Raw genomic sequence first — 70,537 nt, 5'->3', positions numbered from 1 at the left:
ACCACCGCCTGGCAGCTTTAGGTTTTAAGAAGAGAATCCTTTGCTTATTTCTTTGAGCAGCATTTAGATATGGTGCAGTTGTGTGCTCCTGTTGGTGTGCTTTCGGCGTGGATGAAGCTACCTTCTTAGGGCCGCAACTTTCACCCCTCCCAGCGATCCTAACTGTATAGTCCTGATGTATGGGATCTACTCATTGTGTCCAGGGCCACCAAAAAGCAGGACCAACGACATCTTCTTCCCCCATGACCTCACTGGAATCTCGAAAAAGTCACTCTGTGGGCAATGAATAACCGGGCCAAGGTGAGGCCCTCCACTCTTTCATCTGTGTTGCCAGCCTAGAAAGTACCTACAGGGAAGTGGCGCACTGCGGGGTGCTTCCTCCTGAGAGGAAGCAGGGGTGGTGTATGGGAGGCAGGTGTCAGGATGTTAGACAAGGCCAATGAGAGCTTGGTTCCCGCTTCCTCAACTTTTCCTTGTAGGCACCCTCTTTGCAGTCGAGGCTGCAAACATTAAAGTGGAATCTGGAATCTGGAAGGTAGTGGTGGATGCTCCAATCCAAACTGCGAACGGAGAACCCAAGGGAGCCGTACCAGCCCCTGCCGCCAGGGGGCGTCCACACAAACTGGGGCCAGGCTTCCCTGCTGAGCACGACGGGCTGAGGGGAGGCGGGGCGGGAGCCTGGGCTACGATCCGGCCGCTGCTTGAGGAATGCGGCCTTTGGCTCGTCCCAGCATTCCGGCTGGCGCAGGAATGTGAACAGGGTGTTCACTGAGCGCCCTGGATGCACAAGCGGGTCCTCCTCCCTCGGCTGAACACCAAGCAGGACCTGGTCAGCCACCCCACTGAGCCGGCAGAATGCAGCGGTCCTGTCCATCCAGGTGGAGGAGGAGGACCTGGGGGTGTCAGGGCAGGGGGACCTGGCCCTAGGGCCCTGCAAGGAAATATTGAGGGCAGTTATGGCTTAGGGAAAACCCAAAACAATGTATTTGGACATTTAGGGAAATGGCCATTCCGTGGAAGGAGGTATAGGATTTGCCTTTCTAGGCCACCAACCTCAAGGGACAGAGACTCAGATACCCACACTTGCTTACTTTGGGAGACCTGCTGTGTAAGGCACAACCTGGGACAGGAAGAGGGAAGGCAGGTGACCCAGTGTGGGATTAGATGTTCCCAGACCAACCAAAGTGACTGAATAGCCAAGAGTCCGACTCTAATTCGGTCCACAAATATTTACTGAGCTTCTGCTCTGGCCCAGATCCTGAGCTCAATTCTGGGGACACGGAGGTAGAAGCATCTGCTATCCCCAGAAACTGTGACGTTCTTTTTTTTTTTTTTTTTTTTGAAACTGTGACATTCTTATTCTAAAATCTGTCTTTTTTACCCACTGTGTGCCAGCGTGTGTGTGCTCGTACGTGCGTGCATGTGTGTGCACATGCATGTGTGTGTGCCTGTGTGCGTGTTCAGAAACACGGGCATAGCCAAGATTTGGAGCCAAGATCCAGGCAGGGTTTCCTAGGAGACACTGGACAGCCACCTGAAAGACCAGTGCGTTTGTGTTTTAGACCAAGGGACTCTTGCTTGTGGAGGCGGGGAAGCATGCAGACTGAGTGGTCACCCAATGCCCAGCTGAATTACGGTGAAGATGGAGTGTTCTCTCTGCCAGGCCCATGGTGTTGCTTGGTTTATGGAGCCCTCACTCTGCATGAGGACTGGGGCTCAGTACTCTATTTGGGGGGTGTTGATACCCTCTGAGCATGGCACCAGCACTTGTAGGTGCTCAGCAAACACCAGCCAGGGTTTCAAGACCTTGCCTGATTAAGCAGTTCAGTTGGGTCCCCTTCAAGGTAGCAGTTACTGCCTCAGAAAAGCCAGGCTGGGGTGGGTCTGATCTCTCGGGTGGTGGGGGGTGTTTTGTTTGGACCTTCCTGGCTTGGGAAGGGATGTGCAGGAGAGGAGACTGGTGTGGCCCCGTTACCACAAAGGTCCTGGAAGGCACGAAGGGCACCTGGTGTGACTGATGGGAAGTTCTAGAAAGGAAAAGGGCCTGGCTTGGAGGTAGTGTGGAGGGTGGTTCATGGGCTGGGGACAGGATGCATGAGGCAATGTGCACTGGGGCCAGGAAGGCTGGCTGCGGGCAGTCGTCCAGGAAAGGAGTGGGCAGGAGACACGGGCAAGAGGCAGTGCTGGGAGAACAGAGGAGAGACAGAGGAAGCCAGTGAGATCAGTGATCTCAGGGACCTGGCTGCAAGGTGGGGTCAGGCCTCCAAAGGCGTTCCTCCATCTCCACCTGGTGGAGTGGGCCTGAGCTACAGCGTCCCCAGAGGATTGTGGCTTTTGCGAGTCGCAGCTGTAACGGAGTGACCGAAAGGCAATGTTTACATCCGACATTCCTTGTAGGACCTCTTCCCAGGAATGCATGGAGACCTAAAACCCTGCGTTCAGAGGAAAAGTCGAAGGCCTTGGAAAGGCGCCTCCAGCATTGTTCCTCCGCAAACACAGGAAGATGGGTTTCCTTTAGCTCTGCAATGCTCAGTCTGACCCCTCCCCCAGCCTGGGAGGGGGGGCACAGAGGAGTAGGTGGTCATGGAAAATAAACTCCCACCTCTGCCCTGCTGACTTATTTCATGTTCTTAGAATTTCCTCTCTTGGAGTCTGGCTTTGTTATTTTAAAATTCCACGTGTCAGTGGGTTGCAGATGGGAAAATCCCTTACTGTTCTGGCCGTGAGGAGGTGGGTCCTCCACACTGGGAGCTCAGGATTGACGCCCAGGAAGAGAAGTAGCCTGGCTAACAGACCCCCATCGCCAAGGGAGCTCCTGAGTCATGCTCTTGGGGAGGACCTCAAGCTGGGTGTGTGTGCCTCTGCATGAGTGTGTGCCAGTCCCATCGCGGGGACGTGGCAGGGTTTTGGAGCCAACTGTCTGGGCCTTGTTCAAACCAGAGCAGTTGTGATGACTCCATTTGGGGGAATGGTGGAGACACACAAAAGGGTTTCTAGGTATGCCTAGGGGATGCTTAAGTTGAACAGACGTCCCTGTCTGTCCGTGTTCACAAACACATTTGCTAATAGTAAACAAAATATCAAAATTTTAGCTGGTAGAGGGTACATACCTTTAATCCCAGCACTCAGGAGGCAGAGGCAGGTGGATCTCTGAGTTCAAGGCCAGCCTGGTCTACATAATGAATTCCAGGACAGCCAGGGCTACACAGAGAAACCCTGTCTCAAAACATCAAGAGAGAGGCCAAGCAGTGGTGGCACACACCTTTAATCCCGGCACTTGAGAGGCAGAGGAAGGCGGATCTCTGTGAGTTCGAGGCCAGCGTGGTCTACAGAGCTAGTTCCAGGACGGTTAGGACTGTTACACAGAGAAACCCTGTCTTGAAAAACTAAAGTATTATTATTATTATTATTAATAATAATAGCGCGAGAGAACTGTAGCTCAGCATGTCACTCTTCAGAGCAGAAATACTTTAGGCTTGTTCAGACCTGAGACTAAAGTCTGAGACCTCATCAGACACCTCAAGTCCCACACTGGGGACAGGACCACACACCACCGCTACTTTGTTACCTGCAGAGCAGACACTCAATGCGGCTGGGGGACTCAAGAAGAGCTGGGCCCGGAATGCAGGCCTGCCCCGAGGTTCTGAATGCTGCACAAACAGGCCCAGAGTGTGCCTTATAGCTGGTGGCAGCCCTGCCTTCTTAATTTCTTTTCTTCATGGCCCCTGCCCTCCAGTGATGCCTTCCCCAGATGGCTTTTACAGAGCAGGCCTCAGGTAGATGTGTGGCTAAGGAGGAAGGTAGTCCAGTTAGAAAGTATTTCCAAGGGGCTGGAGAGATGGCTCAGTGGTTAAGAGAACTGCCTGCTCTTCCAGAGGTCCTGAGTTCCCAGCAACCACATGGTGGCTCACAACCATCTGTAATGAGGTCTGGCACCCTCTTCTGGCGTGCGGACATACATGGAGGCAGAATGTTCTATACATAATAAATAAATAAATAAATAAATAAATAAATAAATAATCTTTTAAAAAAAAAAAAGAAAGAAAGTATTTCCAATGTTGTTTTGTTTTTCTTCTGGCATTGACACGCCCACTAGATTGGCATGAATCACTGTAATTCCCTAAAGCGCCCATCTGCCTGGAAATGCCTAGTGGTATTTCCCACAGTCCAGAGTCACCAACTCTGCAAGGCAGTAGTTGACTTAGCTATGCTCAGCCCAGCCACAAACCTCTCAATCTAGGAAGGTCACAGAGAGAGCAGCTGGAGGCAGAGGCATCCCTTTGGAAACTACAAACATTTAGAGATTTTGACCACCTGATCTGTGAGCTGAAATCCTTCCCCACTGGGTGCTCTGTGTGTGCAGCAGAGAGGTTCTATCCTGAGAGGGGGGCTGCGAGGCTCAGCTCCCCCCAATAGGAGTGAGCTCTCTCCTGTCTCTGGAGAGAAAGGGGTGTCCTTGGCTCTGGTTGCGAGTGCAGAAGATAACACACCAAGGCAGCCTTGCAGCTAACTGCAGCTCTGCAGGAACTGCTGTGTAGAAGGTTCTAGAGAGATGCCTTTAAAGGAAGGTGCAATCCTCTTCTCGACCCTTTCTCTCTCTCGCTGCCTTTGATGCAGTTGCTGTAATAACTAGAGTTCTAGGAACCTTCTTGGACCACAAAGACAGGGTAGGGAGAAGCCTTGGCAAACACTGGCACTTTGAAAGAAAAGAGAAATACATTTAACTGCATGAAAATTTGAACTGTTCATGGGAAAAGATAGCACAAAGACAAGGAACGGATTTATAAAGTATTTGCAGATCAGAGAAAAGGTTCCCCAAAACATCTAAAATTGATGAATATGTAAGCGTGAGTCTCTGAAAACTGGGAGAAACAAATGACTCAGTAGAAATACTGGCAACTGGTACAGGAGCCGTTCAGAGAGCCAAAAATGAGAAACTAGTGGTACTAACATGATTAAATCAACACGGAAAAAAAATGCTGGGCACAGAGTCTCCCACCTGCCTCCTATAAGAGTGTGCCTGGCTAGTGGTAAGCTAAGCCAGGAGAATCAGGTTCACTCTCAGCTATGGAGCAAGTCCAGGAGAACGGTGTCTACATGGTATAACTAACTAAATAGAATGGAAACAATAACAATTAGGGCCCGCAGGATGGCTCAGCAGGCAAAAGCGCTTGCTGCTGAGCCTGGAGATCTGAGTTCAATCCCAGAGACCCACACAATGGAAGGAGAGAATTGACTCAGAGTCCTCCACAGGCATGCCACACGAGCGCATACCACACACATTCCACGTATGCACCGAAAATAAATAAAATGTAATAATTTTTCAAAGAAAAAGAAATGCAATAGTTATTGCATTAGTACTAATGCACCTACAGATGAAAGAGTGCTCAGGTACAATGCTCATGGAAATGGACAGCTTTAGACCATTCAAAAACCATTCAGGGGCTGGAGAGATGGCTCAGTGGGTAAGAACACTGGCTGCTCTTCCAGAGGACCCCGATTCGATTCCCAGCATCCACACGGCAGCTCACAACTGTCTATAACTCCAGTTCCAGAGGACCCAACGCCCTCACACAGACATAAATGCAAGCAAAACACCAGTGCATATGGATTTTTTTTTTTTTTTTTTCGAGACAGGGTTTCTCTGTGACTTTTGGAGCCTGTCCTGGAACTAGCTCTTATAGACCAGGCTGGTTTCGAACTCACAGAGATCCGCCTGCCTCTGCCTCCCGAGTGCTGGGATTAAAGGCGTGCACCACCATCGCCCGGCTGCATATGGATTTAAACGAAGTTTTTTTTAAAGCCACTCAGTTAAAATTATTATGTAAAATGAATGGCTTACAGAGCTGGAGAGATGGCACAGTGATTAAGGGCACATACTTCTCCTGTACCTGAGTTCAACTCCTAACAGAATTCACAGCTGCCTGGGGATCCAGCTCCAGGGGATCCAGTGCCATCTTCTAGCCTCCCAAGGATTACACTCGAGTGCACATACCCCTACACACACACTCATACACACACACACACACACACACACTTAAGATAAATCTTTAAAACCAATGGTTTACTTAAATACTATGCAATACTCTTTGGAAAAAAAAAAAGAACAAATCCATCACTAGCTTAATTCTTTCATTAGACTTTAAATTGTTTATATGTGTGTGTGGATTTTTTTGCTGGCATATGTATCTGTGTGCCACATGTGTGTCTGGCATCCATGAAGGCCAGGAAGGGCATCAGATCCACTGGAACTGGGGTTGCAGATGGTTGTGAACTGGTCAGTAGGTTCTGGGACTCAAACCCAGGTCCTCCGGAAAAGCAGCCAGAGCTCTTAACCACTGAACCATCTCTGCAGCCCTCTTCTATTCTTTATAATGATGCTGGCAGTTTCTTCTTCTAAAAATACTTGTTTGCTGTGTGTGCATTTGTACAGGAGCCCATGAAGGTTAGAAGGGGTGTCAGAACCCCTGAAACTTGAGTTACAGATGTTTGTGAGTCACGGTGTGGGTGCAGGGAGCTGAACCTTGTCCTCCAAAACCAGGAAATAAGTACCTTAACCTCTTCCTCTTCTTCTTCCTCTTCTTCCTCTTCTTCTTCCTCTTCCTCTTCCTCTTCCTCTTCCTCTTCCTCTTCCTCTTCCTCTTCCTCTTCCTCTTCTTCTTCTTCTTCTTCTTCTTCTTCTTCTTCTTCTTCTTCTTCCTTTTCCTCTTCCTCTTCCTCTTCTCTTCCTTCTTCTTCTTGAAACAGGCTTCACTGTATAACTCTTGGCTGTCCTGGACCTCCCTCAGTTGGCCACAATGGCCTTGAACTCAGACATTCACGTGTGTTGCCTTCTGAGCATTGGGATTAAAGGTGTGAGCACCACGCTGGGCCTGCACATCATTCTTGTTTTGTTTGTTTTGTTTTTCAAGACAGGGCTTCCCTGTATAGCCCTGGCTATACTAGAATTTGCTTTGTAGACCAGGCTGGCCTCAAACTCAGAGCTCTGCCTGCCTCTGCCTCCAAATGCTAGAACAAAAGGCATGCTCTACTATGCCCAACTGCATATCATTCTTAAACATGGATGCATGGTAATTTATTTGACCATAGCTTATGAATGGATGTCACTTTGTTTCCAGTTTTTGGACACTGTGAATAATACAGCAACAATATTCCATTCCCCATCAATCTTGGCACAACATTATTGTTACAGTTATTGTAGTATTGTCAAACATTGATTTAAAACCATGTGTGAGCCAGGCGGTGGTACACACCTTTAATCCCAGCACTTGGAAGGAGAGGCAGGCGGATCTCTGTGAGTTCGAGGCCAGCCTGGTCTACACAGTGAGTTACAGAACAGTCAGGACTGTTGCACAGAGAAACACTGCCTAGAAAAAAAAAGTGTGTGTACTTTCTAACTATATATGTGTATGTGTGTTTTATTGGTTTGGGTTTTCCAAAGATCAGTCTCTAAGCTGGTATTTCAATTTGCAAGGGATTTATTGATGAAAATTTCTGTGGATGAATAATGGGCAGGTTCATTCTTGAGTTTGTGATATATTTAGACATATAACCATGTATGTGTACTTGCATATAAATGTATGTATGTGCATATATACATGTGAGTATGTAGTCTTGTGGCAACATGGAATATGCATATGTGTGTATCAGTACGTGCACAGATAGATTTGCATAAGTATATACATTCATATATATTTGCAAGCAGAGATGTAGAGACAAATATGGAAGGATACACATGTGCTCTACAAGGACCCCTACAGAAGAAGAATACACTGTACAGAATGCTATACATCCCAGGCCGTTACATCCAACTCCTACAGAAGAAGAATATACTGTACAGAATGCTATACATCTCAGGCCGTCACATCCAACTCCTACAGAAGAAGAAGAATATACTGTACAGAATGCTATACATCCCAGGCCATTACATCCAACTCCTACAGAAGAAGAATATACTGTACAGAATACTATACATCCCAGGCCGTCACATTCAACGCCTATCTGGATCATCTCAGTTTCAATATAATGAATTCCTTCCATTATTTGGTGTGACCATGCCTGTAATCTCAGCTACCCAGAAGGCTGAGGCAGGAGAATGGCTTGAACTCAGGAATTTAGGATCAACCTGGTCAAATTAGCAAGACCATCTCTTCGAAAATAAAATTAAGGAGCTGGAGAGATGGCTTAGCAGTTAAAAGCACTTGCTGCTCTTGCAGAGGACACAGGTTCGGCTCCCAGGACCCATATGGAGTCTCACATCTGTAACTTCAGTTCCAGGGGATCCTCTTCTGGTCTCCAGGGCACTAGGTACCCACATGATAAATATACACACATGTAGGCAAACACTCATACACATGAAATAAAAATAATAAATCTTTAAAAAATACAAATAAAAAATATTTTTAAAAAATCAGTCTGAGTCAGGCAGTGGTGGCACACACCTTTAATCCCAGCACTTGGGAGGCAGAGGCAGAGGGATCTCTGTGAGTTCGAGGCCAGCCTGGTCTACACAGTGAATAACAGGACAGGCTCCAAAGAGAAACCCTGTCTTGAAAAACAAAAACAAAAAGTCAGTCTGGGGCTTACCCCAGCCTTTCCTCATCTGCTTGCTTTTGTGACATCTTTCATACTTTTTGGCCTTGAGATGGCCGCTTCCAGGACAGAATGTTGCCTCTCCCCCTCTCGCTAGGAGCTTGCCCCACGTTGCTGGATACTTTAAACACTTTCCGCATGTCCTTTGGTTTTGGGACCTAGTGCCTTTACCTTGGGTCTCTGCTGGGAAATACGATGAGAAGCTGTCACGTGGGGTGATTTTCGACCCTCGGTGGGAAAAAGTGTAGAGGAGGAAGCTTATGGGGGGGCCTGAGTCACCCTCATTATCTGCACTTTTCTAGGGAGGCGACCACATTGCGGTGCCCAGGACAGCACTGTGACTCAGAGGTGAGGCTCGCGTCCCACCTGGCCTCACCCTTGAGTCCTACTTCTCAAGTCCAAGTTCCCAGGCAGCCGACCCCGCCCAGCACGGGCAGAGGGCGGGACCTTAGTCACTTGCACAGAGGGCTTAAATCTGATTTCTTTCTTTTTGAAAGTATTCATATGCTCTTTAAAACAGTAGACTGCACTACTTGAAAATTTCCCCTCCTAATCCACAGCCACTGAGCTCCTTCACAGAGGTAGCCTGGGCTAGTCTGTCCAGTGTACTTGCAGGGATATTTTAATACCAAGAAGAAAAAAAAAGATAAATCAGGTTATAGGTCCATAATCCTTTATCTGAAAACCGCAGGAGCAGTGTAGTTTGGAATTTGGAATTAAGAAATGAAGGGAGGCCGGGCGGTGGTGGCGCAGGCCTTTAATCCCAGCACTCGGGAGGCAGAGACAGGCGGATCTTTGTGAGTTCGAGGCCAGCCTGGTCTACAAGAGCTAGTTCCAGGACGGGAACCAAAAGCTACGGAGAAACCCTGTCTCGAAAAAAAAAAAAAGAAATGAAGGGAGGCGGCATTCGGTGGATTGTGATTAAACACTAATATTTCTGTAGCCAAAATATAAATCGATAATCAGCCTTCTGTCACTTAAATTTAGGTTTTGCTACAAAACATGCTGTGCCTTTTTTTTTTTTTTTTTTTTTTTTTTTTTTGGTTTTTCGAGACAGGGTTTCTCTGTGGCTTTGGAGCCTGTCCTGGAACTAGCTCTTGTAGACCAGGCTGGTCTCGAACTCACAGAGATCCGCCTACCTCTGCCTCCCAAGTGCTGGGATTAAAGGCGTGCGCCACCACCGCCCGGCAGTGCCATTTTTTTTTAATTAGAGGTTTTTGAATTTTGTAATTATAGAGAAGAGAATGTTGTGTACTTGGGTCTGTATTACCCTGCTTTTTATTTATTATTGTGATGTCTGTTACCTTTGTAGTACTGGGGATTAAACCCAGGCCTTGCACATGCTAAGCAAAAGCCCTGCCCCGTGCTGCATTTGCAGCTCTTACTTTTTGAGCTGGGGTCTCCTGTAGCCCCGGTTGGGCCTTGAACTCCTGCTTCTAAATGTCGAGATTACAGGCATGTGCCACTATTCCCTAGTCTCCTTCCTACTTACAGACATCTAAAGTCGTGAGTGTGCTGTGCTTGCTGAGTAGAAATAAAAACTCCATTCATCATCTTATTATCTATAGAGTTTGTTGTTTTTCACCCACAAGAATTAATTTAGCTGTTTGTGGTCATTTGGATTGGTTCCAGTTTTCTGCCCAGTTGCCTCAGCACTTCAGCGAACGACACTGGACGCTGCTCAGCCCATGTGCAAGGGTGTCTGTAGGGTAGATTTCTAGCAGGAAAATTGCTGGAGCAATTAATAGTAAGGATCATTAACATTTGCATAGTATTTTCTGAGAGCCGGGACTTGCAGTAAGTACTTTACAGCGATTAACGCATCATAATGCTTGAAAACAGCTTGAAGGCCAGGTATGTGAACTCACGCTATTTTACAGATGAGAAGAATCCAGGCACAGGGAAGTGAAATGACCAAGGTGCCTGACTCCAGCTCGCCTTCTTAATGATCACATTCCTCTGCCTTTTGAAGACCGTGGGAATTTGAAACCTAGGGAGAGGTTGCCAAATCCTCTTCCACATAGTTCTGTCAAGTCACACCCCCCCCCCCCAGCCTCTGTGCCCCTGTTTCCCTGGCGATGTCGAGCCAAATCAAACCTTTTGATCCCTGCCAATCTGATAGGTGATGACCGAATCTTGCCAAAGCTTTAACTTGGATTTCTTTCGCTGTGAGTCAGACTGAGCATCTTGTCATCTGAGAGTCAGAGCTGCCTTTCTTCTAAGCTATATTTGTTCATTTGCATTAGACTTTTTTTCAACTCTCCCATCAAGATTGCTTGAAATGTCGAAATGCCCTAATGTGTAAATCAGTCAGGAAATCCAATGTGGGAGGTAGCCCAGCGGGTGACAAGAGTGTTAAGAGGCCACACCACAGTACCTACCCCAAAGAGAACAGATAGCTTCACTGGACAGGCAAATGCCTGTCTACTGGTGGCTATGGAAGGCCGTAGGCCTGGGTCCTAAGTGACAGTAGACCTCAGAGGGCGGCCCTCACTGCCCGTCTCCTGGTGGCAGGCCTGCAATGGGTTTAAGGGACGGTAGGCGGAGAGAAGGGAGCAGCCACTCCACTGGAGAGAAGGTGACTGATGAATCATTCAGAAGAAGTTCTACTTATTTTGTGTGACAAACCCAGACTATGTCTGATATGTTCAGAGCCACTGTTTCTCCGGCCTAGCTGAATATTGTAATTGCCAGGATGTTAAAAAAAAAAAATTCCTGCTCCCACCCAAGAGGAGTTGGGCTAAATTGGTTGTGGTGCGGTATGGATACCGCCATCTTTAAAAGCTTCCCAGATGGTGGGGCTGAGGACCTCTGCTCGACGGGAAGTTCATACTCTAGGGAGGCCCTGTCTCCCTTCAACCCTCTAGCGCTCACACCTGCTAGGTGCCCGCACTTCTGAGACGTGCCTCTCATTCCTCCTCCTGGGCGATGGCCGCTCCAGGGGCGAAGTCAGGACGTCTCTTATCCCCTTTACACACCTGGCCTCAAGTTCCCGGGAGCGGTTTCTCTGCACGGTTCACATTCAGACAGACGTGGAACAGCAGGCAGCTTTGCTGTGCTTCTGCCCTTGGCTCCTCCCTTAGGCAGATTTCACAAAGCTCCGTGGGCCAAGGCCTTTGTGGCGTGGCGTGCTCAGTCACCCATGCCAGCCGGATGGGGGACCTGCGCGCTGGCCAGGGGCAGTACCAGGAAGGAATTCTTCTGCCTCTGCATTTCCTGGCATTGCCTTCTGAGGCTGCCTGGACTACTAAGTGGTCTCAGGAATGCTGCCTTCTCAGTTCAGGGAATTCAATGGGCGTAGTTTTTGGCCAGCAACCGCTGTGGCCAGCAAGGGGACAGGGCACCAGTGACAGGTTTGACCTTACCTTCCTCTCAAGCAGGGTGGATGCTCACAGAGTCAGCTGCTGCAAAGAGGACACAGGATGTAGAATTTCCTGATGAGAATGATAGCTCTACCTGGGGCTTATGGTCGAGATAGGTGATAAAACGTTTTGACCCCAGGACCTTTTTACTTGGTTATTGTAGGCTCCCTATGACCGGGTAAATAGTAACTCTGCACTCATGAGCCTACACTAATTGGATTCAGTGGGTTATTATTTATTTTTTTTAAAAAAGATACGAAGTTGGGAAGGAGGTGTGTAGCGTAAGGTAGGGAAAGACGGGTGAGCACAATCCAGATAAATTCTATAAATTCTATACCTCTATAAAACTGTCAATGAATAAATAGAAATGTTATTAATGCTGATTTAAAATTATATGTGTTCTCAATTAAAAGAAAAATGTTGCCAGTTAGTGGTAGTGCACGCCTTTCATCCCAGAACTCGGGAGGCAGAGGCAGGTAGACCTCTCTGAAAAGTTTTTGTACCCTGATAAGCCTCTCCGTCAACACAGCAATCCAAATCAGACCAAATCAAACCAACGGAATCAGAGAAAGCCCAGGTTGAATAGATACAACACTCCCTGATGGTTTTCCAGCCCCTCGGAGAGGACTTGGGAAAGGAAGACCAGAAAAACCAAGTGTCTGTTTTCTGGGAGACAATTTAAATACCCTGTGGGAGTAGTCTTGAGCATCTCTAGAGGAGAGGTCATCATTTGGCAGACTTTTGGAGATGCAGCAGGGTTTGGAGAGAGAGATGGGGAGGGGGCTTGGGGTTGAACTTCCACTCGAACATCCCAGACTTTGTGGACACCAGTGGCTGAGGTGAAGCTTCCGGCAGAACACTGTGAGTTCTGGTCTACAGAGTGAGGTCCAGGACAGCCAGGACAGGTTACACAGAGAAGCCCTGAGAAACCCTGTCTCGTGTTAAAAAAGGAAAAAAAAGGAAAAAAGAAAAATGTCAACAGAAGTATACTCCCCACCCCCCCCCCAAAAATAAAAAGCAAAAAAACAAAAAGCATAGAAATCCCAGTCAAGTATGGTGCTGCACGACCATAATCCTAGCACATGGGAAATGGAAGCTAGGAGTACCAGAAGGTCAGGGTTGTTCTCTTCATGGAGAGTTTGAAGCCAGCCTGGGCTACCAGAGCAGAAGGGGAGGAGGAGAAAACTAATCGCCATCCCAGTGGCTATGGACCAGCTTTTCTCACTGATTCTTCCTTATGACTGTGAAACCAACTATGCTTGTTTGGGGGGTGTTTTCTCTGGATAGGAGCTAGATAAGTGATCTGGGAAAACACTCAGGCCTGGGCTTGCATGAGCCATGCAGTGACGCTCACAGATAGACCCTTTAGAGACTCCCAACTATCCTGCCTTCTTAGAAAAACTATCTCGTGTGTCCTGTCTCCAAACCCATGCAAGGAGGCGTGCCGAGGCCATGGCTCATCTTCCTGCGTTCCCCAGAGGCCTCTCTCTGCTCGGTCTTCTCTGTTGCTTCACAGCTCTCCAGCTATGCTAAGAATGTGAGCCATTTCCCATGAGGCTGGCAGCCATGAAGCAATTCGGAGCCCAACCTCCCCAAATATCTGCTTTGCAAACACATAAAGCGGAGAGGCATCCTGAAAATGTGCTCTTCGGCTCATCACCTTAGGCATCTGTGCTGGTCCGTTCGCCTGCCTGAAGGGCTCCTTCTTCCAGAAAGCAGAACTTTCCAGGAGGGGGCTTTCTCAAAAGAAGGGCCATCAAGCTTTAGCTATTCAGGGCCCTTAGCAGGAAGCTTGCTCCCAGCTCAGTGCTGAGATCGTGACTGACTTGGGGTGGTTTGGGTGCTCTTTGGTTCTTTGGTCAGGGTGCAGGGCCATGTCACCATCAGCCTGAGCAGACAGGAGCAGCCCATGCCGGCCCTGCAGAGGGGAGGGCAGGGAGAAGCAGAGGATTGAGGGCCTTCCCGGGCAGTCTAAGGTGCCTTGTTGTGCTGCAGCAGGACCTGTCAGGTTCCAATGACCTACATCACCTTCCAGACAGGGGAGGTGGGGAGCCCTGCTTCCCAGGCCACGGAAGGCTTGGGTGGAGACAGTTTTACAATGTTGAGACATTGCATGTTCACTGATGGCTGAGTGAATCATACGTCTACAGGGTGGATTTGTATGTAAAAGTGATTTGATTTTTATTTTTTAGTTGAGACAGGGACTCACTCTACAGCCCCAGATGGCCAGGCATTCTTTGTAGGACATGCTCACTGAAGACTTGTGGCCGATCCTCTGGCCTCTAGGTCTGGAATGCTGGAATTACAAGCATGCATCACTACATTCAGGCAAAAGTGGTGATTAAAAAGACTCCAACATTGTAAACATTTAAGATGTAGTAATAAATGAATAACAAAAATGCATGATATTCTTTGGCACCAGAACAAGAAAAGAATTAGAAGGAAAATTAAAAAAAAAATGTTTGGGCTGAAGATGTATTTCAAAGGTAGATAATTTGGCTAGTATATACAAGGCCTTTGGTTCCAACCCCAGGAATGCTTCTCCCCACCAATGAAAATTAACCAGGTATATGGTGGCATATGTCTGTAATTTCAGCACTTGAGAGGTTGAGACAGGATTGTCATGAGTTGGATGCCAGTGGAGGTACAGAGTGAGTCTCAGGTCAGTCTGAGCTACAGAGTAAGCACTTGTCTCAAAAAACAAAAACAAACAAACAAGCAAAAAGCCACTAAATAATGGGAAAGAGATGTAGCTCAGTTTGTAGAGTATTTGCCTACGGGGTGCGCGAGGCCTTGGATTTGATTCCCAGCGCAGGTGTGGTGGTGCACCTGGAGTCCCAGCACCTGGGAGACTCGGAAGGATGCTCAAGGGTTATTCTAGACTACTTAGTGAAACCAAAGCCAGCTATGGCTCCATGAGACCCACTCTCCATTACATAAACACATGTATACCTAGTAAGTAGAGGGTGCTGTGTCGCCAAGGTATGATTAGGGATCTTAGGCTTCTGAAGGAAGGCCTCCGCTTTCAAGTCAGACAGATGTGATTTGGTGGCTTAGCTCTTTTTCCGTGTAGAAATGACCTTGACAGACAACTCAATCTCATCTGTGCAATGGGCGCAGTAATTCCTGCTGTACGAGATTCTTGGAGCCATCAGTCAGATGGTGCCTTTCTCTTCAGCTTCTTTTCTTCCTTCTCTGCCTTCCTACCCCTACATACCTTTCACTAATGAGAGAGGCTTGGTCACTCACAAAAATCCATAACTGAGATACTTTTGAGTCTGTCAGAGGGGAGGGGCATTCCCCTGCTTGCATCCCAGCATAGCTGGAGCTTGGGTACTTGTGGAAGAAAGGTGCAGATGGCTAAAGCCTAGAACAAGGTTGGGGCAAGATTCATGTTGTCCTTGTTTGCCATGTGTCCCCAAGCCTTTAGCAATGTCACAAAGGCCTTTGTTGCTGATTGTGGGGTGTGCGTGCAGGTAGCATGGCTGACCTTCTCCTGCAAGCTGGCCTCAGCACCCACCCCTCTCTATCTTTAAAATATTTTGTAATTGGTAAACAAAAATTGTGTACCTAAGTCAGGTAGGTGGTGGCGGCACATGCCTTGACCCCAGCATTTGGGAGGCAGAAGTATGCGGATCTCTGTGTACTCCTGGCTGTCTTGGAACTTTCTCTGTAGATCAGGCTGACCTCGAACTCACAGAGATCCACCTGCCTCTGCCTCCTGAGTGCTGGGATTAAAGGTGTGAGCTACCACTGCCTGGCTAAAAATTGTGTATGACATTTGGAAACATGTGTACATTGTGGCCAGAGTAAGCTTGTGGACATTTGTACTTCCTCTGTCCCTTCTTGTGAAGAAACGATTAAAATAGATTCTTTCAGCAGTTTGTAGCATAGGACACCTTGTGGCTGGCCATAATTACTCACTCTTTTTTTTTTTTTTTTTTTTTTTTTTTTTTTTTTAAAGACAGAGTTTCTCTGTAGTTTTGGAGCCTGTCCTGGAACTCACTCTGTAGACTAGGCTGGCCTCAAACTCACAGAGATCTGCCTGCCTCTGCCTCCCGAGTGCTGGGATTAAAGGCGTGCGCCACCACCGTCGGACTAATTCTCACTTCTATTGGAAGGAAGTTTTGAAGTATAGACCAGTATCACCCTGACTCAGCTGCCATGTTCTGTTGCCACAGACCCACAGGCAGATGAATGGCTTCCCCAAATCTGAGTCATGAAAAATTGGAGAGTAAAGATATGATCTTGATGGCAAGTGGGAATACCCTTTTTCAAAATGTGTTTTCGCAAGGCGGTGATGACGCAGGCCTTGAATTCTAGCAGAGTGGAAAGGGGACCAGGTTCAGTATGTGAAGTCAGACACCAGAGAGGAAGAAGCATCCCAGCAAGGCTTTCAGGGCCTCCCAGGACGGACTCAGTTCATCCTAAATCCTGTCATCTTCCCAGTTTGGGCTGGACATCCTGGGCTTCCAGCCCAACTTGCTGGCCGGGCCCAGGAGTTCTCTGTTATGTAGTCATTTCTATCTGTAATGTCCTTTCTTTTTCTTTCATCCTTTTATTCTTATTTATTATTGTTGTTGTTGTTGTTATTTTAGACAGAATCTCATTTTGTAACTCTAGCTGGCCTGGAACTCCCTATGCAGACCAGGCTGACCTCCTAGACGCTGGGATTAAAGGCGTGCGCTTTTACACTTGCCTCTACTAGACACCCAATACTTTTCAAGGACACCTTCCTTCTCTGTAATTGTCTTGATTTCTTTGTAAAATTTCAATCCCAGGGTCCCCTCTATTTTGAGCCTTACAGTTAATTCCTTGAACCCGAGCCCCCTGTTTCCTTGTCTGTCTCCTTACCTAGAATGTGCTTTTTTTAGAAGTAGGTCTGAGTCACATACTTAGCATTGATGGAAATACAATATTTATAGCATTATTTATTATGAACTCTCTGTGCAACATCCATTCAATCCTCACAACCACCTTAAAGAAAAGAAACTATCTCCTTTAATCCCAGCACTCGGGAAGCCACTCGGGAGGCAGAGGCGGGTGAATCTCTGTGAGTTCAAGGCCAGCCAGGGCCACACAGAGAAACCCTGTCTCAAAAAACAAAAACAAACAAATATACAAAAGACAAAAAGAAACTGTCGACATACGAATTTACACAAGAGGAAACTGTAGTGCAGAGAGGGTAGCTCATTTGTCATATTGATTAACTGGGGAGCCAGGTTTCAGACTCTGGCTGCCTGACTTTGGTACTGGGCCCTTGGCTACACCTCCCCCCAGCATCACTTCCTGCAGTATGGAGCTTCCCACTCAGTGGGGTGCACCCGGTGACTCCTGGGTCAGTAGGATTAAAGACTCCTGACCACCAGATGCGGCAGCAGGCTTAGGCCTGGCTGCAGAGCCTTGGATTCTGGGCTCTGCCTTTCCAGGGTCACAAGGGTGGAGAAGCAGGAGGAAGGAGGAAATCAAGTTGAGTCAGATGGCTTGTGGAATCTCTGGCCTTTATTGAATTCTGGGAAGAGGAGGGAGCAAAAAAAAAAAAAAAAAAAAAAAAAAAATGAGAGTGCTTATTCCAACTATGTGAGATAACCAGGGGCTCTTTACTGTTTACAGGCAAAAAATCTCAGGCAGCCAGCACCTGCAAGCCAGAGGCCAGGAATCTGTGAGTGTCAGCAGCCCTGAGTGGAGCTCCAGGCTCTAGACGGCACGAAAGCTAAGAGAAAGGAGAAGGGACAGGGCGGAAGAGAAGGCCTTCTGGTCCTTGGTCCCTGTGTTTATGGTTCCAGCATTTCCTGCAACATTTGGTCTCAGCCCCTGCCTGCCCTGGCGGGTGAACCTGGCTACATATTCTCCTGAGAGGAAGGGAATATGGCCTGCCTGCCTGTCCGCCCCCCTGATCCCGTCCCCATGCGCCTACATTCCAGGCTCTATTATCTTTTTCTTTGGGGACACTGGGCTATCTAGTAGAACCTCATTCCTCAGCAACCCTTTTATTTGGAGAGAAACCCTACTGGTTCAGAGCTCCACAGAAGTATACAAGAGCATGCAAGGCCGTCTCTGCATCTAAAAACCCTAAAATCCCTCCACTCTAGCCCAGATAGTACATAAGAAACCTGAAGAGATGTCCTGGTAGGGCTTGTGGGTAGATGTAGGACAGGAAACAACACCATGGGGCTTCCTCTTCTCTGGAATGTCATTTGTTTATAATAATTCCAAGTATCTGAGGGTAGGGATGCCGCTCAGTTGGTAGAGTGCTTGCCCAGCATTTGGAAGGCAGAGGCAACTGAATCTCTGTGAGTTTGAGGCCAGTCTTGTCTACAGGGCAAATTCCAGCACAGTCAGGGCTGTTACACAGAGAAACCCTATCTTGAAAAAAAAAATACAGACAAACAAGTAAACAAACAAATAAACAACCATAGTGACAGCAAAAATAATTCCAAATATCTGGGAGTAGAATAACAAAAAATAACAAACAGTTTCGCTCATGGACTTACACAGCTGTGGACTCAGTCAACAATCATTTGTTCATTTATTAAATGTGTGTCCCGGGGCTGGTGATGCCACCAGGGGCTGAGCGTCTGGGAATGTCTAGATGGGGTGCTCGTCGCTAAGGAGTAGGTACACGTAAGAACCACATACTTGGGGCTGGAGAGAGGCTGGGCAGTTAAGAGTACCTGCTGGCCTTCCAGAGGACCAGGGTTCGGTTCCCAGCACCCACATAGCAGCTGATAATGACCTATAACCCCAGTTCCTGGGCTCTCTTCTGGCTTCCTGCATGCACATGGTGCACATATATGCATTCAGGCAAAACACCCATACACACAAAGGAAAAACAAATAAATCTTTAAAGAAAATAACGACAGACTCATGTTCTCTCCCACCCAGGACCATCCCACCCTTCAGCTGGAGAATCACGATTGTGGGAAAAGGTCTGTCTGCAAGTGAGGGTCACGAGAAACCCCCCCTCCAGGCATTTGGATCACAAGCCTGATCTAGATACAGTCCCCAGTTTGGAGCTCTATCTGTCCAGTTGTCTCTACTTTCCTATCTCTTTGGGGACTGTATAGGCATTATCTCTTCATCTATTCATTCATTTCTCTGGAACTTCTGCATTCTGTGTATGTATGAAGAAGTGTGTGTGGTGTGTATATGTGTGTGTAGTGTATGTGTGTATGTGGTGGTATGTCCTTATGTGTGCTGTGTGTGTAGTAGGTGTATGTGTGTGTCCGTGTGTGTGGTGTGTGTATGAATGTTGTCAGCGTGTGTGTGGTGTGATGTGTGTGTGTTCTGTGTGAGTGCGTGTGGTATGTTTGTGTGTATGCATGTAATTATGTATGTGTGTAGTACATTTGTGTGTGTAATGTATTTGTGTATGCTTGTTTCTGTGTGTGAGTATTCTGTGTGTATGTGTGCGTAGTATATTTGTGTGATGTGTGTATCCATGTGCATTTTTATGTGTGTGAGTGTGTGATGTATTCATATGTATATGTATGTATGTATGGTACATTTGTGTGTGTGTGAGAACGTGTTTGCACCCATGTGTATGCGCTTCACCCTTTGCCCTATTCCCTTGAGACAGGATCTCCCTCAGAACCTGGAGCAAGCCTCTGCAATCCTCCTCCTATCTCTGTTCCCCACAGCACTATGTGAAAGGCCAAACCTGATTTCCATAGAGTGCTAGGGTGTCAGACTCCCATCTTTACGCTTGCTCAGCAAGCTCCCTTACCCACTGAGCCATCTCTCAAGCCCCAGAATTTTTGTACTCTTGTCAGACCTTGTGCTAGTCATAGAGTTACAGGCAGACCTCACCTTCCTGAAACTCCCATGGGGACAAAGGATAATCGTGTCTTTCTCCACCCTACCACCCTCCCCTCTCATTCTCCTATCAGCCCCTCTCTGCTCTGCTTCAGTTCTTGCCTGGTCCTGAAAGCTTGCACTCGAGCTGCTTCTTCTAGAAGGCTCCACACCGGCTCCCTCTGCTCACTCTCTCCAGCTTCACTTTACCTTGCTGGTCTACCTCACCCGTCTCACCTTCTAACATTTTCCGCCTTCTCCTTTTACCAGAGATCCTTCCACAGGACGCAAGCCCTTGGGAGGGGAGAGGTTGGTCTGTTTCTGGATGCAGCCCAAGCATCTAGAATAGTAGGTGTTCGGTAAATATTTGCTGGGTGAATTGAGCAAATAATAACACGGGCCGGTGTGAAATGACTTCTGTAGTAAGTGGGGGCTAGACAGAAAGAGTAGAGTGAACTCCAGGCTCCTCCCAGCTCGTCAGCCCTGTAATTTTACTTTTGTTTTTCTTTGGAACATGCTTCAGTGTTTACAGGTAGCCTGTGTTTGGAGACCACCCCTTCCGTTTTTGTCATCTCGGTGCTTTTCCATAGAGAGGAGCTTGTTTGGATGGTGTCCAGTGGCCCAGGGAGCTTTCCCTGGAGGGGATGCTGGGTGGTCAGTCACGTATTCAGCCAGCAGCGGCCACTGCACAGTCCGAAAGGCCAAGATAATGGGATTTTAGAACAATTGCAAAAATGCCTCACATGCCACCAGGGACTCTGACAACAGATTAACAAGACTCAGGGGGCCTCAGTCCTTCCTGAAAGCCAAGGGAGAGAGGGACTTGTGTAGAAAGAGAGCCTGGTGACCTTGGGGGGCTGTACTTGAGGCTATCATGAGCTGTCAAGGCAAAGCTGCCTCTCTGAGGCCAAAGGACAAACACATCAAAGGAATAATCTATCACCTAGAGCCCAGGAGGCTGAGGAGAATCAGCATTTAGCCAGCCACCGGGCCCTTTTCATCCCAAGCATGGGTTGGGGGTAGCGGGTCACTGGTCTGAGGAAAGTCAGGCCCTTTGCCGCCTCTCCACCCTCCCTCTCCACCTATCCTCCTGGTTTTGGCATCTGTTCTTGGGGAGGCAGGCCGTGTCCAGCATAGCTGAGGAGAATGTGTCTGGGGAGCCCTATTGGTGTGTTCTTTTCCCAGGAAGGTTTGGGCTCAGGAAAGATGATCTCAGGAGCAAGGAGAAAGGCCACGGAAAAGAGTGACAGCGGGGCTCTTCACGGAGGGAGTTTAACCGCCCGCGTTTTCTCAATGATCAGACATTCCTTGGTGTCCACAGTAGCTAGTCTTCTTTCACGCTCTAGGGCAATCCCAGAAAGATGCTGCACACAGTGGAAGATGGCCTGGTACAAGGTTCTCAGAGAGAGCAGCCATCTGCAGGGAACCAGGGGGAACACTGGTGACAAAGAAACTGGGCCAAGGAGGCTTTGAGGGAAGGGCAGGCACGCTATGGAGTAGCTACAGGCAAGCTGACATGGCACTAAGAAGCAAGACAGAAGGCCGCCTGGGAGGGCAGTCTCTTGTGTGTGTTTGTGTGTGTGTGGGTGGGGACTCACATATCCCAGGCTGTCTTTGAACTTGCTGTGTAGCAGAGGATGCCTTTGAACTTACGATCCTCTTTCTTCTACCTCCAAGTGCTGGAATTCTGAAATTACAGGCATGAGTCTCTCTGTTTATGTGCGATTGGGAACCCAAACGGGGGCTTTGTGCACAAAGGGCAAACCCTCTACCAACTGAATCACAACCCCAGTGACTGCTCCTCGATGGCATCAAATGACTCTGCCTAAAGCATCTTCTGTAGTTCCTATGCCTGCAGGTCCAAATCCAGTTCTCTCTGATGCTTCCATGGCTTCTACCTCAAAGAACATTACCCTTCCTGGCTTCTCTCAGGCTTTGCCCACGAGAGCCTCCTTTTTCTCCTAAATATGGCTCTTGCCTTTGGGCCACAACTTTTTGCTTCTCTCTCTTTTTTTTTTTCTTTAGTTTCCTCCTAAAACTTGACCACTTTCAGAAGTTTCTGCCAAACCTGTTGGCACCCTTGGTGCATGAAATGGCTTTTCGTCTGCCAGTGTTCCAAAGACATGTCACCATAGGTGATCAAGACCTCAGGCACTGTGCATGTAATGAAGGAGTCTCTTGTGAAGCGTAGAAGTCGGGGTGTTTGGTCCCCTCACTGTCCTTCATCAAGATTCTGCAAAGTCTCTAATTGAAATCAACACCCTCCTTCTACCCCCCCCCCCCCGTGTAAGTCAGAGGTTGGGGAACACAGCTGTAAAATAAGAATGTAAACATCTTGCAGCAAGAGGCCTCCGGTACCCCACCTCTCTGACCTTACAGGTCGGGAGGAACTGAAGTGTGATCTGTAGAGATAGCAGCTCCCACAGGGACAAAAAGGAATTCACGGCCAAACGTTTTTCTCCTTGCTATGAAAAGAGTGCCTGCTCGGGTTCATTGAAGCCATCATTTCCCAAGTTTACATGCCCAGAGAATCTGTTAAATATGTGTGTGACAAGCATATATCAACTATTTACATTACTCAGAGCCTGGATATTGGACAGGCTTGAACCTCCCGTGTCTAAAGTGTTGTGTGACTTCAGTCAAATTCTTGGGTCAATTTGGGTGCCAGAAACCTGCTTGCAAAATAAGTTCCTTACATGGTTAAGAAAATGAAGTACAGGTTTGCTGCTTCTCTCCCAGGAGAACAGACATTAGCAGCTGATATAGCTCACTTCTCTAGCTCAGTCATGTGGGGTTGGAAAGAGCTTAGCAGCTAGGAGCATTGGTTGCTCTTGTCGAAGTACTGGGTTCAATTCCCAGCACCACACGGCAGCTCATAACTACCTGTAAGTTCAGTCCCAGGGCATCTGATGTCCTCTGATGTCCTCCTTGAACACGTCACACACACGGTAAACAGACATGCGTGCAAACAAAACACCCATACACATCCAATACTCCTCTCTCTCTCTCTCTCTCTCTCTCTCTCTCTCTCTCTCTCTCTCTCTCTCTCTCTCTCTCTCTCTCTGTGTGTGTGTGTAAGATTCAGTCCTGGTCTAGGGCTCATGGGGACAAGGCAGGAGTGAGCACTCAAGAGGATATTTTCCTGGGACACAACCAGGATCCTCAATGACCTCCTTTATCAAATGGCCACTTGACCAAAGAGTCCTCTTTCAAACAACAGGCACTTCCTAAGGTCCTGGTTACCCTCTCCTCAGAATCCTCTCTAACTGTATAGAAATTCTGCTGACCTCTCGATCTGCCTGGTCCAGCTCCTGTTTCAGTCTGTCGCTACTGGATGCTCTTGCACCGTGAGATCTTTTGGCTGCTCCTAGGTACCCAGCCTCAGCTCTGTGTTCCTACAGAGTCTTTGCTTCCTATGTCGGTCACACCTGCTCCTACACCGTGTTTATCATCTGCCTCCTGCACCAGGGAGTTCTACCAAGAGCTGCTACAGTCTGTGCCCCGCATGGCCATCAAGTAGCTCCTGAAAATGTTGCATGGAGCTGGAGAGATGGCTCGGCAGTTAAGAGCACTTGTCAGTCTTGTAGAGGATCCAGGTTCAATTCTTGGCACTCTCATGGTGACTCACTGACACTTGTAGTTCCAGTTCTAGGGGATCCAAGGTCCTTGAGCCTTCCACAGGGATGGGGCATACAAGTGGTGTATAGACATACATGCAGGTGAAAGACCGATATAAATTTAAAACCTTATGAGGCTAAGAAGATGACTCTGAGGTTAAGAGGCACCCCACTTGTTTTCTTCCAGAAGACCTGAGCCTGGTTTGGTTCCCAGCACCCATATCAGGTGGCTCACAGCTATAACTATAACTCCAGGGGATCTGATGCCTTTGGTTTCTGTAGGCACCTGTACTCACATGATACCTACATGCACACACACACACACACACACCTACACATCACTAAAAGTAGTAAAAATATTTACAAATAAAACATTTTAAATTGAAAGCAAAGCTTAGAACATGCTTCCTTGCTCTCTTGCCCCCTTAGACCTGCTGCCAAAGTGACCCTTCTGCCTCCCTTTTCTGGGGGACGACAACAGCTTGTAAACTGCAGAGCCCTTCTGCAGGTGGTGTTACCTGTCCCCAAGTCCCCACTTATAAGAATCTTCTTCCTAAGAGCCCAGAGGAAGTGTTAGAAACCATGGCTTGGTCTTTGCACAGGAAGCAAGTGAGGGGCAGTGAAGGGGTCTGCCCAGTGGGGAAAGGCTAGGGTCTCACACTCCTGCCCTGCGCATGTGCTTGGTTTTTAGCAACTAGAGTTCTGCAGAGGCGCTAAGGTGGGTCCTGCGAACCTGCACATTACTGGCAGATGTTGTCCTAGGCAGTGGTGGAGATGGGGCAGAAGGTGGATGGGAAACACAGCTAAGCCTGACAGGTGGTTGAGTTGGGGAGCCTCGGGTCGTTGATGAGGAGCCAAGCCTAGGGTGAGCATCCTCTTTAAAGCTGGGGTGGAAGGCAGGCAGAGGCATTGAGCAGGTATAGGGGAGGGAAGGGCCCAAGAGGTGGCCCTGGAATCTTCTACCTTAGCAGAACCAGCCCAACGGGAAGCTAGGTTTGGGAGGACCAGGCAGGGTGGGGCAATCCTGCAGGCCAGACCCAGCTGCTTGAGAACCCCATAGATTACTAAAGAGAATTTCATTCTAGAAAAGGTTTGAGACTTGCTGGCCATGTATCCTATATCCTAAGATTCTGGGTCTGGAAAAGCCTGGGTCTTATCATCTTCATAGTCACTGCCAAATAGTGACTCTGTAAGTAGGGGTGTGCCTGGAGGTGAAGATGCCACAGGCCACTTGCCCGCTCTTGCCCTTGGATGCCCCTCGGCCTTCGTAGAGGTTGCAGATGAGAGTTTGAGTCAAGCTGCTAAAGAAGGACCATAGTATGGTGGGCTATGGAATCATGGATGGGGGGCCTGACGTCATTCCCACCTACAATCCTTCTCCAGTGTTCCGCATACAAAAAGGGTAGCTTTCAACTGCGCTTCAAACCCCTTGGCTTTCTAGGATGGCCTCAGCTCCCCTTATAGCCACCTTTCTGACTCTGCCCCTTTGCCCCAAGCCCTGGAGTGCTTGCTCATGGTACTTCCAGGCCAGCTGTTCCCCCTGTGTTTCTTTTTCAGGTCAGGAGAAGCTCTGACCCTAGTCAGGCCTGAAGCTCTATCCTGCCTACAGCCCTGCTGGCTCCCACCTCCTCTGCCAGCAACAGCCCAACCCAGCACCCAGCTGAAAGGGCTCAGATGCCAACACTCTGAAAAGCCACAGAATCCTGCCTAGCAGCTCCTGTTCTGCAGATTGCAGTGTCTACCTGCCAGGTCCTCCTGACTCAGCTTCTTAAGTATGGATCTTGGCCACCCTGTCCTTGGGCTTTTGCTGATCCTAGACACAAGGCCTGATCATAGCAAACATTCCAGAGATGGCTGGATGACTGTACCAGAACTCAGATCTTTCGCTCTGTTTTCATTAATCTCTGTTTCTGTCTCTGTCTCTGTCTCTTTCTCCCCCCCCCCCCCCCCGTAGACTAGACAGATCTCAAGCTCACAGAGATCTGCCTATCTCTGCCTCCTGAGAATTGGGATTAAAAGCATGTACTACCATGTTTGGCTCTATATAATTTTTTTTATTTAAAATTTATTTTTATTTTCTGTGTCTCACCTGTCTGTGATGGTATCAGATTCCCTGGAACTGGAGTTACAGACAGTTGTGAACTGCCATGTGGGTGCTGGAAATTGAACCCGGGTCCTCTGAAAGAGCAGCCAGCCAGTGCTCTTAACCACTGAGCCATCTCTCCAGCCATACACATAGCTTTTTAAACGTGTACTTTCGAGAACAAACTCCAGGCCTCAAATCAACCAAGCTATCTTCCCAGGCCCTATTGAGCTCTTCCCCTGTTGCACAGGTCCTAGGTTCCTAGTCTGTCCTTAATCTCTTGCCTCTGAGTTTCTCCTACCAAGACCACCACCTTCCTGCAGCCCTGGCCTGACCACATGATACCCTAGTGGGGCCTCCTGGCCCAGTCTGCCCCTTCTCTGTCTCTAAGCTTGCCTCAGATCAAGCTCTCCTGGTCTGAGCTTGCTGTGTCTTGTGGTGCTTTCCTGGAGTTCTGTCCTCTAGCCTCTAGGACTTCCCTGCTTACTTCAGCTGCTAGCCCTCTGGGAAGTTCTAAAGTGGTCTTCTATTCATTAGTAACGCCTACTGCCAGCCTCTGCCCCATGCCAGGCCTAGGCTAGAGCTGCTGCAGGAACAAGTCAGACCTTGTCCTCAGGGCGTTCACAGTCTGGTGACAAACATTTTGGAATACCATACTGCCTGTTATTGCAGAAGCAGGTGCTCTGAGGATTGGATGGGCAAACAGGGCTGTGTCCAGGAAGATGGAGCTGAGCCTTTGCAGGCTTTCTGGCTTTTTGCCTTTCACCTTTCACCTGTTCACATTGCTTCATGATGGCATTTATGATGTCCTTGGTCTTTCGTTGTGGAATATGAGCTTATTAATGTAATATTATTACATTAGTTTGTGCCGTGGAATATTTCTTTAATGATGCAAAAATGTGTTGTATTCTTTTATGTTGCATTTGTTTAACTCTGTGAATCTGTATTACTTTGCCAGTCTAAAACACCCAATTGGTCTAATAAAAAGCTGAACAGCCAACAGCTAGGCGGGAGAAAGGATAGGTGGGGCTTCCAGGCAGAGAGAATAAATTGGAGAAGAAATTTAGGCTGGGGGTGGAGAAGAAGAGCAAGGAATAAACAAAGGAGGAGAGGAGGACATCAGGGGCCAGTCACCCAGTCACACACCCAGCCACGGAGTGAGAAGGAAAGAAAAGTACACACAACAGAGGAAGCTAAAAGCCCAGAGGCAAAAGGCAGATGGAATAAATTAAGGGTTTTTTTTTTTTTTCTTTTAAAAAAAGCTGGCTAGAAATAAACCAGGTAAAGGCTGGGCATTCATAGGTAAGAATGGGTCTCTGTGTGTTCATCTGGGAACTGGATGATGGGCCCCCAAAGGGTAAAAGAACCAACAAGTCTTTGACAGATAATACCTCTGTATACCTGTGTCCAGATCATCCCTTTGTACTGAACTAGCCACCTGCTCTTATGCCACCTTTTTTTTCTTTTGGTTTTTGGTTTTTCGAGACAGGGTTTCTCTGTAGCTTTGGAGCCTGTCCTGGAACTAGCTCTTGTAGACCAGGCTGGTCTCAAGCTCACAGAGATCCGCCTGCCTCTGCCTCCCAAGTGCTGGGATTAAAGGCGTGTGCCACTGCTGCCCGGCTCTTATGCTGCCATCTAGTCACCACAGCCTTGTGACCACTTTAGATGAGGATCCTTCTGCTTGGTTCACTACGTCCCTAGTCTGGTGTCTGTCACTCAGGAACTGCTTGAGGAAACAAGGTCTCTGTCCCCTATGTGGAAGTGGCCCCTCAGGACTTACATAGACAGCTGTGAGCCCTCTGTGAGGGTCACCCCCTCTAAATTCACCCTTCCCACCTGAGCTGTAGGGCTCTATGGCTGTTGTCTCTATGGCTGTGAGCAGGTAAGTTGACTGTCAACTCAACTGCTCTAGGATTTCAGGGCAGCAGAGGGTACAGTACCTATAGTGAAGCCCCATTGACCAGGAGACAGAGCCCAGGCATGCGTGTCCACAGGAGGTGAGCTCATACACATGACTGAGTTCCATTTTCACCTCCTAGAATCCCCATGGGATTGTCCCGAAGTGAAGTATAGTATACGTGAGCTCACGCCCTGTACTCAGCTCAGCAATTGTCCACCACAGCCATGCTTGGAAGCCTAGTCCAAGAGGCTGACCCTGGGCGCTAGAGAGCTGTCCCAGCGGTTAAGAGCACACACTGCTCTTGTAGAGGACCTGAGTTTGGTTCCTAGCACCCACATTGAGGGATTCACAACCATCTGTAACTAACAGTTCCAGAGCCTCATTTTATATCCCCCAATAACCTGCACTCACATTTGCACATATCTACCCATTCTTCACTGGTTCAATTCCCAGCATGCACAGGGCACAACCATCTGTAGCTCTGGTTCTGGGATCCAAAGATTTCTTCCGGCCTCGTAAGGCACCAGGCATGCAAGTGGTATGCAGACATACACACAGGCAAAACATCCATACTCAAAAAGGAAAACAAGCAAACCCCACAAAACTTTTCCAGTCTTGGCTACAAGATAACTAAAACCAAATTAAAACAAGCCGGCCAATCAACCAAACAAACACACTGAAGAAAGAGTAGCCAGGTCACAAAGGGCCTTCACCTGTGCAGCAAAGTCGTACACACTGCAACTGGTGTATGTCCAAGGACAAGGCCATTGAGAAGTTTGTCATTCAGAATGTTGTAGAGGTCACTGCAATCAGGGACATTTCTAAAGCAAGTGTCTTTAATGCTTATTTGCATCCCAAGCTCTATATCAAGCTGCATTACCCCATGAGCTATGCCAATCATAGCGAGGTGGTCAGAATTGATCTTGTGATGCTCTGAAGGGCTGGACACCCACCACTATTTAGACTTCTGGTGCTGCCCCATGACCTCCACCAAAGTCCATGTAAAGAGCCGTCCTCCTAAGGGCAGAAGAAAAATCATCTGGGGGAAAGAAACAAAAACAAAACAATAAAATGCCCCTGCATCTTCCCTACCTAAGTCCAAGTCCACAGGGTGTGCTGGGAATCACACGTTGGTTCCCAGCAGGGCCATGTCTAGCCAGTTCTCATGCCGGCACACAAGCTACCAAGGTTTTCCTGAACGGTTCTAGTCTCTGGGATGAGTAGCATGTTGGCACAGTGCCTGCCTAACATGCATAAGGCCGTGGTCTTCAGAATCCTGTAAAATAGCCGTGGTGGCACAGGCCTGTCATCCCAGCATGTGGGAGGCAGAGCAAGAAGATCAGAAATTCAAGGTTATCCTTAGCTACATAGAAAACTGGAAGCTAACCCAGGTTATACAAAACCCTGTTTTAAAAAAGAAATACAGGGGGCTGGAGAGATGGCTCAGAGGTTAAGAGCATTGCCTGCTCTTCCAAAGGTCCTGAGTTCAATTCCCAGCAACCACATGGTGGCTCATAACCATCTGTAATGGGGTCTGGTGCTCTCTTCTGGCCAGCAGGCATATACACAGACAGAATATTGTATACATAATAAATAAATAAATATTTAAAAAAAATAAAAAATAAAAAAGAAATACATGAAAACAAAACAAAATCTTTCCAGTCTCTTGTGAGGCTTCTCACTTTGAACTTCACCATAGCCAGGGAGACTCCTCCACAGACTTAAAGGCTCAGGGCAGGCACCACTAAGTTAGGCAAAACATGTCTTCCTTGAGTTCCAGTGGTGAGTGGCAGCTCCTTGCACACTCCATGCCTGTTCTGTCTTGGGAGGAGAGAGGGTGGACTCAGGGTGTCCCTGCTATGTCTCCAGGGCTAGCTAGGTTGAATAGTGCTCAATAAACATTGGACAAATCAACTGTCTTAGAGAAAATTCCTTTTGTTCCAAGTTTATGTTAGGAGGAAGTCTCTTTGGAAAAACTCTGCAGAGACAGCCAGGAGCTGGCCTACCTAGCCCCACGATTCACTTGCCTTTTCCATCCCTGTTCTAGTTCCTCCCCAGGGTGGGGGGGCAGAACCATCTGGAGATATCAGATTCTAAAATGTTGATTCTTTACAAACTCACACTGAGAAATCTCAGGGCAGGAGCTAGAGATGTGGTTCAGTGGTAGAAATGCTGCACGAGGCCTTGGGATCGTCCCCATCCTAGGGGACTGAGAGAGAAAGAAAGGAAGGAGGGAGGAAAGGAAGGAAGGAGGGACGGAGGGAGGGAAGGAAGAAAGGAAGGAAGAAGAAGAACTAGACTGGAGAGATGGCTCAGGGGCAAACCAGAGCTCAGTTCTCAGTATCCACATGAGGTGCCTCACAAGGGACTTGAAATCCACGTCCAGGGAATCCAGCACTGTTATGGAATAAACTTTTTGTACACTGTGAAGATATGTCTTTGCCAAGGCACCTTCTGACTGGTTTAAGAAAAGAACTGACTGGCCAGTACCTAGGCAGGAGATATAAGCAGGACAGCCAGGCACAGAGGATTCTGGGAAGAAGGGCAGAGTCTTGGAAGACAGCACGGAGAAGCAAATTGAACGTACTGTGTTGAAAGAAGGTACTGCCGTGTGGCAGAAGGAGGATTAAAAAAAATGGGTTAATTTAAGTTATATGAACTAGCTAAAAACAAGTCTAAACTATTGACTGAGCATTTAGAATTAATATTAAGTCCCTGTGCACTTACGGGAGCTGTTGGTCCCGACAAAAAACCCCACCTACGCCTAGACACCTGTGGACACCTGCTCTTCCATGAACATATAGCCTTCTACCATTACATACATATCAAATTTTATAAATGGGGCTGGAGAGATGGCTCAGTGGTTAAGAGCATTGCCTGTTCTTCCAAAGGTCCTGAGTTCAATTCCCAGCAACCACATGGTGGCTCACAACCATCTGTAATGAGGTCTGGTGTCCTCTTCTGGCCTGCAGATATACACACAGACAGAATATTGTATATATAATAAATAAATAAATGTTAAAAAAAATTATAAATGAGCCGGGCGGTGGTGGCGCACGCCTTTAATCCCAGCACTCGGGAGGCAGAGGCAGGCGGATCTCTGTGAGTTCGAGACCAGCCTGGTCTACAAGAGCTAGTTCCAGGACAGGCTCCAAAGCCACAGAGAAACCCTGTCTCGAAAAACCAAAAAAAAAAAAAAAAAATTATAAATGAGACAAACCTCAAACAATAAAAATTAAAATTAATTTTTAATATAATAAATCATTCTTTTTTAAGTCTCAGGGGGAAGAAACTGAAGATCCACAGTGAGGAAAATAATTAAGAAGATGGAATTCATATTCAAAGCTCAGGCTGGAGAGGAATGACAGAGACTGAAGAAGGCAAAGCAAAGTCTAGGAGCAAGAGAATGCTATTCTAGGCAGACAAAGCTGGCCATTGCATACATGCACCAGATGAGTGAGCCAGGGGCTGTGTGGTCCTCACAGATGATTGCAACGCTGGCAAAGCGTCCTCGGGTTCTTACAAAAGCTCCAAGAGCCCACATTTCACAGCCGAGGAAACAGGCTCAAAGTCACCTCGTGTGACATCAGATGTGTGCCCTTGGGGTTTTCCTCCCACTTGACTGTGGGCTGCCAGGCTTCTCCTGAGCAATCACTGGGGAAAGGGGCAAGCACTTGCCTGACAGGAAGAGAGGGAGGGAGAGGGGACTCTGCCAGGGATCAGCTCCAGACTCGTTGCTCTACCAGCTCTTGTCTTAAAACATTTGCCTCAGTGAGCATTGCATATGACTGTGCCATCCTTACTTTATGGGTTAATTATGATCCTATCGACAATCGGCTTAGTCTGGGACTGGGGCTACGAAGGCCCGGGGCAAGGGAGTCACGATCTAGATGTAGACAGCCTTTGACCTGGAACTTGGACGGCAGGTAGGTAGCTCTGATTTTACCTCCCACGAACTCTCGGCCATGTACAAGGGAGCTCCTCGTTTTCTTTTGTACCTTGTTTTCTTTGGTGTCTTGTTTTCTCTGCACCTCCGAGGTAACTCCTGACACTTTCCCCCACAGGATCCTGGGCAGCTGTTGCACTGAGTTACTGTGAACAAGGCCTGGATCTGTTTACCTTATCTTTCTAGAACCTGAGGTCTATGGAGATGATTGCAATGACGTCTTCAGTACGCCCATTATTGTTATGTGCAGTCCCCTTTGGAATCTGCCTCCATCACGGCTGCAAAGAAGTGGAGTCTTTGGAATTTGAACTTGCCTCAACTTGCATGAACCATAAAAACCCAGCAGCACAGCCATCAGCGGGCATGGCAGCTTTGGCTTGGATTCTTTTTCATCCCGCCTTTGTGTACAGACATCATCTGATCTACCAGGTGAACCCGAGAGGTTGTGACGCACAGGCGCCGGGACAGTCAAAGCTTGCATGACTGATTAGAGCCAGTACCAAGACTTACATATACGAATAAGGCCATCTTGGGCCTTTTAGACTCAGGATAGCCACCAAAAACACAGTCATACGCCATGAGTGGGACCCTGGCGGGTGGCCCCACAATAGGGGAGGGACAAATATGGCCAGACAGATAGAACTTAAGTGGGAAGTTTTATTGGGGGAACGGAAGGAAGAGAGGAGGAGAGAAGAGAAAGAAGAAAGAGAGAGAGAGAGAGAGAGAGAGAGAGAGAGAGAGAGAGAGAGAGAGAGAGAGAGAGAGAGAGAGAGGAGACATGAAAAGTCCTGTCTGCCTTTGGGGGCGCAGGGGGGATCGGGAGTGGGTCGAGTTAGTCTCTTAAAGACACCTTTGCACCTGCATAGTGTTGTAAGAGTCATCCATAGGACCCTGGGCTGGCTAGGGTACTGCCTGGGTTCATCCTGCCAGGTGACAGAGCCAGCACAATGCCTGAATCCTAACAAAGACCCCAGGAGAAACCTCCCAGCTGAGTCCAGCCCTAACTGCGGAATCATGGAATCCATGGAATCGGGAGTAAATACAAAGTTACTTTAATCAGTGTATGATTACTTCAGAGTGGCAAGCTAGGCAGCCGTAGAAAATGGACACAGAGCAGTTCCTGCCTGCAGTAGACTGGATAACTTCTCCAAAACAGATACTCAAGACCTAAACCCTTTTACCTGTGAATGTTAACTTATTTAGAAATAAACTTTGAAGATAAAATCAAATTCAGATGAGGGCTGAGCTGGTTTGTAACTGGTTTGTAGAGTTTTGTACCTAGCATGCGGAAAGTCCTGGGCTCTATGTCCAGCACCACATAACCTCAGTGTGGTGGTATATACCTGTAATTCCAATGTTCAGAGGGTTGAGACCCGAGGACCAGAAGTTCAAGGGTTATCCTTGATTGCATAGTCAGTTTAAGGCCAGCCCATGCTGCTGGAAGAGTAGGAAGAAGAAATCAGACACAGCCATACTGGATTAGAAAAAGGATATGTGGTTTTCTATCTAGAGACACAGAGGCAGGGATGGCAGTGGTTCAGCTGAGAGAACAATGCTGAGAATTGCCAGGAGCTTCTAGAGCACTGGCTCTCAGCCAGCGGGATCGAATAACCTAGGGGTCACCTAAGACCAATGGAAAACACAGATATTTACATTATGATTCATAACAGTAGCAAAATTACAGTTATGAAGTAGCAATGAAAATAATTTTATGTTTGGGGGTTACCATAACATGAGCAACTGTATTAAAGGATTGCAGCCTCAGGAAGGTTGAGAACCACTGTCCTAGAAGCTCAGAAGAGGCAAGAAGATTTCTCCCACGGTATATTCGGAGGGATATACTCTGGACAGCATCTCAGCTTCAGAGTTAGCCTCTAAATTTGAGAGAGCTTTGTAGATAAGGCTGGCTTCGAACTCTGAGAGTCACCTGCCTCCACCTCCTGAGTTCTGGGATTAAAGGTGTGCTCCACCATACCTGGCTTTATTTTCTTTTTAAGTTTTAAGATTATAATAAGTATGGGGCAGTGGTGGCACACACCTTTAATCCCAGCCTTTGGGAGGCAGAGGAAGGTGGATCTCTGTGAGTTCGAGGCCAGCCTGGCCTACAAAGTGATTTCTAAGACAGCCAGGGCTACACAGAGAAACCCTGTCTCAAAAGAACAAAACAAAGTAAAAAAGCCCCCCCCCCCAAAAAAAGAAAAAGATTATGATAAGCAAGGAAAGACTGAGGAAGAGCCCAGGCTGAAGGAGACTAACGAGACATGACAACCAAGTAGAACCTGAGTCACAGAATCCCGTGTTGGAACATAGTCAGTGTGAAAACAGGACTGTACTGAAGGGAAGGATGGGCTGTACTTGGTCCCCCCACCCCTTTGGGGTCCTGCCACCCAGCTCCCAAATAAATACACTTATTCTTACCTATGAACTCTCTGCCTTAGCTTGACTTGACTTATTTCTAGCCAGTTTTTTTTTAATTTAAATTAACCATTTCTCTTCTATGTATTACCTCTGTACATTTTATCTTTATTCTCTATGTCTTTCTTCCATTCTTACTCTGAGGCTGCTTGTGTGGCTGGGTGGCCGGCCCCTGGCATCCTCCTGTCCTGTCCTCCTTTTCCCACTCCTCTTCTTCCCCACCCCTCAGCCTAGAGTTCTCTTCCTATTTATTCTCTCTGCCTGGCAGCCCCTCCTATCCCTCTCCTGCCTCGCTATTGGCCCTTCAGCTCTTTATTAGACCAATCAGGTGCTTTAAGCAGGCAAAATAACACAGCTTCACAGAGTGAACAAATACAGCGTAAAAGAATGCAACACATCTTTGCATCATTAAACAAATGTTCCACAGCATAAACGAACGCAACACAACTTAAGCTGGTATTCCATGGCATAAGGCAGTGAGGTCAGTGCCAGCGATTACAGGGTGTCACAGATGTCAGAGATGGTGTCAGAGGATCTGAGGGGGGTGGCTATGTGAGGATTCTCTTCATATCAGAACTTTGGAGAGCGAAAGCAGTCAGTGTTTGTAAGGATTTGCTTGATGTCTATATTGTTGACTAGGGCATCATGGAGTGTGAAGCCATAAATACTGTCTTCTCATTGTTATCTCCTGGCATGATATATCCAATAAATATGTGCAGATAAACAGATTCCACTTTAGACATGGAAAAAATGTCTGTGACATGCTAAGTGGCAAAAATAGGATGCATGGGGCTAGGGGTGTAGCTCAGCTATTAGAGTGCTTGCCTAGCATGCATGAAGTCTTGAACTTGTTCTCTAGCACTGACTAAACCATCAGAAGATGGAGGCAGGAGGATCAGAAGGTCAAGATATTCCTCAACTACACATCCGGTTCAAGGCCAGTCTGGGTTTCATGAGATGCAGTCTAAAAAAACAGGAAAAGTTAAACAAACAAAAGAATAAGACACAAAATAACTCATATAAGCTGGACACGAGGGTGCACTCCTATAACCTTAGTGATTAAGAGCAGAAGGATTGCCAAAGAGTTGAGACTAATTTGGTCTATCCAGTGAGTTACAGGCCAACCAGAACCACAAATCGGCACCTCTCTCAAACGTAATTACTTAATTAATTAAAATTTAAAAACAAATCAAAGCAAACCTATGGAAGGTTCCCACTTTTAGCTTTGAAAATGCCTATGTCAATATTTGCATAAATAAAAAGACCGCCAGGCGGTGGTGGTGCATGTCTCTAATCCCAGCACTTAGGAGGCAGAGGCAGGTGACTCTCTGAGTTCGAAGCCAGCCTTATCTACAAAGCAGGTTCCAGGTATATATGTATTTTTATTTTGTGTGTCTGTGCGCTTTACTTGTAGGCACATCTGTGTCATGTGCATGCCTGGTGTCCACAGAAGACTGATTTCTCTGGAACTGCAGTTACCGACAGTTGTGAGCCACCATGCAGATGCTGCTAACGGAACCTGGGTCCTCTGCCAGAGCAGCAGTTGCTCTTAACCAGTGAACCATCTCTTCTGGTCTCCTCATTGTGTAGTACTGGCTGGTCCGGAACTCACCACGTAGACCTGGGTCAGCCTTGAACTCTCAGAGGTCCATCTGCCTTAGACTCCTGAATGCTAGAATTAAAGACATGTGCCATCTCATCCAGTTGTCTTAAGACTTTTTAAGTGTACTGGTCTGAGGCTGGGAGATGGCTCATTAGGGGTAGCACAGGCTAGCCACTCAAGCCTCACACCCTGAGTTCAATCCCTGGGACTCACACAGTAGAAGGAGAGAATGTACCTCTGAAAGTTGTGTCCCTGCCAATCATAACTGTAAGAGAAAGATCAGGAGTTCTTATATGCCTGGGCTGTATCTGATGATCCTGTCTCAAGTAAACAACAAACAGGGGCTGGAGAGATAGCTCAGTGGTTAAGAGCACTGACTGCTCTTCCAGAGGTCCTGTAGTTTGAGTCCCAGCAACCACATGGTGGCTCACAACCATCTATAGTGAGATCTGACGTCCCTCTTCTGCCATAAAGGTGCATATGTAGATAGGGCACTCCTATCCATAAAATGAATAACCAAAATCTTTTTTAAAATGCAACAGAGACTAGTTAATTATTTTGTAGAGTGTTCCTTAATTTGCATGTGTGTGATATTTCTTTTATGTAGATGCATGTTGTGCCTTAGTGGGCAGGGTGCCACAGATGTGACCTTCCCTCCTTGGTATGTTACATCCAGGGCCCATGATGTCATTATGTCCAATTACTAGTGGTGTTTACCTTGGTCACTTGGCTTAAGGTTTCTCCACTCTAAAGTCACAATTTTCTTCCTTTGAAATCAATACAAAAAATTGTTGAGAGATGGCTCAGCAGCTAAGAGCACTGCCTGCTCTTCCAGAGGGCCTGGGTTCAATTCCCAGGAACGACATGGCAGTTTACAATTGTTTGTAACTCCATTTCCAGGGGCTCTGACATCTCACACCAGTGCGCATAAAATAAAAAGTTTTTTAAGAAGTGTTTTGAGGCCAGACTTGGTGGCGCACACATTTAATCCCCGCACTTGGGAGGCAGAGACTGTATGAGTTCAAGGCAAAGCTGTCGACATAGTGAGTTCTAAGCCAGCTGGAAAAATGTTGTGAGATGTTGTCTTTAAAACATATGTTTTGGGGTGTGGGGGAGTATTCACCTGAGTACAGGCACATGCATCTCTGTGAAGGTGGCGTGTAGAGGGGGACTCTGAGTATCCTGTTCTGTCACTCTCCACCTTATTCTTTTGAGACAGGGGATACTCACTGAATGCAGAACTAGGTTGGTGGCCAGTGAGAGCCAGAGATGGCTTTACCCCAACTCGCCACAGCCTCTCCACAGTGCCGAGGTCACAGTCTACCTTTTCAAGGGTGCTAGGATCTAAACTCAGATCCTTTATGCTTGTACAGCATGTTCCTTTACCCACTGAGCCATCTCTCTAGCCAGGGAAGATTATTATTATTTTGGTTTTTTGAGACAGGGTTTCTCTGTGTAACAGCCCTGGCTGTCCTGGAACTAGCTCTTGTAGACCAGGCTGGCCTCAAACTCACAGAGATCCGCCTGCCTCTGCCTCCTGAGTGCTGGGATTAAACGAGTGCACCACCACCAAACTAGCTACAAATACTTCTTCAAGTGACACTTCTGGAGTGTTTTACAAGGATACAATGAGAGCATGAAACCGAGTGCCCTAACTCAGTTTGGGACAGTGGGGAAACCTTCCCTAAATGGCTGACATTAATGCTAACTCCTAAGGGGTCAGAAGAACTTATCAGGGCAGAGGGCTAGAGGAAGGATGGGGAGAATGTTCCAGATACAGGGAATTGCATGGACAGCTCTGCATCCAGTGTTGATAGAGAAAGACTGAACAGAAAATGGTGAGTGACCATGGTGAGGCACAGAACTTGTTGGCCTGGAACAGCTTCCTCTCCTGGAGGCAGTAACTTCTTCCTGCTGGAGAAGGCACACCAAGAGGAAAGGACGGAAGGAGGGGCTAGAATGCTCAGAGTTTCTGGTGCTCAGGAGAAACCAAACATCTGCCTTTCTTTCTTCTTTCCTCCCTTCCTCCCTCCCTCCCTCCCTCCCTCCCTCCCTCCCTCCCTCCCTCCCTCCCTCTCCTTCTTTCTTTCTTTCTTTCTTTCTTTCTTTCTTTCTTTCTTTCTTTCTTTCTTTCTTTCTTTCTTTCTGAAATTTTCTCAATATTGGCAAGTAGCCAAACAGCCTTCGAGGCACCAGCTTTTCGCCTGTGCATGACTGAGCCATTTCTTCAGCTGTCTCCCGTTGCATGGACCTTGATGTTATTTTCGATTGTTGACTGTTATAAGCAACGCCATGATGAACATTTTGGAATGGACAGCTGAGACACCATCTCAACCTGTGGAAGTTTGCTCAGGGCTGAACAGATGGCCCCATGCTTACTACTGCTCTTGCAGAGGACTGGAATTTCGTTCCTAGCATCCACATCAGGCTGTTCTCTCACTCCTGTTCCAGGACATCCGACATACTCTCCTTGCCCTCTCGGGCACCCCCGCAACATACATAGATAGTATTAAAAAAAAAACTTTTTAGAAAAAGAAGGCGTGCTCAGAACAGCTAGTTATAGTATCTCACTCTTCAGACCCTCTGTCTGTCGCTCACCCTCCACAGGCTTTCCAAATCTGTGATACTCTAGTTCTCTGTCTTTTAAATTTCCTCAAGGTCCCAATCAATTTTGCTGGGCCATGGTGAAATTGCCATTAATAAAGGCTCTGTGAGGTGGTGGGGATTTGGGTCTAACCCGGGACGAGCGAACAGCAGGTCTTGGCTTGGGGGCCATTCCCAGTCAAATTCTGGCCTTACTGACTCTGCTGTTATGAATCCTGGGGGGGAGGGGGGTCAAGGCAGAGGCCTCTTCTTTAAGCACACGGCCTAGCAGGTCAGTAAACACGGTCTTTGTGGATACGACCCCCAGCTCTGGTAAGGCTGGTGTGGAAGACATAAGGGCTGAGAGCCCAGGAACCAGAGAAGCCACACCGCACAGGGACAGACCCTGGAGTCCTCTCAAGAGCCAGCAGGCAGGACCTTGGCCCCAGCTCTCCCCAGTGTCCCTCTGGGCCACTGCCTTTGTGTTGTAACTGGAATGTTACTATGAGAGTCAAAGGCCAACTTGACAGGATGAGGACAAAGGGTGGATAGGCAGAGCGGCTTTCCTTGTCCCTAAGGGAGACAATAGAAAACTTTTCTCTTCTAGAATAATGCTAAATTTATTTTTTAGCAAAATAGTAATAACGACAATGTCTCTATGGACTGAACATTCTAGGCTTCTTGCTAAAGCAGTGGTTTTCAACCTATGGGTTTTGACCTCTCTGAGGGGGCTTCCCAAATCAGATATCCTGCATATCACATCTTTATATTCCAATTCATAATCATAGCAAAATAAAATTATCAAGTAGCAGCGAAATAATCTTATGATTGGGAGTCAACACAACATGAGGAACTGTGTTAAAGGGTCACAGCATTAGGGAGGCTGAGACACTGTGCTAAAGGGTCTTCGTATAGTCTCTCCCTGGCCCCCTCCAGCGTGGCCCCAGAATCCAGATCAGTCATCCTTCTCTTAGGAGTGGTTCAGGGAGACAGGCTCCCAACTACAAACTTTAAGAATTGATTTATTGCCGGGCGATGGTGGCGCACGCCTTTAATCCCAGCACTCGGGAGGCAGAGGCAGGTGGATCTCTGTGAGTTCGAGACCAGCCTGGTATACAGAGCTAGTTCCAGGACAGGCTCCAAAACCACAGAGAAACCCTGTCTCGAAAAACCAAAAAAAAAAAAAAAAAAAAAAAGAATTGATTTATTGTGTATGTGTGTGTGTGAAAAGCTTAAGAAGCCCTGCCCTAGAGAAATTTACGGCTGACCTAGCTGCACTCCCCATGTCTATCAAATAGGAAGAAGAAAAGTCAAGCTGCAGCTGTGTCCCACCCCAACGCCCGGTACAGCACAGCATAGCAGTCAGATGGGCCCAAGAAGTGCACAGCTCGGCTGTATCCTCTTGCTCCTCCGGGCTGTAGCCCCTCCTAAGCTGCCATCTGAACCCAGTGACAGTGCCCAGTGGTGGCATGAGACCCACTTTCCACACCCAGTGCCAAGGACACCAACCAGCCGGACTCCAGGCTGACTGCAGCACCTGGGCTTTTCCCAAGTCTCTTCTGGTAGACTTAGGTCCCAACATGTGGGCTGGTCATGGTGACCTACTTGAAAAGAATGTATATGGCTGTCTGCTTCTGGTGTTGAGTCAGGACCCAGGAGCTCTGAGGTTATTCCTGTCTAACCTGACCTTGCCTTGCTTTGGGCTCCCTGCAGCTGCTAGAGGGGGATGGGTGGCTGCCTGCTCACTCAGAGCTATGCTGGGGGTACTACTTGGGTGTGTGTGTGTGTGTGTGTGTGTGTGTGTGTGAACTTCATCCCACCTGCTTGTCACTCTCTGCAGGTGTTGGTCTTTGCTCCGAGCACAGATGAATCCATGGTTTCAAGGCTTGCATGCATGTTTGTTGTAGATGTAGATGCAAGTTCATAAGACCATGGATGTTAGGGCTCAGCTGTAAAGCGCGTGGCTTCCCTTGCAGAGGACCCTGGTTTGGTTCCCAGCACTCATGTGGCAACTTACAACTTTCTCCAGTTCTAAGAGAGCTAATCCCTTCTTCTGACCTCTGCGGGCAAAGTTCAAATGTGGTACACATATGTATATGTAAACAAAACACTCACACCCATAAAATTTATTTTGAAAAGAATATGCATGTGTGCATGCCACCAAAGGGCATGATGCCTACAGTTCAACCCTCAGTACCACCAAAGGATCATGATGGTATACTTCTGTAATGCCAACATTTGAGGGGGGGAGGTCAAGTTCAAGGTCACCTTACTTGGCAACACAATTAACCCAAGACTGGTCCCAGAAGCAATGCATCCCCCTCTGTGCTCTTGATTTCAGAGGTTCTGTTTCCAGAGATGCAGGGAAAGGAGCTCAACACTTGAGGATTACAGGATGATCTCGGGAGCCTGGCACACGATGGCGCTGCCTTTGTTCTTATTCTGAACTTGGGACCTTAGAACCATAAGGTAAACTGGAGAAAGAGCATTTGGTCCCACCCCACTTCTGGCCTGCACCCAGAGGGATTCCGGGATTGGCATGGCTAGGCAGGAGTGGCTCCAGGCAGGAGCAGCTCTCTTGCAGGTGGAGGGATCTGCTGTTCCCATGGCTGGGCTGGCCTAGGCTCACATGGCTGTCAATGCCTGGGCCTGACTCAGGGACCAGCCATCCCGTGGGGCCAGTTCTGGGCTCACACACCCACAACTGCCTGTTCATATGCTCCTTTTGGTTCAACCCAGGCCCTGGGGCTCAGCTTCTCCTTCTCTGACCTGAAGGACGCCACCCACAAAGTCCCTGTCATCTTCTCACCTCCAGGGAAATGACAGGGGTCTGGTCAGTGGGGAGGGACTTGGGACCTCTGATCAAGATGTCCCCTGGGACTCCCGTCTGGATCTTGTTCAGGTCCCCATTGTAGCTGCAGTGCAGACAGGGAACACATCCCTGCACACTTGTGTCCTCTCACCTGAGGCTCCATCATAGCCAAGCAGAGCCCTAATGAATGTCTGCTGACAAGGGGTCCCTCAGGCTGGGAATGCCATTCTCTTCTGTCTTCTGCTCATGTGGGAACACAAAAGAAACTGAAGAAGGGAAAAGATACTGCTAGTAGGAGATGCTATTCAAGGACAAAACATTCCTAGGCAAAGGAATAAGGTGACAGGCTGGGCGCCGAGGACAACCATGGACTTGGGCCTTCCAAGTATTATTTAGATGCCAGAGCCAGAGAAGTAGATGCGGGCCAGTTCTTGTCTGGAATATTCATTCAACACTTCTTAGCACCCTTGTGCTAGACTTGGGATAGTATACAGTGATCAAACAGATAGTAGGGGGTATACCAGTGTTCAGAAACACATTTTTGCTTTATTTTGACTGTCCTGCCTCAATAAACATCTGTAATATGAATGAATAAATGAATGAAGGAAGGAAGATGTGACGGCCACTTTAAGGAAATAGGATGGAGGAAAGAGAAGTCAGCCATACTGAAGCAGAGAGCCCACACCATAGGAAGGAAGGCTGTCGTGCTGTGCAAATGTAAGATCGGAGTTTGGACCCCTAAACTCCATGCAAAAAGTTGGGCATGGTCGTGGTGCGCCCGTAATCTCATCCTTGTGAGTACAGAGGCAGGAGGATTGATGGAACTTGCTGGCAAGCAGCCTAGCTTCAGGTTCTGGTAGAGACCTGGTCTCAGGGAATGAGACAGAGATAAGGCAGTCCATCCGACATCCTCCTCTGGTCTCTTCACACTTGCATGTGTGCACCCCACACACATGCATGCACGTATCTCACATACAAATACACCACACATGTTTGCACACAAAAATAAAGGTCTCCATGGTTTCCAGGGCAAGCCTTCGTAGTGGCTCGTACAGCTGCCACTGTGCCAGAGACGCTGGCACGCTCGCTACTGATGCAATCTGCTGTGAAAATTTCCACAGTCCACTGTGTTGAGCAAGCAGAGGCTGCAGAGGAGAGTCTGGATGGGGCCTCCATCAGCTAGAAATGGATAGTCATAGAGAGCCAGACAGATGCAAGAAGGGTCAGTTGTCACAGGGAAGTGACCATGAAGTTGCCTAGTACACCTGGGATGTGTCCTTAGGTTAGGATATGTGGACTTGCAAAAGACACCTCTCTGAGGACAAATCTTGACATTGGCCTTGCTCCACATTCAAAGCGGTTAGACCATTGGAGCAGAGAAGTAGCATGTCCCTACAACAGCGTGGTAGCCACTGCTGCTGCTACTCCTGGGGACCAGAGGTTTGCTTGGTAAGATAGAGAAGGTCAGACATAGATTCAGGCAGGCTGGCCAAACTGTCCAGCTTCCAGACTGCTAGTGCCTTAGCCACTGAGATCTCCCCTTCCTCTATTTCCAGTTCCAAGCTCCACCTTGAATAGATAAAGGTAAGCCCTAACCATGGGCATCTCCCAGAACATCATCTCTTTGGCAGGCATGATGCCCAGTACCCCTAAGCAGACTTCATAATGAAGTTATATCTAAGCACTCCCTTAACATGTCCCTTACAGAGCCCAAGATAGACTCAACATTTTGTACCATTTTTCTTAGAAGTGGTCCTCCCAATTAAATAAGATTCAGGCTTTAAAACAAACCATCAGCTCTGTAGAGCCAACACTCATTGGCCCATTGACCAAACCTCATGAAGAACTCATGCCCCGTAGCAGGCTTAGGATCCATAATGAGGGCTCCAACTTAGACCAGACAGTGCCCTTTGCAGCCTAATGCAAGCATAGCCAAGCTGCTGGGTTCAGAGTGCAGGGAAGGATCCTGTTAGCTATAGAAAGCTCAAGGAGTCGTCCTAGGTCATGTGGAAAATGGAACAAATGACACTTTAATGGGGCTCATATGGTCCACGGATGGGGCATTTCATGCTGACCCATGCTTGACCACTGGCTTAAAGTAAATTCTGTGATACAAGATACGACTGAACTGTGCACTTCAAAGGGGGAGGTTTCACAGTATATGAAGTCTACCTCTTACCAAAGGATGCTGAGCAGTCAATTGCTGTGGCACTGTGAATAGGTTAGCCCCAGACATAGCTAGTCCAGAATGACATTGCTGCCATGAGGTCTCCGGGCTACCTCCAGCAGGCTTGGCCACTCAGCTAAGGCTGTGAAGGTGTGTCTATGTGTCTGCTAGATCCCCACTTGGGTTAAGAGACAGGGTGGTGGATAGCTCTGAAAATAAAATAAGGTTCCTTCCAGGGACCGTGGAGAGGCTTTGGTTATCTGTCGGTTTGTACCTGTTTACTGCCTCTGCCCTTGGTACACTGTTAGCAAGCTCTTTGAACCGGGCACATGCTCATGCCAAGAGAGTTAATAGTTAACCAGAAAGTGTGTGTGAGAGGGAGCAGAGAAGCCAGGCCAGTAGCTTATACATGATTCCTGGAGTGGTATGCCTCCCTGTCCCCCTGAGCCATACTCCCTGCCCTTTTGTAGGGGTCCTAGACAGAGGTAAGACAAGAAGTTTAGGGCTCACATTAGGTTGTCCCCTAAGAGATCAACCTGGTTTCCAAAGGGCCTAGCAGAGCCACCCAGGTTCTAGCATAGGCTCCACCCCTTTGCAGGTATCCAGACACCTGGGCTTGGCTTGGGTGGTTTACAGAGTGTTAAGTAACCTGTTTAGTTTCATCTCTTAGATGCCTTGCAAGGGAGCACATGTGGCCAGAGAGAGATTCAAAACAGAAAATATTGCTACCCCTAAACCTTTCCCTGGGACACATGGCCAGACATATACACACATACATGTGGATATGTGAATATGCTGGGCACATTGGGATCCGTGTCTTCCTCCTTTTTGTCTCCAGGAAGGAAATACAAAGGTGACTGTAGACTAGATCCCACAGAAGGCAGACAGCAGAGTCCATTGTCACTTGTAGAATTGCTGGAAAAGTCTTTGCATGTTTTGAATCTTCCCACTTGTTCAACTCCATTCTTCTGACAAGTGGGCTGACTTGCTTAGGACCCCAGCTTGGTCACTCATCAACATGGTTGTTGAATCCCTAGACCTGCCCTGAAGACATCTATGGTCTTCATCTATCATAGGAGGTTAACTCGCTATTAACCAATGGCCCACCTGATGGTCCGCTGCTTCTGGGTCAGCCTTATATCCACGTGCATCCTGAGTCATGAGTCAGTGCCAAGACTAAGGGGTAATTTTCCTTTTAAGTGTTGAAGAAATATGCTTTGCAAATATTGGGAAGGGTGGTCCTATCAAAGGAAGGAAGCCAAAGACAGGTGCCCAAGAACTTATCACTCTTGAACACACTGCATGTGTCCAGTCAGAGGGTCACATGGTCCCTGGATCCTGGGTGCTGAGTGAGAAATAAGGCGGGTCATGTTCCAACACCTGTGCACTCACTCCTACTATGCAACCACGGAAATCAGAATTGGTTAGGACAGTTGCCCGGAGAGGCAGGCATCTGCCACACCCTTTCCATCCTCATAGACTGTCTCTGAAAGCGCATGTGTGGAGATGTGCTAGCCACGGCAAGTCAACTGCACCTATTGCCAGTTCAGAAAACCTCCAGGAGCACTTGTCACTTGTCCTTGAAGAGAGTGGGCATGGGTGACCCTTTAAAAATCTTCCTCCTTCCTTTTCTCATCCTTGCAAATAACCAGTCTTGGAGCTGGAGTCACATGCACTTGTAAATCCAGCAGGGAGGGTGAAGTGGGAGACTCAGGCCTAGACAGTGTCCCAGCCGATAAATAAATGGATAAACATATCTCCTTATAAGTTTTTTTTTTATTAAAATACTGTCATACCCAGTGGACTGCAGCAGCAATCCTGGTACAGGTGGCGTAACAAAACAGCCATGTTTACACTTTAAATATTCATGATAACTTAAACACACAGACACACGTCATGGTCTTTGGCAGAAAACGTTCACAGCAACAAAAAATACTTTAAAAAGAAATACCAAATATTAATCCAAAATATATTAAGATGTTTTTTTTAACTTTCACAATTTTTTTTGCTTTTTCTCCCCTCCTCTTTTTTTTTTTTTTTAAAACTTTTATCTTTGTAAACAATGCACATGAACCAGATGTATTTTTCAGCATTTACACAGGGGTAGGGGGATTAAAAAAATATGCAATTGCCCAGCAAATGCAAATGTTTAAAAAGGAAACTCAGAGAACCATGGGAATGAAACAACAAACAGAACTTGAAAACAGTGAAAGGGAAACAAACAAAACAAAAGGTTCAAGGAGGAAACACAAAAGCTCTGAAGTACACCCATGGCGCGTTCTGAGCCGGATGGGGGTTACTTTAAGACCAAAGTCAAAGTCACAGTCACTGCTGCTGGTAGACCGCTGAGTGGGATGCTTCACCCAGTTCCGGGTAGCTGGCCCTGCTTCGGGGCTGGGGCACCAGAAACTCGAGGAGCCAGCCTCGTGGGTGCCATTTTGTGATGGGGCACAACACACCGAGGACTTTTGTCTTTTCAACAGCACAGCTTCCTCTCCCAGTCCCTGCCGGTGGGAACTAATGCGTTTTAGAGAATGACTTCTCCAGTTTCTTCAAAGAGAACCTGGTGTTGGGCATGACAGGTGTCCATACGTGGCGGCTCATTGCATCTGGCTCAGTTTATAACCGACGGACAGGATGTCGCAGGGACAGGAGCTGTGGAGCCATTCAGAAAGGCTGGTGACAAGAGCCCCACAGGCATTCAGCACAGGGGTTTAAAATGGAGGAAAGACAACCAGTATCGAACTCCATGGCCAAGAACTGGAGGTGGAGAAACATCTGGTAGACCTGTCAGATGTTTCAAGAACTGTGCAGCAGGGGCAGGCAGCACAGCCCTGGAAGGAGAATCTGAACCAGCATGCTTAGTCTTCTGTTCCCAAGGAGGGAGAATTATGTACAAAACACAATGTTCTGCAGGCCCCTCAAACGGCCCCTAACCTATTCCAGGTGAGAGGCGCACTGGTGCCTCCCAAAAGGCTCACACTCCTAGTAGTTCCCCCGAAGGTTCGAGTCTTAGCAATCGAAGAAGGCAGTGAGAAAGTGAAGAGCAGAGGGGTTGGCTGGGGGCGTGCTTAACCACAGCACACCAGGGCTGGCCTGGTTATCCCAGCAGACCACCGGATGTACCCAGCCATCCTTGGGAATCAGAATCTGCTCCCCTTTCCCTTCATGTCTGAATGCAACTGGGCAGGACGGACGGGGCTCAGCTCCTTTCTGCTCCAGCAATAGACCTTGGGCAGCAGGGGAAATCTGGCTCTTCCTTCCACATGGGTATGGGAGGAATATGGGCCAAGAAGCAGTCTTCTGGGGGTGCAGACTTTTCTAGGTCCCCTGTAGTGCTAGTGTCTGGGCGTCATGCACCACACTGTCAATGGTTGGAGAAAGTGAGGCGCAGTCCTTGAAGACGGCTGGAATGCCAGGGGGAGGCCAGGCGTCAGGGTCCCTAAGGCCTCACCTCTTTCCTTCAGATCAGTATTTCCACCATGTCTGACAGGTCCTGAACTTTGGTTGCAGCCACAGAGTCTGGAGAAAGACAAGAAAACAACAGGTCTAGTCTGTGAGTATTATCCACTCTTTCTTTTCCACTCCCAACGTATTTTAAAGACAGGATCCCTCCCCTAAGTTGTCCCAGTCTTTAGGCTCTAAACTTGGTCAACTAAGCACAATGCTGTGCTCCCTCCCCTCAGCGGCGATCTAGAGGGCTGAGGAAGTATGCCTGTGTTTAGACTCTCAACTGGCTAGAGTGATCAGTTGAGGGGTGCCCCCAGGGTTAGAAGCATTCTTGTCATGCCTGTGGTTTTCTGAGATCATGAGGCACACACGGGCAGCTACACAAGGGGGATGGGAACAAGAAAGGAAACAGACTTCTTCAAGGTCCTCTTTTCTGAGCTCTTCCAATAGTTTCCCAACCCAAGATGCCTAGCTCCATCATCTTAGCTATATGGACCGACAGGAGGTATGTGAGGAAAACTCGGGAGGAGGTACAGTGCCTTCTGATGGGGTACTTTCTTTCTGAATTATAGGTCTGCCTCCCACTGAGGGTTTCACCCCTCCCACGACCCTTAGTTCACACTGTGGGGCTTCCCGTGGTGGATGAATTTTGGGAAAAAAAAAAACACATATTCCAGTTCACACCTACTGTGTCCTCAGCCCCCATCTAACTAACACACAGGCTAGGGGGAAGTGGGGGTGCTTACCCAGAGAGGCTGTCCTTTGGCTACTGCTGCACCCCAGGAGGCTCTCAGATTCTGAGGCTAAGAAGGCAGAGGTGCCTTCTGCAGGGCCATCGGTCTGGGTGCTCCCATCTCTGCTCCCGTGTTTGGTGTGGGTAGGGAGAAGAGAAGCTGTGGCTGGGGGCTCCTCTGCTGGTACCCGGTCTATGGAAAGGAAAGGAGGTTGATGGACACAGCCTGATGTAGGGGACAAGGACCCAGTGAAGGACATCAGCAAACTCGCTGGACTGAGCTGCTCTTAGTTTGCAAGGTGTATAGTAAAATGAAAGGCTCCCTTTTTGAAATGGGAATAAGTGGGGTCACGTTAGGCATTGATGCTTGGCACCCCTTCTTTGCAGCTGAAATCTAGGACTTCTTAGTATTTGCTTTGGAACAGTAGAGACTTGCCTACATTTCTCTGTAAGCAGCTGGTGGTCCAGCATCCACTTTTTATTAGCAGGGCCCCTATGAGTTTCAGGGTCACGCGAGCCAAAGTACCCAGGTCCCCTAGAAGAGGGGTCAGCAAGCCCTGGTTTCAGTAGGCATGTGTTCTGAGAGTCTGGGAAGGTGCTGTCAAAGGTTCCTTCTTCCTCCCCGCTCCACTGCAAGCATCCTCATACCTACTGTCGGTCGGGCAGGTGCATCGGTTTGCCGCTCGCTGGATGAGAGCCCTTGCCAGCCCTGGACTCCTACTGCAGCCGCGAAGATGGACGGCACTGATTTGGCAGGCCGCAGGGTGCCTTGGGTCGCCTTGCCAGGGTCTTTCCTGGAGCGCTGCTGAAGGACCTTGATCACCGCATCCTTCTCCAGGATCTGGGCATGGAGCACCTTCAACCTGCAGGAGAGGTCAGGGTCAGACCCACAGATTCAGCCCCTTCATTGTACCCAGCTCGCAGAAGCTGGAAGGAAACTCAGACATCCCTCCCTGAGCCAGGTAGGACCCCTTGCCCTTGTGAAGGGGCACAGCATAATGTTATTAATGCTCTGAGATTGATGTTCTCTGAGCCCACCTCATATAGTGAGGACCCATAGTCGCCAGACCTTGGATGGTACCCACCCACCTCCAGCCTGAGCACAGGAGGGATTCACTCAGGGAAACAACTGTTTATAATTTCTGGAATGCCAAACACGCTGAGCTGCTGAGGGTGGAGCCTTTGTCCCAGTCCAGGGACAAAGGACTGGGCAGAGACTGGCTACCACCACTCCACCCCATCTCCCCCCATTTGTCCCTGGCCTGACCCTATAGTACCTGCTCTCCATCTCTTGGTGCCTGTGGCTGCCTGCCAGCAGGCCTTCGTTGAAACTGCTGCTGGGCGAGGGCTGGGGGGAGTGTCTGATGAGAGTGGAGTCGCGCTGTGCAGCCGCAGTGGCAGCAGCATCCATGGCAAATTGCCGCATGGCCCGTTCCTCCAGATACTTTTGTTCCCACTTGGTCATGTCAGCCTCTAGAGCCAGGATCTGTTCTTCCTTCTCTCTCAGTTGTTCTGACAGTCGCAAGGCACTGAGCTCAGCAGGCCCACCATTGCTGCCACCACCACCAGGGAGGGTGCCTGCCTGTCTCTGCAGAGCAAGGAATATCACAGTCAAGAATAAAGCTGGGGTGTGTGGGACTGTGGCCCCATGCTTCCACGAAGACCTTAACACATCAACACCTTGTTCAGTCATTTGCAGCGCACACTCCCCACTTCCTACTTCCACCCAGAGATACAGCAGATAACAAAGATCCTCACATTCTCTCCCAATTTATGTTAGCCAGGGAGATAAGGGCACATACGACTAAAAAAGCAATTCTCTGAGTAGGAATGGGAATATGAGCAATAATCACATTGGGACAACTAAGTTTTGGTCCTCCTACTTAAATGACAGAGTTGGGTGTGGAGACAGAACTCTATCTGGTTTGTAAACAACAAGAAATGTTTATGTCCAAATACATAGCACAGACTCAGGGCTTGGATGTCCGCTTCCTATCTTGGGAAGATAGGTGAGAGTGGTTCAGTCTTCTGCATGAAAATTATTAGTGACCACAATGTGGTAAGGCGGTCTCAATTTCTGTTACTGTCAAGGTAAGGCCCATCAAGTCCTCTAAATCTAAACATAGACCACATGGCAGAGCCTTTGCTATCCAAGGTGATTGAGAGGGACCAAGCAGCCAAGGGGCACATGGAGCAATTATCTTTCCCAGGGGATAAAGAACAGAGACCAGCGATTCCTTGGATTCTGCCCAGCTCTGCCAGCTGCCCAGCTCTTCAGGGCTCACCTGCTGCGCACGAAGGGCTTTGAGTTCCTGCTCCAGGCGCGTGCGCAGACGCAGCTCCAGCTGCTCCCGCTTCTCACAGGCAGCCTGCAACTGTCCCAGTGCCTGCTGCAGCCGCTCCACTTTCTCCACATAGGCCTGCTTCTTGCGTAGCTCCTCCTCAGCCCGAGCAGCCCGGCCTTGTGCATTGCCCAGAGCCTGCTCCAGCAGTTCAGCACGTCGCCGCTGGTCCTCGATGGCACCACGCAGCAGTGCCATCTCCCGCTCCAGTTTCTCCTGTTCCTGCTGCTGCTCATAGTCTGTGGGGGAGACATTGAGGAGGAGCGATTAGTGATGCTGGCCACAGTTACCCACCACTGGGCTCAGGACCGACAACTGCGGCTCACCCTCGACATTCCTGGGAATTGTGTATTGCATTTCAGTGAGATGCAGGTTAAGAGTAAACACTCAGAGCCTTGCTGTGACCCTTGCTATAACAACTAAGCTAAATGGCCTCTCAGCTGGGACACTTCTCGAATTATGCCAGGCGAGGTCATCACCAAAACATATGCCACAGTTTTCCTTACGCTTCAAGACGACTAGAGACTCGTCAGGCAGGAACTGAGCCAACAGATTAGGGTACTATAACAAGGTTATTGTTCAAGCAGGAAGAAGGGGGCAGGCACATTTCACATCTTATCCCACTCAATCTCCCAGGTAGGATTTGCCGCTCCTGATTACAGAGAAAGAAACACAGGAACCGAATGGCTGACTGAGAAGCTCCAGCTATCTGGCTGTGCCTGCAGTTCTTGCCCTAAGTGTCTGCTCTGGAGTGCAGCCTGCAGACTGGAGGATCTCCTGTTCAGTACCCCTGTCTTTACATGGTCTGGGGAGCCACATGAAGGCCGGCAGGCACACAATAGAATTCCAACCCCGCAGCACAGGGACAATGACACTTGTCCAAGACTTCCGAGCTTCCAGCTATCCCTGACCGCTTTGCTAATCGCTTGGAGGAGCTCTGCTCAGAGAAACTCTCCTCTAGCTAGGCCTAGCTTTTTCTAAGTGATGCTCTAGGCCTACAACCACCTCAAAGCACGCGCCCCGCCCCCCTTGGGAGTCTCAGGCTGGTCGACTAAATGTGGCTGCTTATTTCTCTGGAGACCTGGGGCTGTGGATCCAGTTTTTCGCTTTCAGAAGCCTGTGGCTGCCTATTTCTCTGGAGACCTGGGGCTGTGGATCCAGTTTTTTGCTTTCAGAAGCCCTGTACAACTTCGGCGATACCTTGGTAGGGGGTGGAAGTCTAAGCCTGCTTAGCAGGCTCCCCACATTCAGGTCCCAGGCACCCTTTGTGTTCACCCTCTCTCCTCCCAAAGCCAAGGGCTGGGCGCCGCTGGGGCCGAAGGGCGCCACAGTCAGGCACACATGGGAGGGAACGGAGGGGGACCGGCCGGGAGCGGAACAGCCCAGCGGCTCTGGAATGCCAGGCATCCAGGTCACCCGCGGCTGCGAGATTAATGGCTCCAGCAAGAAGCCAAGAACAGCCTGGCGCTAGCTCGCTCCCCGGGGAGCGGAAACGCCTCCCGGCTGCTTCGGCCCCCTCCCCCTCTGAGGGCTTCCAGAAACCCTCCCTAAGACTTCCTTTCTACTCCAGAGCCTGGGCCCAAAAGCCGCCCTTCCCACCAGAGCACCGCTAATCTCCCTTCCCCTAGCTGTGGGTCCTCTGCAGGCTCCCAAGGGCAACCCCGAGGCGCCACACCTCCTTCCCCTTCACCTCCGTTCTAGAGACCTTTAGCCACCGTCACCTCACTTTGAAAGGTAGTAGTGGATAACCCAAGTCTTGCCCAATCTGAGCCAAAGGCTGATTAGCAAGCACTCCAGAGCTCTAAGTCCTTGAACAAGAAGGGGGCACTGCCGGAAGCTGTTTCCCCTCTCTGGATACCCCTTAAAGGACTCTCAAAAATCTCTTTCCTACAAGCCTGTCATTCCCCCAGTGTCTGACACCCCCTTCCCTACAGTGTGCTTCTGCTGTTCTCAGAGATTTTCCCCAGGCCACCAGGGGCTTCCTAATCACCAGTCTCCAGAATCGTTAACACTTTCCCCCCTGAACCTGTGGGAACCTGTTCCTGCCTTCAGCTTACCTCACCTCCCTGCCATGTTCTGGGTGAGTTCCCACCCCTCGGCCCAGTGCTTAGTTCAGTCCCACTAATGAAGGAATGAATGACTTAGTCTATAAAGCCTCCAGGATGCCTGGGCCTCCCTGTTTACAGGGAAGCCTGAATGCTTCCTTTAGACTGTAGCTGTTAACCCAATTGTGGCTATCCCAGGACCCTCCAGTGTGGCTATCCCAGTTTCCCCGTGCCCTCCAACTTCTGGTACCCCCAGCCTTCCTGCTGTCTGACATTCCTAGGAAACTTATCCTCTACTGCCAGGGCTGTCCTGGCCTCCCTGCAGGAGGGCCCAACGCTACACCGAGGGTCAGTACTGTGCGGCTCAGCCAGACACAGCTCCCTAGTCCCTGTTCATCTTTGGAAACCACTCTTTCCCACAGCAACCATCAGTAAACCTGGTCTGTAAGTGCCACTCTGCAAGGAAGCGGGTTAAACCTCAAGGGGAATGGACTGGGGTCACAGTGGTCGCATGGCCTGTACACCCAGCTAGTTTCTTAGCAGCTCCCCTACTCACTCTGAGCAAGCAGCTTGGCCACCATGTCCTGACTGCCCGCCTGGGCTTCCTGTGTCTTGCTTGCCAGGTGGCGATTTGCAGATTCCAATCTCTCTGTTTCAAATAAAGAGATGTTTTAATATCAAGGGATGTTGCCAGCCTGGGAGTTTATCCTAGGGTCCTAACTGTGAGTCCACATCCTCCAAGCTAGGGATGGGCTTAGAGAGAAGTCCCAGCTCAGACCAGGGCCCAAAGATGGGGACTCATGGGGGGCCTCTACAGCACAGAACAGAGATTCTGAATCCCCCCGCCCCCCAAAAAACAGATCCCTCCAAGTCCTCCCAGCTTCCAAACACACAAGCCTAGTTCTCACCTCTAAGATCGCGGTTGAAGTCCTGCAACCGCCTCATCTCGCTATCCATCTTGTTCCTCATCGTCTTCTCCAGGGCCTCACGCTTGGAAGAGGTTCTCATCAGACTCTCGTGGGCCTCAGAGAGCCGCTGAATTTCACTTTCCAGCTGCAAAAGACAGACAACAAACTGAATGACAGGAAGGGTCCCAGGGAGTGAATGAGGCCAGTGGATCTAGTGGGGTAATCAAAGTACAGCAACCTCAAAGGTAGGGCAGACCACTGGGACAGACAGCCCTTCCTAAGGAAGGACGAGATGCTGCCTGGACCCAGCGCTAGAAGCGCTTCAAAGGGGGCTACCTCCAGCCTGCCCCACGCCCAATGTTTATAAGAGGCATTTTGTTTCTGCCTAACATTGTCTGATAATCTGAGTGCAAAGGACAGGGATGAGCATATTTGAGGTGGTTCAGCCTATCTAGAACATTGTGGATACACAGTACTGGGAGGCCTGAGGCTATTGCTAAAGCTGAACCTTAGCACACAGCTGGCCAGGCTTCACCAAGGAAGGGGGCGCCAGACCCCAGTCTGAGCTGCCTTTGACCACAGCATGTGGCTGCCCCTCCCACTTGGAAGCCACAGGTCTTACACGTGCTCCTAGCTGGCTTGCTATGCCAACTCCCGCTGCTTTTTCTTTTCCCTAAGAGGAGGGGCTTTCTCTTTGGCCAGGGCTGGCCTGGAACAGACTGGCTGTTGTGTGGGTGCACAAAGGGTTCTCTGTGGGAGGTGTCCACAGGAGGGGTTGTGCAGGGCGAGGGTGCAAGTGTGCGGAGAACTAGTGAATGAGTTCTTTCTAACTGCCCCTGGCCAGCAACTGCTCATGCACCAGGGCAAACCGCCTGGCTGTTCCCTCAGCTGTCTGGAGTGAGCTTGGGGTGTGTGTGGGGCGACGCGGGACAGAATTTGGTGCAGGAAGCAGTCTGACAGGCTTTCCCGCTCCTCTGCATCCCCCAGCCCCTAGGAGTCTCTACCTTCTCTATGCGGCTGGCCTTCTCAGCAGAGCTCTCCAACTCTCTCTGCAACCTCTCATTGTCCCTCTGCAGCCTGGCGTTCTCCCTCAGTACCGTCTCCATCTGGACCAGGTGGGCACTGCCTGCGGTGGCCTGGGAACTTGCTGGTCCCTCCACTGCAGGTGGACTGAAGGAGCTTGGGGGACCATGGCTTAGAGCGGCTGGATGAAGGGGTGGGGAGTGCTCCTGGGGCTGCTGTAAGTACTGGTACTGCTGCTGTTGGAGGAACACTGGGGGTACCTGGGCCTGGAGGATCCTGGAAAAGAAGAGGCAAAGGTCAGAGACTCACACACACACACACACACCCTGGATATTCCTATTGCCAATGACTGAGCCTCCCCAGTGTCAGGCAGCCACCAGTGGGGAGGGCCAATGCCACATGGTATCTGCGTTGAAACTCAAAAGGGTCAGAGGGCAAGACCGGTGTGGGGTGTGCTGTACTGCAGCATCCAGATGCTTGTTGGGTTCAGTTGCCCCATTGTGGCTAAGGTCTTAGGGATCGGCCCAATCAACCCTGGGCATCCTAAGCATGCACACAGCTTAAATAAAGTACCTTTTCGATTGATACAAGGTTCTTTGGGATGGAACCCACACAACTCTGCAGGCCTACTGGCTGCATTCTGGTCAAGTCAGCTAAAGCAGCTCACTCGAATTTTCTCCTCCTTTTTTCAGGGTCCTGCTACCCCCAGCTACGAAATTCTTTTCCAAGACCCCAGCTAAGATTAGAGCAGGGAGGCAGGTGCTGAGCCTGAGCTCAGTCAGACAAACAGGGGCAGATTTCAGCCCCAGCTGCTGGCCTGCAGCAAATGAGCGTCTTGGTTGCCCAGGGTCACGCCACCTTTGCCTGCTAAATCACAAAGTGAGGCCTGACAGAAAGGCCAGCAGACAACAGGCACCCATAACAGTTTAGTCCACCACTGCTGGCGGGCACTTCAGAACAAGGGGCCACCCCTGGATTAGCTCAGCAGCAGAGCTAAGGACAGTGTTCCACTGGCCCCTGGCATAGGTATAGTATATACCTATGTATACTATATACCTATAGTACATCCTCAGACTCTATGTCAAGAGAGGAACAAAGAGGGAGCCATGGGTAGTGAGAAGGCCTTTCTGGGGCCATGTGACTCCAAGTACCATGACTACCTCAGTTGTCCTAAGAAATTTCAAGGTCCTAGAAGACCCCTCAAAGTCAGATTTCACCTGATGTCTATTACACATCCCCAGTGCTCTCCTGTTTTTGACTCCTCATCCGGTTAGCTGAGGAAAAACCTCCAAGGAGAGCAAGTTAGAGGGCGGTCACTGGGATGACTAAACTATCTTGTTGGTAAGTGTGGTCCCTCTCAGGGTGGCCTCAGAAAACTGCCATTCTCCCCTCAGCAAACCCCCGCCCTGACAGGCCAGGCGGACACAACTGGCATTCTTTGGGAATGATTTAGCCACAAGAATGGAGACACCTTTCCGCTCACACTTGCTCCCTCTGCTCTTGGTTCTGCCGTTGCCCATTTCCCCCCTCCCCATTTTTTTTTTTTTTTGTTCTCCAGCAAACAGTCCACTTCCTTGCTTGGATATTATCTTTTCCTGACAGGGTTCAATAGGGCTGGTCCAAAAGAAGAAATTCTTCCTGAACTGCTCTGAGCAGGGAGATAAGGTGGGTGTCTGGAGTGTGGAGGCCGAGTCAACCCTCCATCCCCTGGCTTCCGCCAGGCCAGGGCCACCACTCTTGAGTGACTAAAGGAAGAATCAGCAGGTGTGAAGTGAGCCAGACTTTGACTTGAACCCAGAGGGCCTGCAAATTCTTGGGTCCCCCGGTAAAACTTCCTGGAACCCCACTTCATCATGATGGTGTTTATATAGAAAAGGTGAGGGGCTTGATGGAGCGTGCCTTTAATCCCAGCACCTGGGAGGCAGAGGCAGTTGGAAATGTTTAAGGCCAACATAATCTACACAGCGAGCTCAAAAAAAAAAAAAAAAAAAAAGGTGAAGGGTCAGCTGACTCAGGCAGCCCCTTGGTTTCTAGGAACCTGAACTCTTGTGCCAATCACTGATCCGGCTTCCTGCTTGCACTCATTGGGCTCCCAGGACCCATTCGCTAAGGCTGGTATTGTGATGCGCCTCTTTTAAAAGTCCATCACACACACACACACATACACACCCAAGACTTCACACTCAGTTAAGCCAAGTCACTACCCTGATCCAACAGCAGCCTGAGTCTACACACAAAGGCTCACCTAGGCCCAGAATCCTCAAGATGACAGACAAGTAGAAGGGAAAACACAGTAAGAAATTCACTAGGAGACAAGAGAGCTGTGACAGGTGCCACCTAGTTCTTTCAGCCTCAGGAGCAGCACCTCTCAATGACAACAACAAAGTCCATTTTTCCTTTAAAAACCTCCAGGAAGTCCCACCTTTGGCCTACTTAACTTGGGAGCAGTTTGGCAGGGGTTCCCACTGTCTTTTGTTAGTTCTCTCTAAAAAAAAATATCACCTTTAAACCCCATTCCCAGCCACTGAGGACCCTCCTTACTTGCTATAGACAATGTATCTACATTCTGAGTTAAAGCAATGATGTCAGATTTTTTGGTTGTTGTTTGCTGTTTTAGAAAGTCTTGCTGTATAGCTCCAGCCTGGCCTAAGTGTGCTACCAGGACTGGCAGCTAACTTTGTAAGTCAGCTAAGTCCCCCTATCCTCCAGCCCTCATCAAGAGCAGACAGCCCCAAGAAGCTGGTGTGGGTGCAGGAGAATTGGGATCACGTAAGCTAGGACCCAAGGTATATGACCTTGGGGTTCTCCTGGGAGAATGGACTAGAAGAAATCCAGGGTGGGGTAGTCACCTGACTTCCGCATGCTGAAAGTGTGGGCTGCTTCGAGGACGGTATCGTGGGTCAGCGACAGCGGCAGTCTCATGAGCCAGTGCAGCGTGTGGGTACTGAGGTGGGGGCCCACGGGGCTCTGGGCCCTCAGATGGGGGTCCTCGGGGTTGGGGACCCTGCTGGCTGCGGGCCAGCTGAGGGAAGCTGTGTGAAGAGCTCATGTGGCTGGGGGCCCGAGCACCATTTCTTTCCAGGGACAACTGCAGAAGTCGTTCACTCAAGGAACGTACATGGCCGTGCCTCAACTCGCGCAGAGCCTCATCCTGCCGCCGGCTGCCTCCTGATGCCCCTCTAGGATCTCGGTCCCCAACATGGGGTCGGGGTCCTGCCTGCTGCGCTGCGTAGTACTGGGAGTAGGCTTTGGCCTCCTCATAGGTGGGCAGCTCTTCTCCCTTGCTGGGCTGTGGGCACAGCCGGTATAGCCTATTCTCTGCCAGATGGGTCTCTCCACCTTGATGCTCCTGGCCCTGGGGCTCCTGCCTGGTGGCCTGCTGTAGCACCTGACTGTCCTCAGGTGCTCCAATCTCCAGGGAGGCCTGGGGGCTCCCTGTGCCCCCAGCTCCAGCCCCACCCCTCAGGGCCTGTTGCTGGATGGCCAGGAGCGTGCGGGTCTCTGTCAGGTTGCCGTAGCGCAGCTGCTCCTGGATGAGGCGGTGCAGGACTGTCCCCGAGGAGTCTTCCAGTGTCCTCATGCTTCTCTGGCTTGCACACTCTTGCCTAGACAATGGCCAGCAGGCACCTGGTCCTAGAGCACCTAAGAGAAAGGACAGCAATCAATGGAAGCACATAAGAGGGAGGGGACGCTTGCCATAACACTGTTTGAGAAAAGGTGGTTTTACACAGGCCCAGATGCAAGTGCCAATGTGGCCGGCCATCTATTAAGTTTAGCTACTGAACCTCTAATCCTCAGTTTGTCATATATATATATATATATATATAGAGAGAGAGAGAGAGAGAGAGAGAGAGAGAGTGCTTCTTCGAGAAGCTGAGTCCCTGGTGTGCTATAAATCCTTGGCAAATGCTTATCGTCGTAATGACATTAATGGGGACTTAACTGATCCTACAGAAATACAATAGAAAACCAGAAAGGTTATCTAATAGGGACCACGGTCCCCTGCAGTCAGCCGCTACACCCACCAGTCTCAATGAATGACTCTAGGACAAGCCTCCATCAAATTCAACCACATAGCAGTCTAGACCCCAGTTTACTAGCAGATGGTAAAAAAAAATGAATGCAGCACGGTAGAAAGAAGCTCTAAGCCAATGACCCCCATGATCTTGAGAACGAAGATGTTTGAACCATAGGTAGTCCACCACCCTTCACCTGCTTCTCTTCCTGGAAGCAGACAGTCCCTGGGAGAGAGACCCTGAGTCCAGCTTTTTCAAAGGCTGCCTTATAAAATAAATCCGAGTCTCCTTGTCATGGCTGACTTTAGCAGTCATTCTGCAAGGTGAGCAGGCAGAAGCTGCGTGTGAATTGGCAAACGCGGCTAAAGAAAGCTAACAATAGGACAATGGTCTTGCGAGGAGGCAGAAGTGCGCTTGCAGTAACTGGAGCCAGAGAAACATCCTAGATTTTACGATCATCCTCCTTTCTTGGCACACACAACTGCTACTCCGAAAAGCCCCTACTTGTACCCTAGGTACACAGGGGACCGTCCCTCTGTATCTCTATTGACATTAGAAACAACCACCTGAGCCCACTTGATGGCGTAATGAGGTAAAGGGGAAACCAAGGAAATGTGCCCGGCCTCAGTTTGGGAATGGTATGTTGGCAGAGCTGGGGGAAGGAAATGAGTCCCGAGGTCACCTATGCACTCATTCTTCCCAGCACCTAATCCTCCCCGCACTGCACCCTACAGTGTGTAAGACTTCAGGAGTCTACTCGCACGCAGCTTTTTTCTTCGCGGTATTTCCTAGGTTAATCACAGTCTGGGCTGACACCCGCTAAGGAGGATCCGGGAGCGGCTAGAAGGAATGCGGAGCCTTCGCTATAGATTCCAGGCGTGCCAAGTATGAGCCGGGCACCCGGAGCAAGGAACATTTCCGAGGCCTTTCATTGCACACAGGTCCCAATCTAATCTCCTAGATGCACAATCTTTCAAATACCTCTAGGTGAGCCCTTACTAAAAACCAGCTTCCTTACCCGGGCGTTGCACCTGGGCTGCTCTGGCGCTCTGCACACGGAAAACTACCTTCCTAAGCAAACACGCGTTTCTGGTCTTGGCCTGGGTTCCCTCTAGCAAAAGGAACCAAAGCTAAGTTAGCCAGGCCAGGGCTCCTGCTCGACCCGAGGCGGACCACTAGCAACGACGACTGCCCGAGTGCCCCGGGAAAGCAAAACCCACAACCGCGAGAGGTCTTTAGGCGTTGCGGGTCCGCCTCCCTCCCCAGACCTCTTTGTTTTCCAAATACTCCAGCGCTGACGTCACCGGGCTGGACAGCAGGCTGCATTCTTTCTAAGTGAGAGCCAGTTCGTGGCTCCGGAGAGGATTTTCCAAGGAAGACAAAGAGGAATTCTTGAGCTAGCTGAGGGTAAAAGCCACCTGTATCCCCAATCTAGACAAAGCAGTCACCTCGACCCTGCATTCGGCAAGATATGCCTACAGCCCTTTTCCACTTGCCCCAATCGCAAGACTCACACCCCCAAACGCCGATCCTCTGCCCTCCTCCAGCCCCAGTGGGTCGTAGAGCCGGTCCGACAAATCCCCTCCAAAGCGCATACCGCAGGGCTCCCTGGACTAGACAGACGCCTGGGATCGATCCTCGAAAGGGTGCACCGCCTCCCCTTCCCGCTCCCGGAGAGGCTCGTTCTCGCCAGCTCCGAATTCCAGAAAAGGCCGGACAGACCGCGGTGTCGGGGTGCCGCTGGGAAGCGTCCCCGCTGGCCTCGCGCGCTGCCCGGAGAGCCGGGCACCTTTCTTACCGCTGCGGCCCGCGGCTGCCGGCGCGCGCAGACCGAGTTCGGCTTTAGGTCGGTTCGGTAGTAGAGGTGCGCACTCGCCGGTGGCGCCGACGTTCTGGCTGCTAGCGCTCCAGTGCGCAGCCCCTGGGTCAGCCCGCGCTGGAGGCGGCTGCTATGCCAGGAATGTGAGAGTTTCAGGTTCCCCCTCGGGATCAAAGCGAACCACAAATAACCTCTCAGCGCGCCGCCCTCCTCCGCCCTCCGCCTCCTCCCGCTCCCCGTCCCGGCCCCCGCCTTCCTCCCGGGAGGCGGCGCTGCGGCTGGCCTCTGGGCTGGCCTCAGCCTTGTCCCCTCGCCACCCTGGGCTTTGGCGGCTGTGCTGCGTTCCCTGCCCCCCCTGCCTTACAGTCCTAGTTGTTGTTGGGGGTGTCTTAACCGACTCAGCCCAAGATCGTCCCACCACTGTCCGGCGCCCGGTTCTCACCCGTCATTCCTACAGGCACGGAGAGACGACTTCCAGGGAAGAGCCTCGCACGCCCCTCTGGTGGCTGAGGGAGGGGTCTCTGGCGTTTTGGAGATGGCGGGAGGATTGCGAAGCATTCCACATCCGCCCAGCTTTGACCGTGCTGCAGGCGAACCGACGCTTCAGCTTGCAGCTACTCAGCCTCTTTCCTAACCTCTACTATTTCACCCCCCAGCGGCAAACTTTGAATTGCACTTTTATTGTTTACAAACACCTTCGACAGCTCTTTTAGATCCTGCCTCTACAGGAAGTGTGAATCTGGGTTGAAAATCTGGTGGATTTGACCCACTACCCAAATAAACCACCCTCCACTAAGTCCAGCTCCACTCAGCTTTAAGCCGAGCACGCGTTGGATCACCACCCACATTTCACTCGGCCGTCCGATTCCAGTCACCCTCTGATAGTGTTTTTTCATCCTCTATAATAAATAGGAAACCAAGGCTCAGAGAGTTTAAGCAGTTAACCTAGAGCATAGCTGATGAAGCCAGGTCTCTTTTCGTGGTCACCTGGCTCCCTAACCGAAGAGGGCAAGCCCAGCGAGTATCTGCTTTCACCTACCTGTCCCCAATTTCAGTATCTTTTCCACCTCTCCTACACTCAGAAACCCTCTTTCCTGTCCGCTTCGCTGGGCGCTGAATCTTGCTCTTCGACCTCAGCGTGAAATGTCTCCCCTGTCTTTTGGATCCTTTTTTTCCCCCTTTGGTTTTTCGAGACAGGGTTTCTCTGTGAAACAGTTCTGGCTGTGCTGAAACTAAGTTTGTAGACCAGTTGGGCCTCGAACTCATTGACATCGGTCTGCCTTTGCCTCCCAAGTGCTGGGGTTAAAGGTGACCCTTCTACCTCCCCAGGAGATCCCTTCTTAAGTAAGGCTGCTCTGACTATCTCCTCCCCGCCCCCCAAAAGCTCCAGTGGCATTTGTTCCTCAGACCCATCCACTTAGAGTCAGTGCTGATTTCCGTTGCTGACCGGCCGGGTCCTCCTCTCTTTCCCTCAGCAAAGAGAGGCGCAGGGACAAGAACCCGTTCAAGCTGAATAGCCAGGGATGTGGCAAGTTTTTCATAAAGCTCCCCTTTAAAAGTGGGGAGTCCTAAGTAGCTTTTGCAGAGGATGTGCCATCGGTTCCTAGCACCCACCTGGCGGTTCACAACCATCTACAACTCCAGTTCCAGCGGATCTGACATCATACATACATGCAAGCAAAACATGCATCCATATAAAAGAAGTAAAAATCTAAACCCCAAAATGTCTATATGTTTTGCTTGAATTTCAAACGTTGCATTCCAGATACTGATTGTGTCTGAGCCAAAGGAGAAAACGACAGATGTGCCGAGCTGAAGTGCACCTTACAAAGAGAAGCTGGGGCCTGCAGCGCACCACTGTCCCCAGCAGCCGCAGAAGGTAAGAGTCTTGGGACAAAGACAAAAGAAGAGGTTCCCAGGTGTCCTCACTTCCAAGCGTTCTTGGAAACCCTTGGTGGAGACACTTAATAAGCGTAGGTAGAGGCCCATATGCTCTGAGTTACAAGATCAGGGGAAAGGCCGTATGTCCCACCCAGTCTTGAGCTTCGCCGTGCTTAGAGGGGTAGCTAACAAGATGTTTGCCAAGCAAGCATTCCTGAGATAGTTGGAGAAAGCGGCCAGCTTAAGGCAGCTAGAGTCAAGAGGAATATTTTGGGGTGGGCAGGCCTGCTCCGGGCCAAGACAAGCCTCATGTCAGCTTGTATTTGTAGCCCAGGGGGACAGAGTGGGGAAGAGGGATTCTCAAATGGAATTTATATACATTTTCCTCCTCTTTGCAAGAAGGATAGAGGGTGGGGCCTCTCAGGCAGGGCCCGGCCTGGGGCTTTAGTGGAATCTGCCTGACCTGAGCTGGCAGCACACCTGATTTTGCGGGATGGTGCAGTGAGAAGGTTGCCCCATCTCAAATGTGCCGGGGGAGCATCTGCACAGGTGGGCACCGGGCTAGCTAGCATGCTTGCATACCGATCTTTGCTGAGGCCAGGGAAAAAGAAACTCAAGGAGGGAGACAGGGCTTCCTAGCTCACCTGCCTTTCCCTTATTCTCCCCACCCCCACCCCCTGCAGGTAATAATTCTTCCCGGCTGCTCTGTGACTTGCTGGGTTTGGAATCTTGCCCAGGAAAGCTGCAAAGCTGACCCAATTCTCAGAGAAAGCCTTTGCTCTGGAGAGCTCAGCTCACAGGGGTGTGGCTGCATCAGAGGTGTGTCCTGGATTTAGCAAATTGTCCAGATGCCCACACCCTCCTCTACACGGGCAGCTACACCTCCCTGCCCAGTCCTCTGCTGGAATATGAGGACCCTTCCTTAGTGGAGCTCCCCCATCCCACCGCTGTGAACTACTGGGAACATCTTTCTCACTTCCCAAATGGTTGACTGGTGGAGGAGGGACTCTGGGCTCCAATGGCAACATCAAAGGGAAGCAGCTAGTTGTGAAATTCTCCCTCCCAGCTTCCCTTGACACTCTACTTGACAGGTTATGGGAACAGGAAGCCTGCCAGAATCTGGGGCCAGAAACAAATCACCAGAAGAATCAACACATGAATGTCATGGAGAAGAAAATGCCAACGCTTCTCTGTTCCATGGCAGAAGAGCTTTCCGTGTTTTTCTACACACCTGTGCTCATTCTCATGGCTTCCCACCCTCCCCACTACCACTAGATTCTATTTCCCAATAGAAGGGGGGAGGCTCAACCTAGCAACCTCAGGCAGGATTGCTTGGAAAGAGGGGGCTGTGTCTGTCCTTGGGGTTAAATGCTCAAAAGATGGAGCATTTGTGAATTAAGTCCTGACTCTGTAAAGGTGCCCAGGGTCTTTCCTGAGACGGAAGGAGCCAGACTTTCCAGGCTCTGTGAAATCCTTGAGCCTCGGGCCATCCTTGGTGGTCTTTGCTTTGGTGATGCTGCAGGGATGGGGCTGTCCACGCAATTGGTAAGGACAGGAGCACTTTGCCCACTGCTCCATTGCCTTCCCCTTCTCTGGGGTTCATGAGTGCACAGACCTCCTATGAGCCTGGTTCTGCATGGAAGACGTGACTAATGGAAGTTGGCATATATAGGAAGAAACTGCTTAGAAGCACACTCTTTGGTTTATTCTTCTCTTGATGGCTGTCACACATAGGAAGGGGAGGGCGTCCAGAGCTGACAGCTGCAGGTCAATGAGCTAAGGCAGGTTCATTTAGCCCCCTGATACCTCCCTTTTCTGTGAAACTAAGAATGGTGGTTACTGCTTTAATGGATGAAGCCCTGCTGCTAGGAAGGCCCTCTAGTCTCAATCAGAAGCTACAGCCAACACGGGGAGGTCCTGGGTTTGTAGTCTTTGTAGGGCAGGGTCCCCTTTTCTCCCTGGGAGTGGGGGCGCATGGGGAGGTACAGCCAGTGTGATGAAGGAGTGCCCCCTAGTGTTGGGCAACAAGTGTTCCAAGGATGGGTCTTGGGTCTGGGTGAGAGGGTAGTGTTTGGGACAAGTTTTCATGTAGGGTAGACATCTCCCAGACTTCTTTTCATTTCTTTCCTTTTTTCTTTTCTCTTTTTCTTTTCTTTTCTTTCCTTTCCTTTTTTCTTTTCTTTTCTTTCCTTTCCTTTTCCTTTCTTATTTTCAAGACAGACTCGCTAAATAGGCCAAGCTGGCCTCACACTCACAGAAATCCACCTGCTTCTGCTTCCTAGTGTTGAGTGCTGGACACATACCACCATTCCCAGCACCCAAACCTTTTAAAAAGTAGATTAATAACTGGGTGGTGGTGGCACTCAGGAGGCAAAGGCAAGTGGATCTCAGAATTCTAGGCCAGCCTGCAGTACAGAGCAGATTACAGGACAGCCAGGGATATACAAAGAAACCCTATCTCAAAGACAAAAACAAACAAACAAACAAACAAAAAACAACAGCCACAAAAAACCCAGATTAATAGCTTCAGATGTGGTACTGAGTTTTTCTCCCATCCCAGTCTCTCCCCAGCTTCCTCATTTTCTTCAAAGGCACACAGTCTTTAACATAGCTCTGACACCGAGGAAACACGGCAGCCACTCATTCGTTCACCCTCCTGAATAGCTGTTTCCTCGCACACTTCCTATATTGTTTAACCATTTCCCGGGCACCCGTTGAGATACCTCTGAGAGCTAAAGGAGTTTCCATTTCTGGTGATTGAATGAGAAGGGCTCCCATAGGCTCATGCGTTTGAATGTTTGGTCCCCAGGTGGTGGTGCGATTTGGGTAGGTTGGGGAGGTGTGGCTTTACTGGAGGAAGTATGTCACTCAGGGCCGGCTGGAGGTCTCAAAGCTTTGACCCTTCACACTCAGGCCTGCTCAGTCTTGGTGGCACACTCCCTGGAGACCCCAGACAGTGGTTCCAGCCAAGAGTATTCTTCTGGAGACCTCCCTCCATCTTTAATGCAGGGTTCCCCTTCATTTTCTTGTCTCTGGTTCCATGTTTCTTGAACTCTTTGTCTTCATCTTTCTGGGTGTACAGTTTGGTAGCATCTCTAAAAATGGATTTGCAGAGGGCAATTTTTAAAGGAGATGTTCATGATGCAGAGCATCTTTTAAACACACACACACACACACACACACAGAGAGAGAGAGAGAGAGAGAGAGAGAGACAGAGAGAGAGACAGAGAGAGAGACAGAGAGAGAGTTAATGGGGCTGGAGAAGTGGCTTGGCAATTAAGATCACTTCACTGCCATTCTTGAAGACCGATGTTCTATTGCCAGCACCCACACAGCAGCTCACAACCATCTGTAACTCTAATTCCAGGAGACCTAATACCTCTGCTGGCCTCTTCCAGGACCAGGCTCACATATAGTGCACAGACTTACATACAGCAGAACAACTGTCTTAGAGTTTCTATTTCTGTAAAGAGACACCATGACTATGGCAATTCTCATAACAGAAAACATTTAACTGGGGCTGGCTTATAGGTTCAGAGGCTTAGCCCATCATCACCATGGTGGGAAGTATGGAGGCATGCAGGCAGACATGGTGCTGGAGAAGAAGTTGAGAGTTCTACATCCCGATCTGCAGGCAGCAGGAGTGAGCCACTGGGTCTGGGTTGGGTATTTGAAACCCCAAAGCCAGCTGGGTGCTGGTGGCACACACCTTTAATCCCTTTCTATATTTTGCTATCACCTCACATTTTTAGAATTTTTTCTTGTTCGCTTCCTTTTTCTAACATTGTCTTGTTTTACAATTTATCATCGTTAGTCCTCTGGGAGTGGAAAGTCCAGTAGAAATTCTTAATTCTTTCTGGCCTCCATACTGTCTCTGTCTCCTTGGAGTTCACTTGTTTCTGTTTGTTTGGCTTCTCTATTTTTCATAGTTACAGTTTCCCTCAAATGACTTTGACTCTTGGCTGTCTGGTCCTCTTTAAGAGGGAGGCATTCGGGCTCAGGAAATGGCTCAGTAGGTAAAGTCCTGCCACGAAAGCATTAGGACCTGAGTTTAGATTCCCTCAGCATCCTTATAAAAGCCTGGCAGAGCAACGGGATGGGGGTGGGGTAGGGTGGGATGGGAGACAAGTGGGCTTGTCTTAGGGGCTCATTGGCCAGACAGACAGACACACAGACACACAGACACACAGAAGCGTGTTGGGTTTAGCAGTGACCGAAGCTTCATGTCAGGGCAGTATTCTTAGTGGGTCGTCAGGAAAAGAATGGAACAAGGCTGTGGCTGTATTACGGTGGACTCAACCAATAGGAGAACACGTAGGTCATTTGTCAACAATGCTTCATATCTTTCTTCTGGAAACCGGGCTGACAGATGTGGAAGCTGGGCTGACAGATGTGGAAGCAGGCTGGGAGAAACCTGAAGGGGGATTGGGGCATGCCAGGTAGCTCACACCACCTCAGTCTCTCCAGATTGCTAACCCTGTAGCAGCTCAGAGTGACACGGGCTGAGATGGCCATCTGCCTCTCTACGCCGGAAGGAGAGTACCTTGGAGAGCTTGATCAGCCTTCCTGTTTGCAGCCTCTGAAGGCCCCTTGCTCCTTCCTAGCTCCCGGGGCCTTCATTTCCTGAGATTGTCGGAGGCTTTGCTGAGTTAGCGCCTTGTCCAGACATCCAACAGTGGAGAGAAAGTGGAAGCCTCATTCATTTGTTTCCCGATGTCCAGGATGTTCTCCATGCCTGGTCCCGAAAGGGCTTTCAGGCTTATTTGGCTGATGGCAGGGTTGGGTTTGCTATTCCTTCTCTCTGCTTAGGACGGAGCTAGGCGAAGGTGCTGCTCTTTCTTCCCAGGCAGCCTCCTTTTGGTCCCCCCCCCCCCCCCCGCTGTGCCAGCTCATTCCAGGTCTTGTCAGGACAGAAAGCTGGCAAGCTCAGGGTTGCTGGGCTGGTTCTACCACCTCAGAGCTTGCTTTCCATGTCAGTTCCCCTCTGACTGCCAAGGGAAGGCCTGGGTAGGGCGCATTTCTGTAAAGTTTGAACTACAGAGACATGGCTCCTCACTCAGGGTCTCCAGAGTTCTGAGGCCAAAGACATGACCTTGGAAAGAAGGACTCAGTCAGGCCTGATATTTTAGTGGTTGAACCTACCACTCAGGAGTCTCTTGACACTGCCTGCAAAACCCTGCAGCAGCAAGCTGACCCTCCTGCTTACTCAGAGCAAGTGTGTGACAGGCAGTTGGCAGTTGCTTCCCTCAGGCTGCCTGTCTTCAGGTACCACCTCCTGAAGGATTGAGCCTCTTTCAGCCTCTTTGGAAGAGTTCTTGTTGTTTAGCCAGGGTGGGCTGGGGCTGGAGTCTCATGGGAAACAAGGTAAGGCCCGGCTTTTTGTAGAGGCTCTCCCAGTGTGTTGTGTGGATGCTGGTGGAATATGACAGGGAGACTCCACAGTTAGCATGCCGGCCTCCCTGACAGGGGCAGAGGAACACACTTCTGTGTGAAGAGCCAGCCAGTGCCTGCAGGAAAGAAGCCACATGCGTGAGAATAGGTGGAAGAAATGAGAGTGGCCTTAAAAAGAAATTAGGGAGTGGATAGGTTGCAGTAAAGAACTTACTATTTCTGTCGAGAATTCAAGATGGTTCCAGAGAGGAACAGGGAATGGTGGTGCCTACATGGAGTCTGGACCTTGGCTAACTCCATACAGGAGACATGACAGGTCCCAGCTCCCCAGCCTGCATATTCAAACCCTTTGTCAGATAGTCTCTGAAACCCAGACTATTTTCAAAGTGGGTGGCACTGGAAGTGTCTTGGAATCTGTCCCTTGGACAGAGAAATTGATCTGGGGAAGGCACGGGGGAGTTATCCCTGGAAGGTCAGAGAGGAGGAGAGGGGTGACAGTGGAGGAGGGGAGGGGTGGAGAGGGAGGACAGGTAGATTGTTAGTGTGATGTCTGGACAGTGTCAAAGCTGAAGTTTTAATATGATAGGATTTAATATAAAAGCATATAATAATATAAAATAAACAATGAGATCAAATAAAAAGCATATAATAATATAAAATAAACAATGAGATCAAATAAAAAGCATATAATAGTATAAAATAAACAATGAGATCTGAAGATTTTAGTGTCGGGTTTGATGAACTTTGGCAGTTGTGTAGAGTTTTATTACCATATTCCAATAAGGTCATTTGTTTCTTTTTGTTTGTTTGAGATGGGTGCTCCCTGTGCAGACCTGACTGGACTTGAACTCACGAAGATCTGCCTGCCTCAGATTCCTAAGTGTTGGGATTAAAGGCACACACCCAGCATGAGGGCACTCTCTCTCCGTTTCAAAAGATTTATTTATTTTTATTTTATGTATGGTTGTTTCACATGTATGTATGTTTGAATGTATGTATGTGTACTGCATGTGTGTCTGGTACTCTTAAAGCCCTGGAGAGGACGCCTGATGCCCTAAAACTGTAGTTACAGACTGTTGTGAGATAGAGAATAGGTGCTGGAGCCCCTGGGATTTACCTGTCTCTGCCTCCAAGTGCTGGGGTTACAGATTTATGTGCCCCTATACTCAGTTTTTTTATATGAGTACTGGGGATCCCAGCTCAGGTCCTCAACAAGCATTGTACACACTGAACCATCACCCAGCCCCCATTGCCAGTACCTTTTTTGAGTGATTATTTACTACTCAGGTACCATTAAAAAAAATTAAGCCAAGTGTGGTGGCAAATACCTTTAATCCTTGCACTCAGGAGGCAGAGACAGAAGCAGAAGCAGGTAGATCTCTGTGAGTTCAAGATCAGCCTGGTCACAGTGAGTTCCAGGCCAGCCAGAGTTACATGGTGAGACTGTGTCTCAGAAAAAAAAAAAAAAAAAAAAAAAAAAGATTTATTTTATTTTATCTCAATGTATATTTTGCCTATATGTATTTATGTATGCCACATGCATGCCTGGTGCCTGTGGAGGTCAGAAGAGAGCATCAGATCTCGGGGAACTGCAGTTATAGACAGTTGTGAACCATCATGTTGGTGCTGGGATCCGAACCTGAATCCTCCGCAACAAGTCTTAACCACTGAACCATCTCTCCAGCCCCTTGTAAATCATTTTTTATAAAGTATCTGCCCAAGTGCTTTCCCTTTTTAAAATGGCTTTCTTTTGATGACTGTGTGAGTTCTTTATGTATCGGGAGCATAGGCTCCTAGTGAGGTGTATGCTTTGTAGATGTTGTCTCTATGTTCTAGTTTACTTTCTGTTTCTGTCATAAATACCATAATCAAAAGCAAGTTGGTGAGGAAAGGGTTTATTCCATCTTATACTTTCATGGAACAATCTATAGTAGAGAGAAGTCAGAGCAGGAACTCAAAGTAGGAACTTTGTTGTGGGGTATTAGTTTACGATGTGTTACATTTGTTTATGATGTGGAACATTTGTTTAATGATACAAAGATGTGTTGCATTCTTTTATGTTGCATTTGTTTAACTCTGTGAAGCTGTGTTACTTTGCCTGTCTAAAATACCTGATTTGTCTAGTAAAGAGCTAACTGGCCAATAGCTAGGCAGGAGAGGAATAGGCAGGGCTGCCAGGCAGAGAGATAAATAGGAGGAGACATTTAGGCTCCAGAGAGGAGGGAGGAGAGAAGATCCCTAGGGGACAGTCGCCCAGTGACACAGCCAGGCATGGAGTAAGAAGGAAAGAAAGATATATAGAATAAAGAAAGTTAAAAAGCCCAGAGGCAAAACATAGTTAAAGAGAAACGAGATAATTTAAGTTTAAAAAAAAAAAAACTGGCTAGAAACAAGACAAGCAAAGGCCAGGCATTCATAAGTAAGAAGATAAGTCTCCATGTATTTACTTGGGAGCTGGATGGCAGGTCCCCAAATAGTAAAAAACAAACAATAAACAAGCAAGCAAAAAACTAGAGAACCTGGAGGCAAGAGCTGAAGCGGAGAATATGCATGGATGAGATGAATGATACTTGCTTGCTGCAGATGGTTTGCTCAGCCTGCTCTCTTATATAATCCAGGAGCACCTACAGTGGACTGGGTCCTCCCACATCAATTGTTAACCAAGAAAACTGCCCCACAGCCAGTCTGATGGAGGCATTTTCTCAACTGAGGTTCCTCTTCCCAGGAACGCACCGCACCACAGAACAGGAGTGGCAATCAGAAGACAATTTATGGGAACCAGCTCGCTCCTACTACCACGTGGATCCTGGGAATTGAACTCAGGATGTCTGGCTTGTCGCCAGATGCCTTTACCTGCTGAGCCATTTTGCTGATGTTGGTGTTTTTGTTTGTTAATGGGAGACAGACTGCTCACTCTCTAGGCAACCTTGAACAAGTGACCCATGATTTAACCTTTCCAAGAATAAATAAGCTAAGAATACAAAGTGTCATTTATGAGTTCTAGAAGCTTGGGAGGTCAGAGAGTGGTGAAAGCCAGCAGCTGGCTTCTCAGAGACCATCAGTGCCACCACAGACCCCACACCTGGTACATCCCCGCCCCCACCCCCACCACAATGTCCAAGAAGGTCAGCTCAGTAGAAGGGGCAAAAGGGATCTTTGAGGTTGTCACCTAAAGCCAGGCTCAGGAAAGTGGAGAAGAAAGGGCAGGGTGGGGACGATGGAAGGGAAGAACAAATCTGTATGGGAAATGGGGGGCGGGGTAGTGTGAGTAAACCATTATTAGATATTCCAATTTTACAGATGAGCAAAAGGAAGTACCAGATCAAGGCAACAAGATCAAGGCTACAAAGTAAGGTTTGAGGCCAGAACCCAAGCCCAAAGTTTTCTACTAACTGTGTGTTTTATTAAAACAATGTAGTCCCTCAAAAGGGAGAAGGGAAGAGGTGAGAGTCATTAGCAACAGAATCCAAAGACAGTGATTTCTCTGTAGCAGCTGAATAAGAAGAGTCCAGCCTCTGGTCTGATGGGATGGCTCAGCAGGGGCAGGCATTGCTATTCAGTTTGATGACTGAGTTCAACCCTCAGGACCCACATGGTAGAAGGAAAGAACTGACTCCCAAAAGTTGTCATCTGACTTCCACATATATACCATGTCACGTGTATAGAAACTACCCCTCATGCCAAACAGTGGTGGCGAACGCCTTTAATCCCAGCACTTGGGAGGCAGAAGCAGGCGGATCTCTGTGAGTTCAAGGCCAGCCTGGTCTACAAGAGCTAGTTCCAGGACAGGCTCAGAAAAACCCTGTCTCAGTAAACAAAACAAAACAAAACAAAAAAAAAAAAAAAAAAGAAAGAAAGAAAGAAACCACCCCTCACAAATAGGTGTAATGATAATAACATTATTATTATTAATAAGGCATCCAACCTCTGATGAAACAGGAAAAGAAGAAACCAAGGCTGAGAATATTGCATGTACTTTATCGGTGGTCCCATATTCTTCTCATATGATTATACGGAGGAAAAACAATTGTTTTGAGACTCATGTAGCCCAGACT

General features: G+C 49.0%; 1 protein-coding gene and 1 long non-coding RNA gene across 5 annotated transcripts; one reads left to right on the top strand and one right to left on the bottom strand.

The window, feature by feature from the left end:
* Positions 1–31,084: 31,084 nt before the first annotated feature.
* Positions 31,085–39,257, top strand: LOC130873771 (uncharacterized). The gene is made up of 3 exons (XR_009057032.1): positions 31,085–31,274; positions 31,413–31,723; positions 39,194–39,257. It is a non-coding gene; the product is annotated as an uncharacterized LOC130873771 (long non-coding RNA).
* A 5,382-nt stretch (positions 39,258–44,639) lies between these two features.
* Amotl2 (angiomotin like 2) lies at positions 44,640–59,782 on the bottom strand. Of its 4 annotated transcripts, none has more exons than XM_057767842.1 (10): positions 59,653–59,782; positions 56,225–57,017; positions 53,357–53,651; positions 52,353–52,497; positions 52,001–52,093; positions 49,343–49,638; positions 48,335–48,645; positions 47,706–47,920; positions 47,071–47,250; positions 44,640–46,396 (listed from the first exon to the last, which is right to left on the bottom strand). In XM_057767842.1, the coding sequence occupies exons 1-10, from the start codon at positions 59,657–59,659 to the stop codon at positions 46,338–46,340; spliced, it is 2,394 nt and encodes a 797-aa protein (XP_057623825.1). In that variant the 5' UTR covers positions 59,660–59,782; the 3' UTR covers positions 44,640–46,337. The 4 variants fall into 4 exon arrangements, with proteins under 4 accessions (XP_057623825.1, XP_057623826.1, XP_057623827.1 ...); XM_057767843.1 differs by lacking the exon at positions 59,653–59,782 and adding an exon at positions 59,190–59,360; XM_057767844.1 differs by lacking the exon at positions 59,653–59,782 and adding an exon at positions 58,989–59,141.
* Positions 59,783–70,537: the final 10,755 nt, after the last annotated feature.

Source organism: Chionomys nivalis, chromosome 4 (assembly GCF_950005125.1).
Source record: "Chionomys nivalis chromosome 4, mChiNiv1.1, whole genome shotgun sequence".
Lineage (NCBI taxonomy): Eukaryota > Metazoa > Chordata > Mammalia > Rodentia > Cricetidae > Chionomys > Chionomys nivalis.
Note: the sequence above shows the minus strand (reverse complement) of the source record. Positions and strands in the feature narration are given on the sequence as shown.

What these genes read in the sequence shown, in the direction of transcription:
- Amotl2 (XM_057767842.1), bottom strand. An exon ending in AGGCCAGCCGCATAGAGAAG is followed by an intron (nt 52,498 to 53,356) that starts GTAGAGACTCCT and finishes TGTCTTTTGCAG; the next exon opens with CTGGAAAGTGAAATTCAGCG. An exon ending in ACCTGCCCGACCGACAGTAG is followed by an intron (nt 47,251 to 47,705) that starts GTATGAGGATGC and finishes TCCTTTCCATAG; the next exon opens with ACCGGGTACCAGCAGAGGAG.